Here is a 72,089-nt window from a genome sequence, read left to right on the forward strand (position 1 = left end):
CTGGTTACCCTCAATGCTCAGACCATGACGGGCCGCTGTACCTGAGGATAGATACGGCAACGCCTGCCAGTAGCCTACGTCTACTGGCGCACACCTTTGAGCTGTTGGACATCATCCTTGATAGAGCCGCAACAGCAGTCGACGCTCTCTTGCACGTATATTCGACATGGCTGCCGAAGGTCAGCTTGTCGTCTGTAATGACTCCGAGAGACTTTAGACTCCGCTGTGAAGTGATCACGACTTCTCCCACATGGATAACTGCATGTTGTGCCGACTTGCGGTTGTTGACGATAACTACCTCCGTCTTATGCTGAGCGAGCTCCAGGCCTCTCGCGCTCATCCATTCCTCCGCCGTGTTGATCACGTGTTCTGCGGTTAGTTCTACCTCAGGGATTGACTCCCCATAGACCTCCAAGGTTACGTTGTCGGCAAAGCCGACGATCTTGACCCCAGAAGGGAATTTCAGTCTCAGAACCCCGTCCTACATGAGGTTCCATAACACCGGGCCTAGGATCGAGCCCTGCGGGACTCCGCCCTTTTCTGACAGCGCGATGGCATCCCAGCTTGCGCTGTTGAATGCGTTCTTTACATCAAGTGTCACTAACGCAGAGTATCGAATACCTCGCCTTTTCCGTTGGATCGTTATCTCGGCAGTCTTTATCACTGAGTTGAGAGCGTCCACTGTGGACTTACCCTTCCGAAAGCCAAACTGGTTGCTTGACAGTCCGTCCGTACCTTCCGCGTACGAGGTTAGCCTGTTGAGGATGATCCTCTCAAACAGTTTGCCAGTCGTGTCGACCAGACAGATTGGTCTGTACGCCGATGGGTCGCCTGGCGGCTTCCCGGGCTTCGGCAACAGCATCAATTTCTGCTTTTTCCATCTATTGGGGAAACGGCACTCGTCAAGACATCTCTGCTTAGCTAGGCTGAACATGTTCGGGTTCCCTATGATCGCTGCCTTGAGAGCGCTGTTTGGAACTCCTTCCGGCCCTGGAGCTTTGTTCATTGCTAGGGATTTAGCCACTCACGGTGTATTTATTAGAACAATTTTATGCAAAAAAATTCAGCATCTCTGAAACTTCGGAATATGAAAGAATAGGCTTTCCCCTTTCATTTGAAACTAAGATCAAAATAATCCGTCGGGGGGTCCAGAGCAACTTTTTTTTTGAAGTTTTTTTTTCGTAACAATATAGGTTTTACTACTGGAGATAGTTCATATTTCTGTCCCTAGATGGTGCTTTATACATTCGAACAACACTAAAAGTAAGAATTTGATAGAAAATTTAATTGTCTACAAGTTTGTTGACCACTAAAAACTGATCTGAAATCATCCGGAAAAGTTGTTTAAGATTTTATCAAAGTTATATCGTAGATAGTTTCACACGAGGCCTAGTGGTTTGGAAATATGTTTTCTCGCACTTATTATATTACCAAAAAAAAAATAATTGGGTTTAGTGGCATAAAATATTAGACGGGATTAATTACGTTGACAATTCTAATTGAACTTCTGAAAATTAGGATGTTTGACAGAATCAGAAAACTATTTGTGCTTTTTGTTTGTAATCTTTCCCGATAGCTTTGAAGGGACTACCATTCATCGAAAGGTATTGCTTGGTTACAAGGATTTGCTTACATTTATGTTTTGTTACACGGGTGTTTTAGAAAGGACCATACATCGTATAATTTAGGTTATGATCGCTTAAGTCAGCTATTATAATTCCGTTCAAGACGAAATGTTGGGACACACCGTTTCTAGTTTAACGCAAACCACAGCAGTAACTGTCCAAATTAGTGGCTAGTGTGAAATGATTTATTCAAATTTTCTCCGCAAAGCATATTGTGGCAATTGGATTTTACGGCCATTTCCTATCAATTATTCGAGATATCGTTACTAAATTGATCCTAGATTATGCGATATGTATTACTTTTGAAAACAAAATATGATTTGAGTACAACAATAACCTTATATACATAGAAGTCCTAGAATATATCCCAAAAAAAATTATCTTGATCCAAAAACTCAAAGTTTTTTGTTCACTGTTTGTCACATTGAGTTAATTTTGAAAACGGATAATCAGCGTTTTGAACCAAGCGTTGCAATGAAATCCGCGAAATATTGCTATGGTGCGTTAAAAGTTTCATTGAGTTTGTTCAAATATAAACGTTGAAGTTCAGGACAAGTCAATTTTATACGAAGATGCTAACAGAGTAGGAGATTCATGTAAGAATAGTTATCAGTCATCCCTGAGAACAATCCAAAAAAATGAAAAAGATGGCATACACAATTGAAAAGGCTGTTTCTGCGGGAGGAATCACTTACCATCATGAACAAGAATATTAATATCATACTAGTTTTGTCAACACTTATCTAAGACTTTTCATCTCAAACATATTAATGGTGCCCTGTATCAGGGAATTATAATTTTCAGCTAAAAGATGACTTTCCAAGCTCTCAAATTCCGCTGAATTCACTATTGAACTAAACACAACTATTTGGCAAATAAAAAAGTGCTTATGAATTAACAAACCACTAGGTCTTCTGTGAAACTAACTTAGACTTAGAATTCGTTAAAATATTAAACTACTTTTCGGGATAATTTCAAATCGGTTTTTAGTTGGTAACAAAGTTGTAGACAATTAAATAATCTATCAGATTCTCACTTTTAGTGTTGTTCGAATGTCTAAAGCACCATCTGGGGGCAGAAATATGAACTAGTTCCATTGTAAAATCTATGTTTTCACGAAAAAAAACTTCAAAAAAAAAGTTGCTCTAGACCCCCCGACGGATTATTTTGATTTTGGTTTCAAATGAAAGGGGAAAGCCCATTCTTTCATATCCTGAAGTTTCAGAGATGCTGAATTTTTTTGCATTAAGTTGTTAAAAAAAGACACCGTGCACTGCGAGTAGTTCTTCATTCGTCGCCGGAGCCACCATTTCGGCCGTGTCCGCACTGTCTCGTAGTGCAGATGGCCAGGGGCTTGTGGCTCGAGACGGAAAGAGTACTTCTATAATCATCGCTAACCGGTCCGGAGACCGTTCTGGGGGTGAAAAGCCCTTTTTGGTCTTGGTCATTACGATTCTGTAGGCGTCATCCCACGGATTCGCGTTGACACTCTCACACAGGTTGTCGAAACACGCTCTCTTGCTGCTTTTAATGGCCTTGTTAAGAGCGAGTTTCGCAGCTCGAAACACTTCAAAGCGGTTCTCTCTTGCATCCTCGGTGCGGGCTCTTTGCATCCTACGTCTAGCTCTGAGGCAGGTTGATCGTAGAGCTGCAATCTCGGCACTTCACCAATATTCCGGGCATCTGCCGTTTCTTGGCAGGGTTTTCCTCGGCATAGTGGCGTCGCACGCGCCTGGTAGAACGGCTACCAGCGCATCCCCGCTTAGATTGTCGGTGTTGGCCTCCAGTCCCAGCGCCGCGGTGAAAGCTTCGATGTCGAAGTGATGGGACTTCCACCCGCGTACCTGACAGGGATCTTCCGCCCTCGGATGCTGCACACCATAGTTGATCCTAAAGCGAAATGCTACATAATCGCTATGGGTGTAGCCCTCGTCTACCCTCTAGTCCATGCCTGGAACCTGACTCGGGCTGGCAAATGTTACGTCAATCCATGCCTCCACCCCGTTTCTACGGAATGTGCTACTACCGCAACACCCTCGGCGGAGGAGTGTATTACCTCTTGAACCGGTAACCGTCCCGTTGTACAGATTGCCGCCATCCCAGACCCGTCCGACACCAAATTGCCGTTATCGGCAGGGACGTTGTACGGGTCGGATAGGAGGGCTGTCCTCGACTCCAAGATCGACTGCCACAACAGCTGTTGGACAGCTGCACAATGGTTAAGATTTAGCTGTGTGACGTTCACGGCTTCTGCTTTTTAGCCTCACCGAAGGGACACGATGGTCCGCCCATAGCATGATTACGGGCTTGCTTCTTAGCGGTGCAGATAAGGCATTTATGCGCCTTAGTGCAACCCCGCTCCTTATGCCCCTCCTCGCCGCAGCGACGACATAGTTTGCTCCTGTCTGTACCCTTGCATTCGTACGACTTATGGCCGGACTCAAGGCACCGATAGCACCTATTCACTGAAGGCGGCTGGGGTATGCTAACTGGACATACTGACCAGCCGATCTTCAGTATTCGTTTCACGGTAATCTTTTTTGCTTCCGCTTTCAGTAGCCTGAGATAGGCTACTTGCGTGCCAGAGGGTCCCGCTCTTAAGCGCACTGCGGTCGTGAACTCGTCCAGTTGCTTACACTGGAGAGTCATTTCCGCCCCTAACGAACTGACCTGAGCGCCTTCACCCAGGGCCTCTTGGGCCAAGGCCTTGTATACCGCGCTAGATTGTGCGTCTCGCTTCAGCATCAAGAGCATTTCGCCTGTATTGGTGCGTGTCACGCTGCGCACGTCTTGCCCGAGGGCCGAGAGTCTTTCGGCCGCCCGCATTGACTTTAGGACGTCGGCATATTTGTCCTTGTCGGTCTTTAACCACAAGGCCTCGCCTCTGTCCTTGGTCTTCTTTGCGGGTCGAGGTGCGTCCGGTGTCGGCTTCCTCCCACTGACCAGCTTCCAGGGGTTTTCGCCTCCTGTCCCGGTTGCGCCGGGTTGCTGGTGCTTTTTTTCTGCCCGGCGGGTTCATTTGCACCCCGGTTTACATCGACACTACAGCGTTTGGCCGTCATGGTTACACGCAATTTGGTGTTACTCTTTGCACCTTCGCCTGGTGACTTCCTAGGTCGCTTCAAGTTCGGCGCCGTCTTGCGCTTACCCCTGACCGTCGAGGGTAACTCAACCGCCGCTTCAAGCGACTTGGCTGCTCCATAGAAGGGGAAGGCCCCTGTCTGGGTTATTATGTCGGCTTTCTCTCTTCCCTCCACCCTCTTGGAGGCTACTGTCTGGGTTCCTCTGTCGGCCTTCTCTCGTCCTTCTACCCTCTTGACGTATGCCTGCTGTCTTGCGACTCGAGCAGCTTTTCGGAGCACCAACAGGCTCTGTTTCAGATCCTTCCTGATGTTTTGTTTCGCATTTGCGAACTCGATGATGCTATCGAGTTGCTCCACAACTTTACGCATCACGGTTAGTGGCCCGTCCAGCGCGTTGGTAGGGCTATTTCCTACCACTGCTGGGGAGGATTACTGATGCTGTCGGATGCAGCCCCCGTCGCTCCACTACCCTCCTCACTGGGAGGAGACCTCGCTAAACCAACTTTGGTAAAGGGGCTCGGCACCTACGTTTTCTTGTTTCTATTTTTGTTCACTTCGCTTATTGTTCCCACAAGTAGCGCGAGAAAGAAAGGTGCGCCACGCCAGAGCTCCGCAGTAACGTGGTAATGGACGCTTGCTGTGGGGGTTGCCCAGGTACCCCACAGGCTCCGTTAACGATCGAGCATCTTTTTCATCCCCTCGATCACTCATCCCTCGGCATGGGTCGCTTCGCGCCTTGAACATGGGGTTATGACCTTTGTTGCTTTACGTGATGACCGAGGCCCAGATCATCACAACCATCCTCCTTTACCAGGGCTTTGGACTTGTAGCTCTGGTTCTCAATCGTTCCAAGTTCGTAGGTTATTGCGTACATGCTACTATTTAGATCCGTCATTCGTTAGCGGAGTTAAATAGCCTTTGTTCTGAATGGTTGCAAGTGAAATATTATGTCATCGCGCATATGTGTCATGTAAAATTAAACGGAACACGGTTATGTTCCGTCATTTCGTGAATTACGGTTTGTTAAATTGTGCCATGTTTGCAACTACGTCAACGATAAAATTCATAATTTGTTGGTGTGTATTCTACTTCAAAAAATATTAACTTTCAGTTTCAGGCAAACGAGAAATTAACGATATAGATTACGGACTCTGACAGTCTTCATCAGGAAACATCATGAATAGACACGCTGCGTGGTCCTTCTCGAACCGGCAAAGACTCCTCCAGACGGTTTCATAGTATGGTTCAAATGCGGATCGGCATCACACCGAGTTGCACGTGTAATGTATGTGCTGTAGATCCCGTGTTTGCAGACTCATACGACTGAATGCGGAAGAGGGCACTTTTCAGAATAATAAAAAAGGAGAATTAAATCTACAGGAAGGTGTTTTTAGGAAGGTGTATACGACGAATATATAGGAGCCATCGCAGCTTACCAGCTTCCCCGGGCCCGAAGGGAATGCAATAGTTGAGATCTGGCTGAACAATTCTCGGCGCATGCCCAGACAATATGCTCGATATCGTGCTAACCGTTGCCACAATCGGTGATACCGCTATTCGCGTGTCCAATTCGTCGAAGATTGTGTAGTGTAGTGATTGGACATGAGCCGAGATATCCCACGAATGAAATTTCGATACACATCAATTCCTCTGAACCAAGGCTTCGTTGATACCTTCGGGATGATAGAATGTAACCACCAGAGTTAAAAATTATCCAAGCTCCTGTTTGAGGGCTGAAAATGAGTCTGATGTGACTCGTGAAAATAGAAAAAATATTCATTGAGCAATACATGTTATTCATACAGTTGAATATCGTACAATAATATTCATTTTACTAATTACCACTAATTGTTTTTTGGGGCAGAACGAAAAAAATGGCGAAAGTTTGGAGTCCCAAGAAATCCCTGGTGATGAAATTTTTGATAAAAACTGGAACGGGGCTTCACAGCTTAAATCCAAAGTTTGTATGGAGAACTAGGGGTGTTCAAGAGGGAAGATATCAATGAAAATGGTCATCTTAAATTTTCGCATTTTTTTTAAATTTCTTCACGATGATTTAGTTGGAACCCTAAATCCCTGCTATATTTTTATTTGTTCTGCTCCCAAGCCCAGTTCGATGGGAATTTTTCTTTTGCAATCATAGGGCATTACAATAAAAAATTTTTTTTCAAAAACTAAAGACTAAACTAAAAAAAAATTAAATTTATTTTTAGCGGTTTTCGTTTGTTTTGACTTGTGTTGACAATTGTCAACATTCCACGTACGGGTTGTACATTGGATAGGGGAGACCGGGGCTAGTTGGCGGTGTTTTGAGTTTTCATTTTTTACCGCTTTGATTTTGGTAGATTTTGCAAAACAGAATACGTTGCATGAAAGAGCATATTGTTGGCAATATCTCTGAATTTTATGAAAATGTTTGATACGTTGTCTGAATTTCTAGGGTCAAAAATATGTAACGCGGAAAAGCCGCCAACTTACCCCAGCCCCGGGGTAAGTTGGCGGAATGCCAGAAAATAAGTAATTAAATGGAAATTCGACTACATCAGTGGTCCTTATAAAATGTGCCGATTGTCATTTCAATAAAACTGTATATTATTCGACACTTTTCATTATATTTCAGTCTCAATACCCCGTCATTTTGACATCGACGCCAACTCCATATTCAAAAGAAAATTTTCGAATTTCTTCAGGCGATTGGCCGAAATAATTATCCCCTCCATTGACGAAAGATACAAGACAAAGTTTCTCTTACTTGGGAGTGAATTCCAGAAATGAAAACATTTGATGGCTATTTTTGTACCGCCAACTTGCCCCGTGTGTGGCACCGCCAACGTACCTCAACCGCATATTTTATAAAAAGGGATTTATATAATTACTTTTGTGTGTGGATATGTGTAATATCTATACGGATACTGAAAGCTCTTTTCATGCACTGTCGAAAAATATAATTATTCGGGGAATAAAATGAAAACCACCTTATATAACACAAAATGTTTAAAATTATGAAAATTTACAAAGTATGCTCAAAAACACAATATCGCCCACAGCTTCTACAAAACAAAATGTATTGCAACAAAAACACATTGGATAATGCATTAAACATTACTTGAGGTTCACTACGAGAGACAGCGCTCTATGTCTAATAGAAACGGAGAAAAGGGAAGTCTGCCTACTTACCCCAACCGCCAACTAGCACCCGGCTCCCCTACATTTGGATTTTTTCTTATATTATGAAATCAATATTCAAACGCCGCACCCCCTTAATCATGTCCCATTGAGCTAAAACATGCATATATTACTTTTTCGATGTAATAAGCATTAGAGGTGGTTTTTCGAACCCGAACCCGACCCGAGCCCCAAATTATAAAATTCGAAAAACCCGAACCCGACCCGAGTCCGAATATTTTAAAACTTTAAAATCTGCACCAGACCCGTATCCGAGAATGAAAATTTTGTAAAACCCGAACCCGACCCGACCTGAGAATTTCAAATTTGAAAACCCGGAACCTGACCCGAACCCGAGAAACTTAAATTCACAGAACCCGAACCCGACCCGAAACCCGTCGGGTTCGGGTCGGGTCCGGGTTTCGGCTCCAAAAACCCGATCCCGACCATCTCTAATAAGCATTTTATGTAAGACTTAATGAGAAAATTTAAGATTACCTTTTTCATTGATATCTTCCCTCTTGAACACCCCTAGTTCTCCATACAAACTTTGGATTTAAACTGTGAAGCCCCGTTTCAATTTTCAATAACTTCTCCATTTAAAAGTCGGATTGGTTTGCAGTCTTCGACAATATTGTAGACAATTAAATTATCTTTCATTCGATAGAAAGATGAACGACCACTTTGTTTTCAGTAATGAGAGATGGCGTTTGGTCACGGATTTCTTACAATAATATTTTATTGCGTCTATTAATAGACGCAATAAAATATTATTGTAAGAAACCCGTGACCAAACGCCATCTCTCATTACATTATCTTTCATATTTTCACTTGCCGTTATAATGTGATGCATATTGTGTCACCTAGCGGTGAAAATGTGTTCTAGTGAGTTTTTTCAATGTAAATTGTCGAAAAATTCCATACAAACTTCAGGCACGTTGGTGCGGTAGCTAGACTTGTTCGATTTGCTCCAAATCGATTCAGGGGTGGGCCGATAGGGGTAATTTTTTTCTTGTTACTCTAGTAACGGTTTTTGGGTTGCGTGCATGAAAATGACTGCTTAACCATCGATTTATGAATTCAGATAAAATCAATAGGTGTACGACCAAATTAAGGGTCCATCCATAAATGACGTAGCATAATATGGGGAAGGCAATAGTTTTGTATTTTGTGATTATATGTGACGACAGGGGAGTAGGGGGTCATGTCATGCTACGTAGCTTTTTTAAAGGAGAATAGGAGTTGACCTGATGTCACGACAATCTTACCCGTTTCATCTAACTAACATCGCTTTTAATTTTTTCAATTTTTGCCGGTAACAGGGGGAGGGTTACCACCAAGCTAAGTAATCGCCAGGAGGTACTTAGAGGTTTGTGACGAAATGCTACGATAAGGAAGGCGGGTGTTAAAAATCACTCAAAAATGCTACGTCATTTATGGATGTAGCCTAAGTTAAATTAAGTTCAATTATCTTTAGATGTGGCTTCCCTATTTTGTTTTAGGTAAATCGAGCATTTAAACTTTTTTCAACATATTTTAATGATGGACTGAAGCGAAACCTAGATTGACTGACCTGGATTAAAATTAAAAAAAAAACGATTTAATCCACCTATCAGTGAGATGAGACATTTCTTACACATATCACTGTTGTATTATTCATTAGCTTGCCGATCACACGCTAAATTTACAAGCAACTAGATGTAAGATGTGCACGAATAACGCTTCGAATTAATTGAATACATTAAAGAAAAATAATAAAAAACAAAATTTAAAATAAAAAGGTTATTCATAAAATGGATAGAATTATTAACATAAACCAAATTAATAAAATAAATAAATCAAATTAGCTCAAATTAAAGTTAGACGATATTAAAACGTAATGAAATTAAGAGAGTAAATTAAATTGTTTCAGGATAACAAGCTATCATACAATAACATAAAGGACTGGCTAAACCGAATTGATAAAATTAAGAAACTGAATAAAATATGTGAACTGGGAAAAACTAACCATTTAATAAAATGATTGAAATAAATAATATGAATAAAACCATAAAAATTGGAATAATAAAATAAATACCTAATATGAATAATATGGATTAAATTAACTCTGTCATACCTAATTATTTTGTCGCATGTTTAGGGTTCCAAAACTGTTTTTCTTAAAAGTGTTAGAGTAAAGAAACGCGGAAAACTTGTTTTGATCAAGATAGATGCTTCTCTAGCAGTGTTAGAAGCTGTTGAATTTTTACATACCAATCCTGAATACACATCTCCTGCAAAGTTTTCAATAGTTTGGGCAGAAAAGGTAGCCGAAAGCTGTCCAAATTAATAAGATTTATCAGTTTTCAAAAATATTTGAAGAAAACAAAGATATATCAAATTATAATTTTTCACCGATAACTGAAAATGTCTCTGGCAGCACTGCTCTAGTGAAATCCAATCAAAGCAATTGTAATAACTTGAGTTCTACGGATCTTTCTTGTAACTATTAGCGCTCAAATAAACGGTGATTGTCACAATTATTAGTTTTACTTTTTTGTGAAGAAACCTTGTCCAAGCCCAAAGTTATACTGCCCATGAACGCATATTTGTCCCGTTTTCTATCTTTATGGGACTGATTTGCGAGCATGGGCAGTAAAGCTATTTGAAAATGAATGAATAATATAAACAAAATAAAGAATTTTTATCACAATAAAAATGTTTTCTGTCTTTTTATCATTTTTTCATTTTGTTTGTTTTCAAGCAGTTAAATGATTAAAATGAAAAAAATCAGCGATATTAAAAAGTAATAGAATTAATAGAAGAAATTCTATTCTTGATGAAATTAATAAAGTGAATGACTGAACAAAATTAGTCAGATTATTAAAGTGTGAATTAGAAAAATATCAGAAAAAATATTACAAAAAAGTGAATAAAATAAATTAAATGAATAATTCGAATAAGATAATAAACTGATCGGAATGCATACAAAGAATTAAATGAATACAATAGATAAAATTAGGTCACATAAACAAAATAAATAAAAACAATGCTAATTGAAAAAAATTTTTAAAATGAAATGATCATATATTTATTATTAGTCAAATATTTAAAATGCAAAAAATACACCAAACGAATATAATACATTAAAGGAATGAGCTGGAAAAAATGAGAATATATAATAATATTTTAAGAAAGTTGTTGAAATGAAGTAAATGAATAAAACGAATTTCACGAATTCCAAAACCATTGTTTCAGAATATTCTGAAATGTTTGTGAAAATCCCATTGCAAAGAACACGTTTTCGTTCTTCTTGTCTTGACGGAATTTTTAGGATTATCTGGTGTTTCTACTTTATTGATGGTCCTTAATTAGTCATCAGAAAATCTAGAAATCAGGAATTTGTTTTGGAATTAAAAGATATCTTTTTGGTTACAGACATCTGAAAAATGATTTTGTATAGAATGGAATTTTCAGATCCAGTATTGTAACGCGTAATTAGAAATAGTAAACTGAGAAAAGGCCACCTGTAAATAGTATTCATTCGCATTGAAATATCTAGAAAAGAGTGCAAGTGTCCAGGCTATGTTGGCAATTATATTATTGTCGATGGCATAAAACTCGTACATGCAGTCGATTACAATGTAGTCTTTTTCCACCCATCCTTATTACTTGCGAATTGTTTCTTTCGGAACTCTCGTTCTGGAGATATGGGTTAATGAGTCCTACACAAAACAATACCATTGCAAAGAAATGGTTCAAACTACCAGAATAAGTACTTAAATTCATCGAAAAGCCAGTTAGTATTGAAAGTGCCCCTGGACTGCTTTGAGACACGAACATTCTTGAAATTACATGTCGTATTTTTTCGCAAATAAATATGCTTTTAGTCACATTGATCATGAAAAATGTATATTGGGGTTTTCAGTACAACTCAGTGTCAGTTGTGAGGAATGGTAAATGATGGTTAGAGCTGTGACATTATTTTTGTTTATAGTGCGAAATTTTGATTCCTTAAATCTTTATTTTCAATAATGCAACTGATAAATTTTCACTACAATTTTGTTATTCAAAAATACAGTTGCTCTTGATGATGCTACGAGTATAATATGAATATGAATTATATTAGAAATCTATTTCTCACTACTAGGAGGATTACTTGATATATTCATATACCATCCAACGTTTATCTCACGAGTGAACTCTTTGTTCAATCCAACGGGTAAATACATCAACTCTGGACAATGACGGCGGATGTAGCGTAGTTGGTAAATCGATTGCCTTGTACGCAGCGCACCTGGTTTCGAGTCCCGACCCCGCACATAGGGTTAGAAATTTTTCATAAGAGATTTTTCTAACCTGAAGAGGCGAATGACCTTAAGGTTAAAACCTCTATAATCGAAATAAAAAAAAACTCTGGACAAATTTGCACTTTGAAGTGAATTTACACATTATTTTGTCTTTGAAATGAACTTGTTTATTAATTTTTGAGAAATAGGTAATTGATTATTAAGTAAATTCACAAAATGTTTTCGGAATTAAAATCCTTGAATCACGCAGATGTGTTTGCATACCCGGGTATTCAAAATCGGTTTAGTTTTGACCCTAAAAAACCAGTAGAGCAATACTCTGTATGGAACGGTCTCATTTTTAGTTAGTGGAAATTGGTAAGCGAAGAATGAAAATACAAAATGTTTAATATCTCCGCCGCTCGTGAGCAGATTTTAACAATCTATAGCTTGTTAGAAAGGTATTTTTATAAGCTTTTTGTTTCTGTTTATTTCACGTGATATAGTTGCCTTGTTCGATTGTTATTCGCTTCAAACCAGCCCTGTTTTGACAAAATTATCCATATCTCAGAAAGTAAACAACATATCGAAAAACAAAAATAATAGTAGCAAATGGGAGCGTTAGACCTTTCATTTGGAACTTGTTTTATTAAGATCGGTTCAGCCATTACTGAGATAATTACATGACATTTTGTGCATACATACATACACACATACACACACACATACAGACATTGTCTCAATTTGTCGAGCTGAGTCGATTGGTATATGAAACTCGGCCCTCCGGGCCTCGAAAAAAGTTTTCAAAGTTTGAGCGAATCCTATACATTTCTTTTGTAAGAAATGTAAAAAAACAAGACATTTTGCATCTCGAACAAGAAAAAGGGATTTGCAGTCCTTCGACTTGTTACGTCTTTGATTCTAGTTTCAATTGTTATTCAAATCGAAATTGATAATATCTATTCAGATCGAACGCTATTTTTTAGATCCTAAGACATCTGATTCAATCTTTCCCTTTCCAGAATACAACGGAAACATATTTCTACGAAAGTAGGTTAGGGATACCGCATCCAGACACCTGAGAAAAATTACCTCACTTTCTCTTATTGCTTGTGTTAACTCAGCATCAAACAATGCAAAGGATCTTCACCCTAGCTAGTAGGGGAGAGAGGGTAACAATGAAACACATTTTTTCTGCAATTTAATTTTGATGATAATACTTGTTATTTGTGTAACCAAAAGTGATACATAGTGCCACTCTGTTGTTAACTAATACATATATTTTTTCCAGCTGGTAAAATTCGAAGGAAATAACAATTTTTGGATAATAAACAGTCGGTGGTAAAATGTATCAGTGTGCCCCATGGGTAGGAACTATGAAACACGATGTCGTCTACAGTGAAATATTCTACTTATAAATTTTATTCTTTTGTTTTAACGAAGAATGATCCTAACGCTTTTAATTAAAGTTATATTGAGGCGAAAATCGTTTGTTTACGAAAGAATCCACTATATCATCGCGTGACATCGAACCACCATATATGCATATTAGCTGCAATCCTGAAATAAGAGACAATTTCTACAAAACTTGCCCAAATTTACTAATTTTGCACTATATGATTAGTATTTACTGTGGAAAATCGGAACCCATTCACATTTTGAGACAGACCACAAAAACAAAAAAAAATCACTGTTCCCCAAACGCCATCGTTCCACAGTTACCCAATGGGTCTATTCATGAAAATTGTGAAATTACACAGAACCATGAGAAGTTACCAAAAAACTTTGTTCGCGGCAAATGTTGAGCATAAAATTTGCTATAAATAGCAATAGACTAAACATTTATTCAATGAATGGTAACTCATAAAGATGGAATAATGTTTTTCATTGCAAATTTACTCTGGCTATCACGAAACAAACAAATATCCATTAAAAGAGATACAGTTATTAGATCTCTTCCAAAATATAGCAACACGCGTAAAGAATTAGAAATCGTGAAATATGAGGGAATGAGACGATTCTGATCATGCATTATGATTTTATTGCGAATGTTTCATAGTTCCTGCTGATCCACTGTTACCCTCTCTCCCCTACCTTCCAAGGAGAGGGTCCCTGCATAAGGGCAAAAGGTTGTAATTATGTGCTGCTTGTTATATACACGCAAAGGGGGAAAGTGAAGATGTTTTCTGTCTGATGAATGGAAGGAACCGAAGAATAAAGGTCACGAATCTCGGGCTGATAATTTATTACCTTCCGACCCCGGTTCAGAGTAAGTTTGAGAAAGTAAGGATCAACTCGGATTCATCTTAATAGCACCGAATTTTGCTAGAGAATGTAAGATATTGATTACCATATTCCGAACTCGCGAAAAAGGGTTGCTTCTTCCCTTCAAGCGGGTTCATTCTCGGCGAATTTTCTCATACTTTCCGGTTCCGAGACACCTGGCAGCTGGCTGTGTTTCTCCCATGAATCCAACTCGCAAGGAAGCAACTTTAATGACATTCAAATTGCGCACTGCCGTTGATCGCAAATAAATCACTCGCGCGATCAAATTTCATGTGCATATGCGCTTCGGAGGGAGCCCCTGACGGTCGCCCGTTTGCGTTAAAGTCAAGGTTTTGGGGGCCTGATTCTGCGGCGGCGATTGCGATCGCGGCCAATATTGCAGTTTCGTCGTGCATGCCATGCAGCGATTAGTGGCAAATATTGAAATTACCTTGATGCGATCATCGTTTCGTCCAGCGAATGGCTCCTTGATGCTAGAGAGTGGCGGATACCTCGATAGCATAATAATGACTGCGGCAGCCGGAGAATGCATGCAGTTCGTACCCCGTGCAGGTAGGTACATATAAAACGTTGCACTCCAAGCATGATCGCAAACTTAGAGCAGCTTTCAGTCAGTCACTCAGTCAGCCCGGTGCGGTGAGTCGATCCGGTGGAAGGTGGTAAAGGATTGGGATCTTATCGTGGTCATGTTTCGCCAGTCACTTTTGATTGCTGCTGGTTAGTTGGTTGGTTGGTACGATGTGGTAATGCGACTAAATTGGGTCGAAACTGGAATTATGCTTGTACGTGCAGCAGCTTGTTGATGTTTTGATTGAGGTGCTAAACTTTCAAACAGTAATGTGATGTTTGAACACATGCTGCAACGAAAATTGGCCTCTCCGCGGTCTGAATGTGTATCATTGAATGCGAAAATGTCAGTTCTCCGGGGTAGAACAAACATATATTTTGCGGAGGGTACAATAAAAGTAGATGAACTGCACTGTGCATATCATATTTTACGGTTATTACTCCGAAACGAACGGTTTTCTTTTGTTGTTTTGCATCAGCTGTGAAGAGAGACAATGTTGTGCGTGTGTAGGGCAAGGGGGTAAAATAACACATCTCAGATGCAAATAATTTTGACGTTGAGTTACACCGCGGATCGATAATGGGCAGTCATGCGTGGCAATTTACGCGATGCACGGTATTTAGTTTTACGTTTCTGTACCTACTGTTTATTTTGGGTTCTTGTTTATTGCAATCTGTAATGCTACGATGACAACAAACAGCTCGTGCAGCTTCTGTTTCAGCAGTAAGCGAAGAGAACGGCAATTAAGTTTATAGGAAATAGATATGTATCGGCAATGAGCATCCACTCTTGTAGAAGTTCAATTTTAATACCTACATTGATAGGGTTTGGTTCTTATTAGATTTTCAACGCTGCGAGGCTTTCGGATCCATTGGAAATGGCCAGTGATTTGTTTCGAGCGCCAATCATCTAGGCCTGCAACGACCAATCTTACATCATTTTGACGGCCCTGATCTAGTGGTGTGAGAGGTAAGGCACCAGTAGTTATCGTTTTTACGCATGGGCACGCGGGTTTCGCGAATTTGGGACCCCTCACCAAAGATTGGTAAAAATTCATACGAAAACATATTCGAAAAAATACACACACTTAATTGTTTGTAATTCTTTAGCGCAAGGATAAAAATGGCAGGAAAAATTGGAAGAGCTAACAGCACAATATTTATATTGTCTTCCGATGAAGCAGATCAACTCGGAATCGCAAATCGATCTGTATCCCATGTATCACATTTCTTGCGTTGGTTTAACATTCCGAATCAAGATTCAGTTTAGACTACACGTATAAAAAGTTCGCAAGGTACTGAACTATAGCGACAAATGAAACACGGTGGTCAAAGCTCACGCGAGGAAATGACGCAGTGACTGGCAAAATTGTCCAAAAAATCTTTATCTGGCAAGCAATCTACGCATGTGGAATCAGGAATCAGTAGCGTCTGGCTTAAATGGCACGTTCCCATGTTGATCGGAGATTTGTGCCTTGCCAAGAATCGTTTTTTATCATTTTCCTGATGGGAAGGATTGGGGAAGTGGTAAGGTGAGGGATAAGGAAAATAACGACACAGAACAACTAAAACAGAGCATTCTGCACCCCCAGAGGGATGCAGGTGCTACAATAGCAGGAAGAAAACTTACAACCCCCGGAGGGATTTACAATTTTTATTTAAGCAGTGATATATCAACACCCCCGAAGAGATATTGTCATTCAAATACGGCTAAAACTATAGCTCTTTACCATTTTGATTTGGGTTAGGAACAATAGCATATCCAAATTTTTAGCAAATCTCAGCTCTCTGTACATAGGTTCATCTATGTATGGAGAATCAAAAGATACGGATACGCAATTGCATTAATACAGGGCAGTTGCATATCAAATGATATGTTGTTCGGTAATCGAATTCACGAAGATCACATGAATAATACTCAGCGTGCTGAATAGTAACCATGTGACAATTGAGTTTGCAATGTCCAGTCAGTGCCCTGACTAGAATACTGCAAATTCTTTGACATTTTCGGACTCACATCCGGCAGAAAAGTCTTTATTTGAACGCATGTTTGCTAGAGTGAATCTTGTGCCTTATCCAACTTATCGACAGTGGTAGAACTGGTTATGGACTAACGAAGTCAGTCGCAGCATCAGCTCTAACCAATTCGTCTGCCCATTCATTACCAGTAATACCGGAATGACAGAGTACCCATAGAAGGTAGATAGCATTTGAAATGCTAAGTTCTTAGATTTGAGTTCGACATGCGATTACTATTTTCGATCTCGAATCTGCCGAACTAAGTGCTTTCAGGGCAGCCTGACTGTCAGAGCAAAATAGATTATTTTGCCACAAATTCCCTGTTGAAGTGCTGATTGTACGCCACACAGAATCGCGAAGATTTATGTTTGGAATACGGTACAGTATCTACCAAGCGAATGAAATTGGTTTAATCTCATTTCATGATAATAGACACCAGCAGCGGCTTGGCCCTCCAACAAACAACCGTCAGTATAACAAACTACGTATTCTTCAAGTTGTCGCTCCATCCAGCCAGACAGCCATTCCTCGCGAAGAGGAATTCTCACATTGAAAGTTTTAAAAGGAAAACTACATATGAGTGTAAGGTCACTGGGAGCAAGTGTATACTCATCCCGTGTATGTACGGGGAACGTGCCATTTGAGCCAATATATTCTGATTCCATCCCATGTAACCATTTGGGGCCACAGTCTTGTGTGGCTAGTTGCACGATGTATTGGGTTACTGTTCGAGAGCCCAGTAACCTCAAGACGGTATGCACAAGAAAGTGCTTCTTGTTTCAGAAATACATGTAGTGGTTTAATGTTCAAGAGTGCCTCTAGAGCAGCAGTAGGTGTTGTCGAGAAAGCACCAATCAACTTGTACAGTAGTATCTATTTATATCCCTCAGGAAGTCAGCAACGTAGGAAATAAATTCTCGAAATCTCATCAAGCAACTACACACATTACTACCCCTCCCCCATGCAGTGCTACCACTGTGGAAGATTTGGCCACACAAGCAAAAATTACGCCCGAAAAGAGTGTTGTCTCAACTTCGCCGGAAACCATGAAGTCATCCGGAACACAATGTGCCATGAACAGTGACCGCATAAACTGCAACGGACACCACTCAGCTAGAGATAGAAACTGCCCCTTCTTCGCCAAAGAAAAACACATCGTGAAAATTAAAACCGACACCCACCTCACATTCCCGAAAGCCAGAGCACTCTTCAGCAAAGGAAAAGACAACACGTCGTATGCTGCCATGCCTAACAACAGATTAACCCCAGGAAACGACGATGAAGACCTTCCAACTACTAAGAAACGAAGTTGCCCTATTGAAGAAACCTTCCTCCAAATGTCCATCCGCAGACAACGAAGATGGCTTGATCAAAACCATGAAAGAACAGCTCCTCGATCAAAAATCCACCAACAAGGAGTTTAAAGCAAAGATCCGTTCAACGATATTTCAAACTAAGCACCCTGAAAAAAATTCAAAAAGCAATGCAACAACCACAAGAAACAAGCTCGCCTACTCTAACCCCAGATTCCGGATATACCAGAAAACGGAACACCAAAATCACGGATTCCAGCACAACAAAGACGTAGTCCAACCCTCGAATGCTCCGTCGAATTTCAAACCCTTAACAGCGATCACTAAACGCAGAAGCGCTAGGGAAAAAGCCTCTACCCCTGCACTAGCCACGATCGCGGATGTACCGGTCCCCACCGACGAGCCATTGGCGGCTGCGTGCTCAGGGAGGTCCGGTTACCCTCCAGGTAATTCCAGCTTTCGGCCCAGACTTTCCAAAGCCTCGACAACCAGCAACTCTGTCACAGGACATTTCACACCGGTGTCGACCCCTCTCCGTGGTTCGGAAACAGCTGGCCAAAATCATCAAATCATCGGTCTGGGGATAAAGGCTGAGCTGCTATTAGCTCTTCCACCCCTTAACCCCAAACTGCTCGCGGTCGACCCCCATCAGCTGCTTCATCATCTGTGTCTACATCCAACAGGGACTCACCAACATCAGGAATCAACCCATCAGCCTGATCAACCAGATTCCCGCCCCCTTCGTCGTCATGGGGGACCGCGATTTCCACCACACAAATGCAACATCGAGGCAACGAGATTATCCGATTCTTTGAAGAAGCCGATGGAGTTATACTTAACAATGGCAGCACTACATTTATCTACGACAAACCCTCTTTCGCCTTCAACGTTACGCTCGGCTCCAGCTCCATCGCTGGGATATGTGATTGGTCCATGACCAACGCACTGCCGGGAGCGATCATTTTCCCATCGAAATACACATTAATCGCCCCCACCCAACACCACCCGACGCAGACACTGACTGTATGACAGCGCCAACTGGGACACCTACGACGACCCAATGCAAAATCAACTCGACAGAGATTACACGTACTCGCCGACCGAACTATAGGACAACGCAGCGGAAGAAAATATACCAAGTCGTACACTGGTGCAGCCCGGTAATGACAGCCTCCATCGAAAGCCCTTCGCCTTCTGCAGATAACACCGCCAAACCACCCTCTCAGGGACCAAAGGGCGGATAACTTCAGGGCGTTCAGGAAAGCCGCAAGGAAAACGATCCTAACTGTCACGTAAAATATCTGGACCGATTCCATGGACAGCATCAATCCGGACTCTTCAATTATAGAATTGTGGAGACGGTTACACGCGCTCACGGCAAAACGCCGTCACGTTCACGCCCGAATCCACAGCCACCTACAATAAACCATTCAATGAAATGGTACTCGCCGTCAGCCTCAGTTCCACTTGCGGAGAAACCGACGGCTCCGACAGGGTGGGCTACCTGATGCTTTTGCACGTCCTTCACCCTCCGGAAGCAAAAGGCCATCTTAGATTCATTTAACGCTATCTGGGAAGGCAGGTCCTTCACATAACAATAGAAACAGGCCCACGTTGTACCCATCTCCAAAAAATGACAGGTCATCCGTGCCCCGAGCGATTTCTAACAATCAGCTTGGTGTCATGTACCGCGAAATCTCTGTAAACGATGGACAACCGGCCACTGACGAGACTGGAAGATCACAAACTTCTCGACCCGACATCTCACCTTCTGAAAGGGACTCGGAATATGTACCCATATAGGCTCCCTCGGAGAAGTGCTGAACAAGGCCAAACCTGAAAACTTTGATGCCGACATCGCCATTCTCGACATGGCAACATCCTACACTACTGTGGCGCCAAGATTTACTATAAGACCTCAAACGATGGGGGCTACAGGGTAACCTCGACACCCTCATCCAAAACTTTCTCACCAATCGCCGCTTTCGGATCAACATAGAGGAGAAATCTTAGCAGAAGTTCTGCGATACCAACGGAGTACAGCATGATTCAATACTGGCCGTAAAGCTATTACTTGTTAAGATGAACTCGCGTTTTCGGTGCGCCACCCAGAGGCATCTACGTATTCGTCTACTCGGAGTACATCATCCAGGTGGCACCCACTGTTGCAGCACCCACCACCTAGCAAACTCTCGACCAATCCGCCTCAACAACATCGCCGTCTCTTTCCTGAATTAATCAGTTGTTTTCGGAATTACCCTCGACAGAAAACTACAGACTTAAAAAGGACTATGAATACAGAAAGCGGCTGGTCCGCACTATCGGCTACCGCCATCCCAAAAACAATCGCAGAACAGCATTGAATGTCTGACGATCCCTAACATACCGTAAAATCTTCTACGGGATCGAACAAACAACCTATTGAAGCGCTCTACTATTCTCGGACCATTATACGTGAATTCACTAACAAGACCCTCCCACCCATCGCCCGGCTGCTTGGTATGAGACCACATGCCTGGTAGGACCCCGAACCGATCATCGACGATAGTCTCACCCGCATAATAAAGATCAGTAACCTCAGGAACATAGTGGCAAAATACAGGGAACTTGTAAACCGTAGATATCAGCGTCACGCCAAGATCTTCATCGATAGCTCCAAGGCTCGATGTCATCGTAGCGGGAATCAGCGGACTGAGTAGCGGGCTTTTCTTCCACCTCCCACCCTCCTGTACAATCTTCACGGCGGAAGCGGTTGCCATTGTAGTGTCAATAGCAAAAAGAAACACCGACGCACCAACAGACATCTTCACTGACTCCCTATCAGTTTTCAGAGTCATCGCTTCCGGAACATCTACACACCCCCTCGTACAAACTATCGAAAGCCACCGAGACTCACTGGTCACACTATGCTGGGTCTCTGGCCACCCCAGTATCAAAGGAAACACGGATGCCGACCGTCTAGCCCTACACGGCAGACGAGCCCGAACCTGACTCACAGATCCAAACCTTCGATATCTACAGGGACTTCAACACCAATCTGCACCACGGATTCACCAACCATTGGCAGAGATTAGCCACACACACAAAATCATAGGATCAACCGACAGTTGAACCGACTGGGACAATCGGAAGGAGCAATAGATACTCTGCCGACTCCGGATGGGCCACACAGGGGTGACACCAGAACGCGAATCCTTCAAGAACCGCTTCTCCGTCGTGCAGCTCCTTTGCAACTACCAGGAGCTCGAAGACCTTTGGTGGCAGTACGGTTTGGCGAGATCTATAGGTAATATTTCTGAAATATGTCGGCGTATACGACCCTATATGAACCCGAGACTAACAAATGAATGCAGGTCCTTTGCCACATTCTCCGAAGCTGTGCGAACGCTCCCCGCAGCTCTGCGCAACCTGGAGCACCCAACTAACACCCTAATGACCTTAATCGGCTCTAAGCGGATAGTAAGGGGAGGGTGGGGTGATTTGGGAAATGGCATTTCGAATTTTTGGAACGCGTTTTCTGACATGCATGATATGACATGAAAGGCATACAGAATTTGGAAAATTATACACAGAAACCATTGAAGATATTCCACTAAGGATAACTCGTATCTATTTCATTCATCAATTATATTGAGTCAATAAGCTAAAATGTACTACCCTCCCTAGGTTGACGGGTTTGACGGTATTGCAAACATTTTCAAGCATATTTCAGCGTCAGTTTTAAAGAAGCTCTGGCAGACAACTGCTTTAAGATGGTTATTGCATTACGCCTCGATAGTGGTAAATCGAGGATACCGAAAGGGTTTATGGGCCTTTTTTATGTTTTGTGTTTTTTCATACTCTGCACCAGCCCAAACTAACAGTCAACTGGCGTGGTCGATTGGCGGGTTGTCGTGGATTGACTTTTTACTGTGGGCTGTGTTTGCAGACATTGTTCAACAACTTAACGGCAGTCTTTGTGAGCACGGCTCGCAGTGGAAGTCATTGTTTGTCGATTTATCGGTCGACCTCGTCAACGTGCACAAGCGCAATCAAAAAAAAAACCAGTAGAACCCTATTAGTTGTGTTGTGTTGTAATAATTGTAATTGTGCCAAGTCCATTCACTCGTAGGATCTATCATTTCGATGATCACCTCGATTCTACGAAACCAGTGCACAAGTAAGCTGACATAAGCTAGTCTCATCAGGTGAATGCATGTAACCTGGAAACCTCAGACACGACAGGACGAGACGGCCAGACTAGACTCGACGAGGCCTAGTTCAGAGTTTTTGGGCATTCTGCAATGCACGGTTACTGACCTAAACAAAGAAACATTCGGCATGTTATTTTTCCTTTTATTACTATATCTTAAGTTAGGTTCATACTCATACTCACTAACACAATCAATTGCATATTCTCCGTTATACACTCACATCCAAAACGCACAAACGACCCTAACTTTCGCGATAACACAAACCTGGTCAAAACGCGAACTTACATTACAATTTCAATCATCCACACACACCTACGCTCGCAATTTCGCCAACATTAATAACACCCCCTTACTTAAGTGAACTTTTCAGCACCTATAACTTTACAACCGCGGTCTCAAGCATTAACCCACCACTCGCGCGATCATAGACTGGCTACGTTCGGAATTCTCTACTCTCGACTCATGCCTTCAGTTGGACCAATCAAGAATGATGCTCATATTCACCAGACAACACGTTCCTCTACCATACACTAAAAATTAATTATCATATTCACGGTCCGCGCACGATCGTTTAAGAATACACGTGAATATGCGAATGGCCACACGAATCTAAAATCGAATTTATGCACGCAAAGTTAGAGACACGCTAGCATTCAAATGCTCGAGCCTTTGGCGATCACACTATTACACAATTAGTAAACGCCCACGCTAACCCAGACAAATATGCACTCCTGGACTCGAACGCTAAAAATCACACCTTCCACGCAGGCAGCCCTAAGTTTGCGCCGCTAAAACAACAAAAATGATCCATAAAAAATTGAAAAACGATCCATAAAAAAGTTGTCCATATTCCATAAAACAAAACTGAAAATCCATAAAACTGTGTGAATGATCCATAAGGGTGATTTGATCCATAGATTATGTAAAATTGAACCATAAAATGGTCGCAAAAGAGCACTAAAATAGTAATAAAAGAGCAATTAAAATGAACCAATGCCCCATAAAAATATTGGAAATGTTCCATAAAATGATACATTTTGCGCCATAAATTAACTGACATTGATCCATAGAATATTAACAATGTACATTAAAACACGTCGATATGTTCCATAATATCGAAAAAAATGTTCCACGGTATTACAAAATGGAGCAATAAAATGTCAGAAAAAGTTCCATAAATTTGATGAAAATGTTTGCTAAATAATTTTTCTTGGTCCATAAAAGATGTAAAAATGAACATTAGAAATGATTCATATATCTAACGTTAAATTATGGTTCATGGATATTTACAAAACGATCCATAAGAAAATAAAATGTAAAACGATCCATTAATATGTGCTTATGCACCAGCAAAAGTAAATTTAATGAATTTATGCGAAATTTTTGCTATTCGAACTAATAATAAAGTTTATTACATTTGGTTGTAATGTCAAACTACAACAAACAATGCAGAGATTATAGTTAAACTTCAGCTTCCGTACCCAACTAGTCAGCTAACTGACCTTAGCTAACCTGAAATCATTATGGCAACTCTTTAAACGTCGGGTATTTATGATATTAGAGCGCTGAGAGTTATTAGACCACTTATACAGGCTGGCATGAGTCGCAAATACTATCTGAATAACTATCTGAAGCGAAAACGGACACTTTATACACGAACACTGACTAATGCGGCTACGCTACATCGCTTTCTTGTGCACTGTCCGACTTCGCTGCCGCTCAGTCGGCTTTTAACCTTTACAGTACCAAGCTAAAATTTTTCTGAAAATTTTGTTTAAATTTTGCTCTCATTTCGTCAATTTTTGACCGAATTGGATGGAACTGGCTTTAAAAGATCTGGAATTTAGTCCAGTTTCTATATACCGAGTAGTGTTCAAATCTGTGGACCGGTTCCGTAACTAAATCGAATTCTCTTGGGGTATATCCGGCATCCCAGTGGGGTGACGGACGAGTTTTGAAGAAACATCCCATAAATTTAAGTAATTGTATTTTGAAATGTGCTACATATGACTATTTCCCATTGATCCTTCACAATAGACATGAATTGGACCAATCTTGGCCACCGGAGAACTGTTCCGGGAGAACCTAAGAAAATGTATATATTTTTCTATCATTCCAGCGATTTGGGTTCATAGCTTTATACGAAATGCGAAGTTCTTCCAATCATACGGTTCTACAGCTACCTCAAGGCCATTCCGGCACCGGTTCCGTACGGATGGACATTTGACGCCATTTTGAAAACCAAGATGGCAGCTTCCGGTTACCACAAAATAGTGAAAACCACCATCAATATGGGTGTTATTTGAAAGAGAACGGCCAGCAAAAGCCGGAAATTGATAATTGACGCCATTTTGAAAAGAAATGGGGATTTCCGGTTACCACAAAACAGTGAAAAGCATCATCAATATGGGTGTCATTCGAAAGGGAGTGGTCAATAGAAGACAGAAATTGATTTTTGACGCCATTTTCAAAACCAAGATGGCGGTTTCCGGTTATCACAGTGCAGTGCAAACCGCCACCAATAATGGCGTCATTGTAAAGCGCTAGCGATCAGCCAAAGCCGGAAAATGATTTTTGACGCCAATTCGAAAACCAAAATTCGGGTTCTTGTTCCAAAGAAACAGTGAAAACCGTCATCAATATGGGTGTCATTAGAAAAGAGATGGTCACTTGAAAACCAAGATGGCGGTTTCCGGTTACCACAACAGTCAAAAGTATTGTCAATATGAGTGTCATTCAAAAGGGGGGGGGGGTTAATAGAAGACAGAAATTGATTTTTTCGACATTTTCTAAGCAAAGATAGCGGCTTCCGGTTTCCACAAGGCAGTGAAAACCACCGTCAATAATGGTGTCATTGTAAAGCGGGTGGTCAGCAAAAGACGAAAATTGGTTGTTTACGCCATTTTGAAAACCTATTCCAAGGAAACAATGAAAACCATTGTCAGTATGGGTGGCATTTGAAACGGGCTGATCAGTAGAAGACGGGAATTGATGATTGACGCCATTTTGAAAACAAAGATGGCGGCTACCGGTTTCCACAAAACAGTGAAGACTATCATCAAGATGGAAGTCATTTGCGAGTGGATGGTCGGCAGATACGGATATTGATTGACGCCATTTTGGAAAGCAAGATGGTGGTACCACAAAATAGTCAAAATCATCATCGGTATGGGTTTTATTTAGAAATGAACGGTCACCCAAGTAGCAATTTTTCACACCAACAATAAGTATGTGCTGTTGTGACAGACAACTAAGTTTCTTCGTGACTCAAAAGGTACAGATTTAGACTAATTTTCAATATAGTTCAGCGAAACTTTTAAAACTTGCTCCCGTTTCGTAGTCATTACTATGCGAGAATAACCGAATTAAATCATATTGTTGTCAATATGTTGAACGCAGATCTCAACAAGATTAGTTCATTCTTGCCGATGTTCACATGGGCTATCAATCGGCAATATTATTATAATAATAATTTTCGATTTGGACATATGTATTTTTCCTCGTTCAATACTGCGGATCGTGATCGTGCGTTGCATTGGAGATGTATTTGTTGATTCACGCGTTCGTGGTCGGTGTCGGTGTCGGCTTCATAGTGTGGTATACGTGCAGGTGTGTGGGGCTTCTTCGATGACTTCATCGTTTATGGAGTGATTGCTGGCCTCAATTAAAGCAGTGGATGATATCAAGAAGTTTTGACTCGTGAGCCGCTGCCGAATAATGTGCTGGGGGAACGACGGCGACTGGGATGCCGCGGTTGCCTACTTTTTTCTTTATTTTGTAAGTAAGGGTTTTCCACTACTCGGGTTCTTGTTTGCCCGTCGTACCCTTCTTTTCAGGGCGGCCTAGGTGTTTCTACGGAATTACGGATTTTCGTTTCACAACAAAAAAAGGTAAATAAACTAATAGATTTACCGACTTTTATTCCACCAAATCTTCTCTTTGCTGCACTCTGTCGATGAAGTTGATCAGCTGCTTCTGACGATGGCGGGAAGGCGGGCGGTTTCTTCCGACCGGCCGGGAACACAACGGCCGCGTTCTCCTGCTGGTGTCGTTGGCTGCGCCGGCAGCGGTCCTTGACTTTTAGCTAGGGAGGTGAGCTTGGCTCCTTTGTTGGAACCTCCCTGGCGACGATGACCGATCCCCGCGAGAGATCCCAGAAGTCACCGCAGTGTACTTCCCAGGGAGCCCCTTTGGCCACCCTGCTTCGCTCTCCTTGAAGCTTAGCTGTGAAGGAGAGCTAGGCTCGTTCGGCTGATCCTTCACAGCGAGAGCGGAAAGGCGTCTTCTGGGTCCTTTATACTTAGCCGGGGAAGCGAGTTGCTCCTTGGCGCTTAGTTTCCTTTTCCGGCGACCCGACACCAAAACACTTGAGTACCCGAACCACGGGTCGGCACTTTTCGAACGGGATTGTCACGCGCACTTCACCGCACTGGTTATTGTGGCTGGAAACTGTCCCGGAAAAACAAAAAAACTCGGGGCGTCTGTTCGATGCCGTGGTCCGTCACTATCTAAAAACCTTGATGGCCGCCTTCTCCACGACACGAAAAAACAAACACCAACACCAAAAAACCGTACCGCCGCGTAGCTATGTGTAGCATATCCAGCACACTTATTGCAGCAAGAGGAGAGCGGTTGCCTATCCAACCCCTTTGTTTCTTGTATACAAACTTAAAACAAAAATTAGTACACCTATCTGATTACACAAAACCGTTCGACGATTGTAAGGACGTGACCCCTATCGGCCTACCCCTGAGTCGATTCCTAGTCCCACCAGGAGTACTTGCTCTAAATTTGAAGCAAATCGGACAAGTCTAGCTACCGGACCAACGTGCCTGAAGTTTGTATGGGATTTTTCGACAATTTATATGAAGAAAACCCATTAGCTCGCATTTTCACCGCTAAGTGAAAATAAGAAATATAATTTAATTGTGTACAACTTTGTCGAAGACTGCTAGTCAATTCGGCTTTGTTAAAAGAAGTTATTAAACTTTTAGCGAAGTGGTGTCTGAGTCAGTTTTGCATGGGGCCTAGCAGTGCGTGGTAGTGTATCGGTACTAGGTTCTAACAAACTAAACATTTTTGTAGAATAATGGTTAGATTTAGCTGAATAGTATGTTCGGAAGAATTGCACTACATAATACGAGTTATGTCTTGGTTAGAAAATTTTAGTGCCACCTGTGACCGCATAGATGGCGCCAACACTAACTTTTCAACGGAGAGAGATAGAAATTAGGTGTCTTCTACAAATATCACCGGTTCTATTTACTATAGAATCCATTCGAAAAATGGTTTTTGAAGAAAATTGCTCAAGGAGCTTAACTTTTCGCGGCAGTGATGCCAACTATGCGATTTGTTTCAGTTAATTATTAAGTTTTTTTTCTTATTACAAATATTTTAATTTTGAAGATTCTAATGCCATCGTGTTCTGTAGATATTTTTACATAAAAAACACTTATAATCTCAATATAATTTGAGCGCATCCTGAGATGCACTGTTTTGAAGGGAAGAACTCGAATTTTCTCATATAAAAATCCATTTTTATTGGCCAAAATTGAGAAAATCTTCAAACAGTCGTAAAAATTGACCCTGATCTGCTAAAAAGCAACCAAAAACGTAATTTTTCATAATTGCTCGTCTACTTCACGATAAATTATGTGTGATCTTAGAATACTCAAGTTAGTTTTTTTATTGTTGTGCGCCTGCGATTTTATATGGGAAATAGCGTTTTTTTGCTTCAAAATATCGCTGATTTGCTATTTGGCTGAAAAAATTGGATAGTTGGCAGCACTGCCGCCAATAACTAATATATTTTCTAAACTCCTTGAACAATTTTCTTCAAAACCCATCTTACGGTTTGGTTCTAGAGTAAATAGAACCGGAAATATGTTCAAAAGGAAATCAAGGGTTTTGACAATTTACCAAAAGGAGGGGGGGAGGGGGGGTAGCTCCCATTGCCGAGGGGTGATTGAATAGACACAAAAAATTGGGTTTTTATATATTGGCCCTAGATGAGCAATTCCTCCAAATTTGATTCAAATCCGTGAAGGTCGATTACACGTGCCTTGATCACTGCGCGTGGAATGACCCTTACATAGAATACATGGGAATTGAGAGGGACCATCAAGCCACCTGATTGAAACGATTTGGGCAGGAAGAGTGGAGTAGCCAGATTCTTGTTGCTAACATTTCGTGAACATTGCGCAGGATTTTCTCCCCACCTATTGAGGCTACTTTTTATAACAATGGCTTGCATTGTAATTGGCTTATATAGTCTTGTTATTGGAAGCAAAAGCTTCCGTAGTACATGTAAACGAAGTCACTTTCCGACCACGCAATTCCTTTTTGGCCCTTCGTACAGTAGCATGCTGAGTATGGTCAGAGAGTAATGCTTGAACACGTCATGCTTGTCGTGTAAAGAATGCTCAGTGCTATGGAGAGTGTTCCTGTTACAAAGGTGGTAGTACCACCGCCACCACTACATCTACTGACCACCCCTTTGAAATGACACCCATACTTATGGTTTTCACTGTTGTTTGTAGTAACTGGAAGCCACCATATTGGTTTTCAAAATGGCGTCAAAAATAACTTTATGACTACCCCTTTCTGATACTTATACTGATGATAGTTTTCGCTGTTTTGCAGTAACAGGAAACCGCAAACTTGGTTTTCAAAACTGCATAAACAATCAATTTCGTACTTCTTCTCACCAATCCCTTTCAAATAACACCTATATTGATGGTAGTTTTCACTGCTTTTTGGAAACCGGCAGCTGCCATCTTGGTTTTCAAATGGCGTCAATCATCAATTTCCGTCTCCTGCTGACACACTCCTTTCAAATGACACCCATATTGGTGACGGTTTTCACTGTTTCTTTGGAACATGAACCCGCCATTTTGGTTTTCGAATTGGCGTCAAAAACCAATTTCCGGCTTTTGCTGATCGCTAGCGCTTTACAATTACGCCATTATTGGTGGTGGTTTGCACTGCACTGTGATAACCGGAAACCGCCATCTTGGTTTTGAAAATGGCGTCAAAAATCAATTTCTGTCTTCTATTGACCACTCCCTTTCGAATGACACCCATATTGATGATGCTTTTCACTGTTTTGTGGTAACCGGAAATCCCCATTTCTTTTCAAAATGGCGTCAATTTCCGGCTTTTGTTGACCGTTCTCTTTCAAATAACACCCATATTGATGGTGGTTTTCACTGTTTTGTGGTAACCGGAAGCCGCCATCTTGGTTTTCAAAATGGCGTCAAATGTCCATCCGTACGGAACCGGTGCCGGAATGGCCTTGAGGTAGCTGTAGAACCGTATGATTGGAAGAACTTCGCATTTCGTATAAAGCTATGAACCCAAATCGATGGAATGATAGAAAAATATATACATTTTCTTAGGTTCTCCCGGAACAGTTCTCCGGTGGCCAAGATTGGTCCAATTCATGTCTATTGTGAAGGATCAATGGGAAATAGTCATATGTAGCACATTTCAAAATACAATTACTTAAATTTATGGGATGTTTCTTCAAAACTCGCCCGTCACCCCACTGGGATGCCGGATATACCCCAAGGGAATTCGGATTAATTCCGGAACCGGTCCACGGATTTGAACACTACTCTGTATATAGAAACTGGACTAAATTCCAGATCTTTTAAAGCCGGTTCCATCCAAATCGGTCAAAAATTGACGCATTGAGAGCAAAATTTAAACAAAATTTTCAGAAAAATTTTAGCTTGGTACTGTAAAGGTTAAGTAGCTATAGCCCCTATGTTTAAGTAAACCGGGCAAACGAGAGGACCACAGGTTTGCCTGCAATTCCAGCTACGGGTTAATCAATGCCTCGTCCAACGGATCCTCAGCGGCTTTGCGCCGCTTCGGATCCTTGGCCTCGGATATGCGGCCAAGCCGCATCACACTAGCTCCCAGTATAAGCTCACTTGTTAAAACACTGTCACTGTTATGAGAATTATTAAGCACAACTTATTTTTTCAGTTTACCATAAAATTTCGCATGAATTCATTAAATTTATTTTTTCTAGTGCATAAGCACATATTAATTGGTCGTTTTACATTTTATTTTCTTATGGATCGTTTTGTAAATATCCATGAACCATAATTTAACGTTAGATATATGAATCATTTCTAATGTTCATTTTTACATCTTCTATGGACCAAGAAAAATTATTTAGCAAACATTTTCATCAAATTTATGGAACTTTTTCTGACATTTTATTGCTCCATTTTGTAATACCGTGGAACATTTTTTTTCGATATTGTGGAACATATCGACGTGTTTTAATGTACATTGTTAATATTCTATGGATCAATGTCAATTAATTTATGGCGCAAAATGTATCATTTTATGGAACATTTCCAATATTTTTATGGGGCATTGGTTCATTTTAATTGCTCTTTTATTACTATTTTAGTGCTCTTTTGCGACCATTTTATGGTTCAATTTTACATAATCTATGGATCAAATCACCCTTTTTTATGGATCATTCACACAGTTTTATAGATTTTCAGTTTTGTTTTATGGAATATGGACAACTTTTTTATGGATCGTTTTTCAATTCTTTATGGATCATTTTAAATATTTTATATGCAAAAGTACATTTTCCCTTCCACGCATACACTACCCAGGACTGAACATTAGATTCATACATACAAAGCAACAAGTAATAATTACAGGTATTCATCTGGCAACCGGGGGAAGTACATCTCAAACGCAGAACTTATCATTTCAATGATGGCCTAGGATCTGCGTTGCCTGTGTTCAAGGCACCATAGCTTTGTCCGTCAGGTCGAAGATGTATGAAACCCGCTAGCCACCACCCTCGGCCCTAGCTGCCCATAAAGGGATAAAAAAAGCTAAAATGTACTAAATAACACTTCGATTTGCAAAAACAAGTATTAAAGAAAGGATAGTGACTACGGATTTCTATTACTACTCTTTTCGGTAGAAAGGTGGGAGGGGGCCTCCCCCTGGAGCCGTCAGCACTAACGATCTTCATAAAGCACCACCACGGCGCGCCGTGGTGGTGCTTTATGAAGATCGTTAGTGCTTAGTGCCGCGGCGTTGGATAGGTCTCCCATGACCCCATTCCTATGCACCTGTATTGATCGACACTCCATTGCCAACCCACTGCGGCGCTGGCAATACCAGTCAAGGCCGGACACCACGCAACTGATACACACTTAAAATTAACGAGATGTTGACCGGTCCGGTTAAAACTTACATAAACAAAGAACAACGGTACTTGAACCAAAGTTATAGAAGCTGTTCTTTCCTGCACAAGGCAATAGAGCCATAGTGCACCAATTTTGCTGAAAATATTCGACAAATGTAAGACTAAGAGATACGAAAGATATAAAAATTGTTATAATTTAATCAGTTATAAATTTAGAATGGGAAACAAGAGCTAATCTTACCTCCCAAAGCTCAAATTGGACAATGTCAAATTTTTGAGGTAGTGGAATCCATGGCTGCTCCGCGGCTGATACTGGGAGACTTCAACTCGCACGGAGTATTGTGGGGTTCCCTCTTCAATGATAATCGATCCTCTTTGATATACAATGTTTGTGACGAGCTCAATATGACAGTTTTAAATACAGGCGAAGCAACACGCATTCCCAGACCACCCGCACGACCAAGTGCATTAGATCTATCTCTATGCTCGACATCACTTCGGTTAGATTGCACGTGGAAGGTTGTACCTGATCCTCACGGTAGCGATCATTTGCCAGTCGTTATTTCAATTAACAGTGAATTAGGCCTCACGAATTCAATCAATGTCCCTTATGACTTGACACGAAATATTGATTGGAAAAAATACCAATCTTTAATTTCCACTTCTCTTGTTTCGACGGAAGAGCTACCACCTACCGAAGAATATGAATTTCTAGCGGGTTTGATTATTGAAGCAGCAGAACAAACCCAAACGAAATGCAATCCTGGCATGACAATAAATAGCCGGCCTCCTAATCCCTGGTGGGACAAAGAATGCTCGGATGCATATGAAGCTAAACAAGTTGCTTACAAAGAAATTATGAAACGGATAGGGTGTACACGTGCGAACTTTGAAAATTATTCGATTTTGCAAAACAAATTTGACAGTCTCCGTCGTGCCAAAAAGTCTAGTTATTGGAGACGCTTCGTTGATGGCTTGTCAAGAGAAACATCAATGAGTACTCTTTGGAACACAGCCAGAAGAATGAGGAATCGAAACGTAACTAATGAAAGCGAAGATTTTTCGAATCGCTGGATATTTAATTTTGCCAAGAAAGTTTTTCCAGATTCTGATCCTGCGCAGAAAATCATTCGCGATGCTCCCACAAGTAACGATTCCATAGATTCGCTTTTGACAATGATGGAATTTTCAATTGCACTCCTCTCATGCAACAATAATGCTCCGGGTCCAGACAGAATTAAATTCAACTTGGTGAAGAATCTGCCTGACCTAGCAAAAAGACGCTTGTTGAATTTATTCAATAAGCTTCTTGAGCAGAACATTGTCCCGCACGACTGGAGACAAGTGAGAGTTATCGCCATTCCAAAACCGGGAAAATCAGCCTCCGACCATAACTCGTATCGACCGATTGCAATGCTATCCTGCATCAGGAAATTGTTGGAAAAAATTATCCTGCGACGTCTCGACAATTGGGTTGAGGCGAACGGCTTGCTATCAGATACCCAGTTTGGTTTTCGGAGGGGAAAGGGAACGAATGATTGTCTGGCGCTACTTTCGTCAGAAATCCAACTAGCTTACGCAAAAAAAGAACAAATGGCGTCTGTGTTCTTAGACATAAAAGGAGCATTCGACTCTGTTTCCATTGATGTTCTCTCAGAGAAACTACATCAATGTGGTCTTTCACCAATATTAAATAATTATTTATACAACTTATTGTCAGAAAAGCACATGCATTTTTCATATGGCGATTTGGCAACATTCAGAATAAGTTACATGGGCCTCCCACAAGGTTCTTGTTTAAGCCCCCTTCTCTACAATTTTTACGTGAATGACATTGATAATTGTATTGTCAGCCCATGCACTCTAAAGCAACTTACAGATGATGGCGTGGTTTCTGTTACAGGACCAAAAGCCATAAATTTACAACAACCACTGCAAGATAGTTTGGATAATTTATCAAGTTGGGCGTTGAAGCTGGGCATCGATTTCTCTACGGAGAAAACAGAGTTGGTTGTTTTTTCAAGGAAGCGTGATCCAGCTCAGCTTCAGCTTCAGTTGGTTGGTAGAACGATAGCCCAAGTCATGACCTTTAAATATCTCGGAATTTGGTTCGATTCTAAAGGTACATGGGGAGGCCACATTAGGTATCTGATAAAGAAGTGCGAACAAAGGATAAATTTTCTCCGAACAATAACCGGATCTTGGTGGGGTGCTCCAAGTGACGTGATAAGTGTTGGGGCGACTTATTTGATGGGTTCCCGTTGGAAGGTTTTGCTTCCGCCTGTGGTAGGCGGCCCAGAAAGATCGTCGCTGAGCAATTCAATCTGCCTCCAATATCCTGTACAACCGATTTCTTCTTGGCACTAAACGTCCTTTTTGCCGCACTGCACTTTTCCCCCTTTTTGGACAGGGATAGTAAATTTACACTACACCACAATTAGCAAGTCAAATCGTCCTTTCTTCGCTAGAAAACTTGCTATATTTCACTGCACTCGGGGTTTGTTTGCGGGAAGAATTCACAACTCGAATATGATGATCAAATTATCACTAACGAGTACGGACTTATAGCGGGGGTACGCACTGACTTGATCGACCGACGTATTATTGTCAACTGCCTTTGTCAGCTGATTTTCACACATTCCGTCTTCCACAGCTGACGGTTCTACCTACCCGTATATCATGATCGTTTGGTTGTATTGTGCGATCACTGTTTGGTCTACTCTCGTTCTGCGATCGCTCATTATGTTGATCGGCAAACATAGTGGATTCGTAGGGTGGTTCATCAATTTGGTTTGGGGTTTTTGGTGGTAGTTTTTTTGCATTTAATTAGGTTTGATTGAATATGGTTTATAATTAAAAGTTTAGATTTAATTCATTTAGGTTTAGATTAATTTAAATTTAGGCTTAGTTTTAGGTAGTTCTTTTTAATTTAAATTCACGCATCAACATTCCGGCCACCTTGAAGTAGCACGGATACTTCAAATTCATTTCTTGCTTGTACTTCTTCTATTCTTCGTCCGAACTGGGATCAGACGCTGTGGACTGCGTTTCCGGTGTCGGAAGCAAGGCCAGTTTCACGACTGGACGGACAACTGAATCGGATGTGGCGGTTTTCAGGGTGACAACGCGAACAATTCCATCCTTGTTCGGGTGTACCTGGATGATTTTTCCGAGTGGCCATTGAGTTGGCGGCAGACATTCGTCCTTGATCACCACAACTCGTCCGGGTTCAATGGTGACCTTGGGGTACTGCTTCGTGGCTCGTGACTGCAGCTGCTGAAGGTACTCGGGATACCACCTTGCCCAAATCCTTTGGACACGCTTCTGGGTGAGCTGCCAATGTGAAAGTCGATTGTCGGGTACATCGCAAAGTGACGGCTCTGGAACGGCTTGTAGGCTGGTTCCCACCAGGAAATGGCCTGGGGTCAGAGCTTCCAGGTCTGACGGATCGGACGGTATGGCAGTGAGAGGTCTGGAGTTTAGACACATCTCGATCTGGGCGAGTATGGTTATCATGTCCTCGTAGCTGACATTCACACTGCCGATCTCACGAAGCAGATGGTGCTTTGCTGACTTGACGGCTGCTTCCCACAGACCGCCGAAGTGCGGAGCGCGAGGTGGAATGAATCGCCACATGATCTCATTCTCGGAACACCAGTCGAGGATCTGCTTTCGTCCACCCTGATCGGACTTTAGCATGTGGTGGATTCGGTTGAGTGCATTGGACGCTCCCTTGATTGCGGTGCCGTTGTCGCTATGGATCTCCCTCATTCTTCCTCTGCGGGCGACGAAACGGCGGAGGGCAGCCAGAAAGGCTGGCGTGGATAGGTCAGAGACCAGTTCGATGTGGACAGCGCGGGTGGAGAAACACACGAAGATCGCGATGTATGCCTTCGTAGGTGCACGGTTGCGTGTCAGCGATGTAGACAGGTCCACAATAGTCTACACCGCATACGGAGTTGGCGAGACTCGCGAGGACGGCAGGTCTGCTACGGTTTGCTGGATCAAACGGGGCTTGCTGCGAAAACACGTGTGGCACTGATGGTACGTGCGGCGAACGAGGTCGCGTCCTCCAATCACCCAGTACTTCTGACGCAGTGTAGTTAGCGTCAGTTGTGGTCCTGCATGTAGCAGATTGCTGTGGTAGTACTCGGTCAACAACACGGACAGCGGATGCTTCGCAAGCAGCATTATCGGGTGTTTCATTTCTTCCGAAACTACGGCGTATTTGAGTCTCCCACCGACTCGAATAACGCCATCTTTATACATCGTCGGTTTCAACACCTTTAACGATGCGGGAAGGGGTTCACGTCTGGTTATTTTAGAGAGCTCCTTGGAGAACATCTCCCGTTGGGCTACACGACACAAGGCTAAATCAGCCTCGCGTAGATCGGCCGTTGAAAGCGAGTCAAACGGCTCTGGCTTGGTTTTCTGCACGGCAGCTCGTAGAGAGCGGAAATATCGCATCCAATACGCGATGGAACGTCGTAGCTTTGTAAAGCTGGAGTAGCGACTGAACAGTCGAGCGGAAAACGATGGTTCGGCTACCGTTACCGACATCACGGCGACATTGCTTTTGCTCTCTGGCATTGTGGATAAATCGAACGCTGGCAGCACAGTGCGTGGCCAATGGTGTGGCAAAACCCCTAACCATTGCGGTCCTATCCACCAAAACTCGAGGTTCACGATATCGGTTGGATTGACACCTCGTGATATAAGGTCTGCTGGGTTGGATTCTCCGGGAACGTGCTGCCAGGAACAAGATGCGGTAGAGGATTGGACTGTGGACACTCGGTTTGCCACGAACGTTTTCCAGCGCGACGGGCACGATTGTAGCCAGTAGAGGACTATCGTCGAATCAACCCAGAAGAACACTTCGCACGATGTCTTAAGGGACTTCATCACCTTCTCATATAGGCTAACCGACAACACAGCGGCACACAACTCTAGGCGCGCAATCGATTGGCAGGTGGCTAACGGTGCGACCTTGGATTTTGACGTTAGCAGCTGAACACGAATCCCTGCAGCTGACTCAGAACGGACGTAGCAGCATGCACCATATGCCTTCTCTGAAGCATCGGAGAAAAAGTGCAGCTGGATGGTTTCGGTCTTGATCTGCGACACGAATCTGGGAATGCGGATTTTGGAGATTGCATCTAGCGTACCATGGAATTCCTTCCATTCGCCTTGTAGACGCGGAGGCAGCGGACGATCCCACTCGTATGAATCTCCTGCGTCGGTCTTCAATGCCCACAGGCGCTGCATGAACAGCTTCGCTACGGTGATTGTCGGGCCAACTAGCCCTAGTGGGTCGAAGATCTGCGCAATGTAGGACATGACCTTCCTTTTGGTCAGGACGGGTGCTGGTAACGGCAACTGGACCTTGAAGCGCATCGTATCGGACTTCGGCTCCCAAACGAGTCCTAAGGTGGATATGGATTGTTCGTCCTGGAGATCATGCAGTGGTAGTAGAGCGAGATCTTCTTGCGGGACTTGCGCAAGGACTTCGGAGGAATTGGATGCCCACTTCTTTAACGGAAGGCCAGCTGACGTAAGCATGGCGGAAACTTCTTGGCGAAGGCGGATTGCGGATTGGACATCGTCAGCTCCCGATAAAAAGTCATCGACGTAAAAATCCTGCTTCACAGCATCTACGGAGGCGGGGTACTTGTCGCCTTCGTCCTGTGTAACTTGTAGGAGGGTGCGAGTTGCCAGGAATGGCGCGGATGCAAAACCGTACGTAACGGTTTGGAGCTCGTACGATATGAGCGGATCGTCGCGGTTGGAACGCCAGAGAATGCGTTGAAGCGGTCGGTCCTTGGGATGCAGCTGAATCTGTCGGTACATCTTCTCGATGTCGGCTACGATGGCGATCGGGTGTGTGCGGAACCTCATGACGATAGACAACAGGTCCTCCTGGACGACAGGACCAACGAGCTGCTTATCGTTGACGGAAAATCCTGACTATGTTTTACACGACGCGTCGAAAACAACTCGGACCTTCGTGGTTGTGCTGGATTCCTTGAACACAGGATGGTGCGGGAGGTAGCAGTGCGGGTTCACATCGTCTACTGGATCGACGAGCTTCTTCATGTGCGCCATTCGTTCGTATTCGTCCATGAACTTGCAGTATGCATCCTTGGTGGGTGGATCCCGCTCTAGTCGCTTCTCAAGGCTCAGAAACCGACGTTCGGCGATGGCTCTGGATTCGCCGAGGTTGACTAGCGGATCACGGGTGAGTGGCAAACGAACGAGATAACGACCGGACGAATCGCGAGTGGTGGTAGTAGCGTAAAGTTCTTCACACTGTTTTTCTTCTACGGAATACACAGAACACGGCTCAACAGCTTCTAGCTCCCAGAACTTCTGCAACGCTTGTTCTAAGCTTCGATCGACAGTGGTTAGATGGCAGATGCGGGGAATGGTGGGATGATTGATGGATATCTTCCCGGAAACAGTCCATCCGAACACCGTCTCTATTAGCAACGGTAGTCCCTCTCCCAGGGAACGCTTGCTGCCAGGATGCAGCTCATGATACGCTTCACCACCGACAACCATGTCAATGTCGGATGGGATGTGGAATCTGGGGTCTGCCAACGACAACTTGGGAAGATTCCACGCGGAAATGTCGATCGGAACGGTCGGAAGGTTGACCGTCGGTCTCTTGAGGATCAGGAACTCGAGCTTGGTGGAGTACGGTGTCGACTTCGACTCGATCATAGCAGTTAATTGGCACTTAATCTGCTTGGTGGATTCTCCTATACCAGCTACTGCGATATCCACCTTGGTGCGATGAAGGTTCAGGGAATTTGCAAGCTTCTTGGTGATGAAGTTACACATGGATCCGGAATCTAGAAGTGCGCGTGCGGGGATCTTCTTGCCATTCTGACCTACGACGAAGAGAGAAACAGTTCCCAGTAAAACTGTACTATGCTGAGCCTGAACCGATAAGCTTACTTGGCTGTTCGATTTCGCCGAGCTTGAAGGGTCAGCGTGGGCGGACGTCGAGGGAATCGGCTGACTTTCCTCGTTAACAGGAGTCGATAGCATCTTCGACGATTCTGACTCGTGCAGCAGGGAGTGGTGTTTTTCGTGACAGTAACGGCAAGAGAACTTGGAGGTAGAGTTCCGGGCTTGGTGTCCAGTACGGTAGCAATTCCAGCATAAGCGCTTTTGGGAAACCAGCTCACGGCGCTGGCGGACGGACACCTCGGAAAATGCAGGGCATTGGAAGAGGAAATGCTTCTCTGGACAAGCGAGGCACGAGGGAGCACTGTAGTTCGGTTCAACGGTAGCTGCCTTGTACGCCACCTTGAACGGCTTCGGGGTTGGAATCGGACCGGCCACCTTGGCTATAACCGGTTGTTGGGACCGATATTGTAGGTCAGTTACGACAGACGTCAGCATTCGGGCACGCTGGTAGAGGAACTCGATCAGCATATCATAGGTAACGTCGTCGTTAATGCTGGTTTTTTCCTCCCAAGCACGTAGCGTAGTTGGATCCAACTTGTAGGAAAGGAGGTTGACCAATGGGGTGTCCCAATAATGGACTGGCTCGCCTAACTTTGCCAAAGCCCGCACATGCCGGTGAAAATCGTCAGCCAATCCTTGGATTTCTGGAGGGTTCTCTCGCTTGACCGGTGGGAGGTCGTACAGAGCACGGAAGAGCTGACGCTTCAGGAACCGCTTGTTGTCGTACCGCTTTAGCAATGCTTCCCAAGTCGATGCGTAGTTGTCCGCTTCAATGTCTACGGACTCGAATGGTTTTCGGGCTTCTCCCTCCAGCGACTGCAGCAAGTACTGCAGCTTCGCAACCGTCGGAATATCTGCATTGCTGTGGATCATCGACGTATACGTGTCACGGAATGCGAGCCAACGCGAAAAATCACCGTTAAACTTGGGAAGATCGATCTTGGGTAATCGTAGATGGAACGAGGACGAAGCATGAACAGGTGCCGCCATTGTGCTGTTCAGCATGGTTGGGTTGAGGTCCGCAGCACGATTGGACAGCAGAAATCCTTTGACCGTACAATAACGCGTCTCGAAATTCATTCTCTCTTGCAGATGGGTATCCAACATTTCCGGTTTATCGTACAACTCGATCTGTCCTTGTACCTCCAGGTACTCCTTGTAGATCCGGTCCAGTGAATCGAGGCGAATTGGAATTTGGCACGCATCCCGATCGCAATCGAAATTCTCCGCGAACTTTTCCACTGCCTTCTGCACTACAAGGATCCCTTTCCGCTGGATCACGTACTCTGACAGCTTCTTTTCTGTCTTGGTTGCCATTATTGTACCACTTCACTGGTCTTCACTACCACCACTTCAAATATCGGAAACGAAAAAACGGTACGAATCGAAAAATCGGACTCCTTCCCGGCGCGGGTACCGTTCCTACACGACACGGAATCGAAAATGGCACAAATCGAACGAAAAAATCCTTCCCGTCGCGATATGCCAATTCTTCGCGGAACGACCGAGAATGATACGCAAATCGTACGAAATTATCCTTCCCGACGCGAGCGTACCAATCTACGCGAATTTGCCACTCTCCACCACCTCAGCAAAAAAACATGCAACTTTTCTCGCAAACAGAAAATTATCAAAAAATCCTGTTCCGAGTTGGCGCAAATCAGCTGCGATGACAAAAGTTCGCAATGAACTGCAGCGATAGTGTCCAAAATGGCCTTAACGGTAGGCACCTTCGGGGCTGGGACGGGCAGTATCTTTGCCGTAGCGTCGCGTCAGCAGCAATTTGTAATGGCGTACTCACCGCACCGATCCTTTCTGGTTGGGGTTTCCTCCGTATCCGGTTCGAAGGACCAATGTTGGGGCGACTTACTTGATGGGTTCCCGTTCGAAGGTTTTGCTTCCGCCTGTGGTAGGCGGCCCAGAAAGATCGTCGCTGAGCAATTCAATCTGCCTCCAATATCCTGTACAACCGATTTCTTCTTGGCACTAAACGTCCTTTTTGCCGCACTGCACTTTTCCCCCTTTTTGGACAGGGATAGTAAATTTACACTACACCACAATTAGCAAGTCAAATCGTCCTTTCTTCGCTAGAAAACTTGCTATATTTCACTGCACTCGGGGTTTGTTTGCGGGAAGAATTCACAACTCGAATATGATGATCAAATTATCACTAACGAGTACGGACTTATAGCGGGGGTACGCACTGACTTGATCGACCGACGTATTATTGTCAACTGCCTTTGTCAGCTGATTTTCACACATTCCGTCTTCCACAGCTGACGGTTCTACCTACCCGTATATCATGATCGTTTGGTTGTATTGTGCGATCACTGTTTGGTCTACTCTCGTTCTGCGATCGCTCATTATGTTGATCGGCAAACATAGTGGATTCGTAGGGTGGTTCATCAATTTGGTTTGGGGTTTTTGGTGGTAGTTTTTTTGCATTTAATTAGGTTTGATTGAATATGGTTTATAATTAAAAGTTTAGATTTAATTCATTTAGGTTTAGATTAATTTAAATTTAGGCTTAGTTTTAGGTAGTTCTTTTTAATTTAAATTCACGCATCAACAATAAGATTGTATCAAACAACGATACTTTCAGTAATGGAATATGGGTGCTTCTGTTTCCGTTCAGCTGCAAATACTCAAATTATTAAATTGGAACGAATACAGTATCGTTGTTTACGAATCGCCTTAGGTTCCATGCAATCGACACATACGATGAGTCTTGAAGTACTAGCGGGAGTTCTTCCCTTAAAAGATCGATTCTGGGATCTCTCCACTCGTTTACTTATACGATGTGAGGTTATGAATCCACTTGTAATTGAAAATTTCGAAAGACTTGTCGAGCTTCAATCCCAAACCAGATTCATGACAGTGAACTTCAATCACATGTCACAAGAAATAACGCCTTCTAGTTATGTTCTGACATGTGTTAATATATTAGATACTCCCGATTCCACTTTATTTTTCGACACGTCCATGCAAGAGGAAATTCGTGGAATCCCGGATCACCTGCGCTCTCTGGAGATCCCTAAAATTCATAAGTAAATACCAACACATTGACTGCCATAAAATGCTCTACACTGATGGGTCACGAATCAATGAGGCTACTGGCTTCGGTATTTTCAACAATAACACCTCGATATCCTTCAAGCTTGCAGAGCCTGCCTCTGTTTACACAGCCGAACTAGCAGCAGTTCACTATAGTCTGGAGATTATTGATACTTTACTTCCGAGCCACTATTTCATCCTCACAGATAGCCTCAGTACAATTAAGGCACTACGCTCTTTAAAGCTTGATAATCACGCTCCGTTCTTTTTGAAGAAGATACGAGAATACTTAACTAAATTAACAAATAAATCTTATCAAATTACCTTAGTGTGGATTCCCGCTCATTGCTCCATACCAGGTAATGAGAGAGCGGATAATTTAACCAAAATAGGGGCACTGGACGGTGACTTCTATGAAAGACCTATTGCCTTCAATGAATTTTATAGCGCTTCTCGTCAGAGGACGCTTACTAGTTGGCAAACATCATGGGACAATGGTGATCTGGGACGCTGGTTGCACTCAATTATCCCTAAAGTATCAACGAAGGCATGGTTCAAAGGGTTGGATGTAAGTCGAAACTTCATTCGTGTGATGTCTAGGTTCATGTCCAACCATTATACGTTGATGCGCATCTCCGCCGTATTGGGATCGCAGAAGATAATCAATGTGCTTGCGGAGAGGGTTACGAAGATATTGAACATGTTGTTTGGTCTTGCACTGAATATCGTGAAGCCAGATCCCAATTAATAGACTCCTTACGAGCCAGAATAAAACCACCCTATGTTCCTGTTCGTGATATCCTCGCTTTACGAGATCTTACATACATGGGCCATATTTATCATTTCCTGAAAACAATAAATATTCAAATATAATTATCCCCACAACGTTTCTAGTTTTTTGCCCTTGCTACCCACAAACAATTTAGATTTCCTCGCAGTTAGTTAAGTTAGATAAAACGTTACAAATAAATAAAAAAATAAACAAAAATTACAGAAAAACTATCAATAGGTTTACAATGAAATTCAAGAAAATAGAGTATAAATAAAAATATTCAAAATGATGATTATCCTCAGTGTTAGCATTAAAAGTGAATTTTTATTATAACGTGATAGTCTTAAGAACTTTTGTAACATGATATGTAAAAAAACCCTGGCGTAAAAAAGCTTTTGCAAATGCTGTGTCAAATAAACGTTTTATTTAAAAAAAAGAGCTAATCAGGCTCATGTGGCTATGATCGGAAAGAAAAGTTAATAATCTTTTGCCTTCTGTTTGCTAGAAATCGGGCGTTCCACCCGAGTCTACCACATGCTCGGAGAGAGAGCATAACTAATCATCACGTATCTCCATCGATGCCGGCGTCGGTAGGTATTATCAAAAGCCAATTCTATTTGCATTAAACCAGATTTTTGGAGCGCTTCACTTTTTTTCCATACGTTTATTTGACACGGCATTTGCAAAAGCTTTTTACGCCAGTTTCTTTTTTTACATAGCACGTTACAAAAATCCTTAAGACTAATTTTAACTATACTAGTAATTTGTCTAAAACTAACACTGAAATCACTTTATTGTTTGCTTTTTTCCTTACATTGTTATATTTCATAATGATCTAGTATTTTCGGGTGTATTTATTTACTTTTTTCTGTTATTGTCTAAATTTAAAAACTGAATATTCTAGGACACTTTACTTGGTGAATGATTAGCCTTGGATGAGAGTATGAGGAGATGAATTTAATTAAATTTTGACAGAAAATGATAGATAAGTTCCATGTATAGAGGATCGCGATACGCCAGGATGTCTCTAACAGGAACATGGATTGGTCTTCCTCGGACTTGTAAAGAATCTATTAATTGTGATCTGGCTTCACGATATTCAGTGCAGGACCAAACAACATGCTCAATGTCATGGTAACCCTCTCCACAAGCACAATGATTACCCTCAGCGAGCCCAATACGACGGAGATGCGCATCTAAAGTATAATGATTGGACATGAGCCTTGACATCACACGGATGAAGTCCCGACTCGCTTCACTTTGGTTGCACTGAAATTCCAAAAATGACCTCTTTCGCACCAACATTCAAAGCTATTTGACGATTTAAACCGAACATACTTCGTTTACACAAAACATGTTTTCCGTTGTTTCCATCTCACGCATATTCTAGATCATCAACCAAGATTAATGTCCGAGCAGATTTTTCATGCGCCGCCAGCCGGCTTCCTCATTTCAATAATAATGCTAACCCTGCAGCAGGAGCAGCAGCCGTACAACGTAGGCACTTCCAATGCACATCCGCGCGGCCCATGCAGGTCAGCAATGTTCGTTTTCAACTCAAGTACACAACTTTAGGCAAATTGATTTACCGTAGGCGAATATTGGGCTGAACAGGTCAGTGCAGTGGTCCGTCCAGAGAAGCAATCAAAAATAAGTGCAAAATATTTTTTTTTTCATCTCGAAATTTCACGCGTGGGGTTATCCAAACATTACGTCATGTCACAATAGCTTGTGTTTGATGGCCACTACGTCGTGTGCTACGGATGAACCGTGATGAAAGATTCTTTCCAGCAGCAGGGCATTGACTCAAAGGTGCGAAGGAAATCAGGGCAGAACAGTAAGCAGTAATCGATGATAATATACAATAAAGACGATCGAACGGAGAGTGAAAAATTGCATCAATTACTTACCGAAATCGGTTTCGATTATTTATCCGCGGTTTCGAGTCGGGTGTACAGAGCACCCGGCTCGTCGGCGGCGGTGGTGGTCATTCTAAAGGTAAGAAGCAGCTTTCGAAATCGATTGCAATTTTCGTTTTGTACTTATGAAAAATGGCAATCAATTTATATATGTATGTATGTATGTATATGGTAGGGCCCCCGAGTACGGCGGATGTGGCAGGATGGACGGATAAATGAAGTCATGAAAAGTAATTACTTTCCAAGCGTGCTGGAGGTCTACTGACCGAAACATTGTTAATCAGTAATTATGATCGGCCACGGTGATGAGGCTACTGCACGGCAAAAGTTATCAAAAAAGTCTCCTTCAATTATATTTACGTGTCGTTTTCCTAATAGCAATTAAAGGTTTATGCTACTCTTAAAGCAATTTTTTAAACTATAATCGTTGCATGGGTTGGTACAATTAACTGATGCATGTTTCGGTTTAAAGAATCTGCTTCCTATGATAACGTTACGAACAATTTAGCTGCTTAATTGTTTAATTTATTCTCCAGTATAAAAGGATTGGTCAGATTGCAATACGCTTTACTATTATGTAAGGATCAAGTCAAATTCAATATGGAGTTTAATAAACGTAACAAACGCAAGCCGCATTCTACATCACATTTCTCTACCCGAATGAAGTATTCATATTACATTTCCTACAAATAAAGCAATAATGTACCAACAATGCACTGCAATTCAAAAGCAATTTTATTAGTTCTCTCCAGAAAGTGATCGAATCGAAGTCATTGTATCTGTTCGAGAATAATAGGCTCGGATGTTGGTTGTCTGCTTGGGAAGCCCTCCCGTTCGGTTGCCACGTCGGGCCACAAAAGTATGGAAGAAAATGTTCATTCAATTTGAGTGAATGGTTGTGACAAGCGGGACAGAAACTGCTTTTGTGTGCACCTCGCTGAGTTGGAGAAAGAAAGAAAAAAAAGTTGCATTGACATCATTGTTCGACCCAATTGATTGCCCGGAATGGTAATAGGGTAGACGAGCCCTTATTCATCTCATTAGTCGGGATATCACACTCTTTCGCGGATAACTCGGCTTTCAGTGATTGGAATGCTCTTAAATCGGTATCAACATCTTTGCTTCGTTCCTAAGTAGCGGTATAATAAAAAATCTCGCCTGGAAAATGTAAAATACTCCCGTTTGAGCGAAGCGAAAAGTCGAGTACAACGCACCCTTATTCGTCCTACCATTTGAGCCAATGCGTAGAATAGAGAGAGCAGATACTGCTCTAACTAATGTGTTCAAATGGGTAGGATGAATAGAGGTGCTAAGATGAATTAGGGCACAGTAACCCTACATAACGTTAGATTACATTGTACTAGATTTTTGTCATTAGCACATTTGGGGAATAACTTTCAATTATTAAACGTAATGCTTGAAAAAGTTTGAGAATTTTCAAGTTACTGGAGACAATTTTGTGACTTTGAACTTAAGGGACAACATTAATGACAATTTTATAGCACTGGTAGCACTCGTTTGTGATGCCGATTTTTATTCAGTTAATTGATTAATAACTAATCGATTATATTTCATATCAGGCAGGGCCGGCGGATAGCGTAGGTAGTATGGATAGTACTTCCCATTTGATAAGTATCCGAATGGGTAATTACCCACTCCAAACTTTGGAACAAACCTATAATCTCAAATATACCACATATCGTTGCTGTTGTGCTATCTTATGACAAGCGCCATTTTGCACATTTCGAGAAAAACGATTTTTAAAGTTTGCGATTGAATATCATGAAACTTATAAATGGTAGAAACAATTCAGAGAAGACAATTGATGCTTCTACCTATTCTGTATTATTCTCTCAAATATTACGAAGACCGGTTGACTATGTTGCGAGTTTTCACTAAAAATGTAAACAAAAGTCGCATTCACACGTGTCATAGGTGTGTATTGATAAAAAAATATGTATGACGTGTCATAATCGTGCATGAAAAATTTCCTAAAGAAAAAAATCACCAATTATGGTTTAAATTGGTCAATAAACAATCGGTTAAATGTATTTTGAATGAAATGTGTTAGGAAATCTAGAAAAAATAGGTATTTTTGGTTACAGTGTTGCCAAATAGGCAATATTTCCAGTTTAAAGCTAAAATTGCGTTTTTCTCCCAATACATGTATTTTTCTTTTGAAAATTATTATTACTTTGTGTTCCTACGACATTTTTAAAAATAAAAGCAGCTAAAACTTCAATATAACTTGAGCCAATTCCAAGATGTGATAATTTGAATAAAAAAACTCACAATTTCTAATCACTTTTCTCGCTATATTTCAGTAACCAAGCAAAATTTCAAAATTCTGGAAACGCCATCTTGTAGAGATTCGTTAGACGAGTAATGTGGCATATCTAACTCAATTTATCCCAAATTGGCGTTTGTCATAAGATAGCACAACAGCGACGATATGTGTCTCGAAAACAATATGCGGGTCTGAAATCTTCGATGCACGACGATTTCATTTGTACGAAGACGCCGCGAGTGATTTTCTGTGATTGTATTGCAATCGTGTGTATTGCGAAAGTGCGACAAATCTCTAGTAAAATATGGGCCCCAACCTATGCTTATCTTAATACCCATTCGAGTTAAAAGTGAAATGATTAATATAAATAGAATTAATAAAATATATAAATAAAATTAGATTAGCTCATTAAAGGAAAAATTAGGCAATATTTAAATAGTTACAAAATTAATACAATTAATTTATTTGCCTCATATTAACAAATTGAATAAATTAAATAAGTGTGACTGATCATGAAATAAATAAAATTAATAGATTGAATAAAATGAATAAAATTAATAAAATGGATCAAATTAATCAAATGAATCAAATGAATCAAATGAATCAAATGAATCAAATGAATCAAATGAATCAAATGAATCAAATGAATCAAATGAATCAAATGAATCAAATGAATCAAATGAATCAAATGAATCAAATGAATCAAATGAATCAAATGAATCAAATGAATCAAATGAATCAAATGAATCAAAATTGACAAAAATTGACAAAAATTGACAAACTGAATATCATGTAGGGGAACTGTGGGTAAGACGGACAGGTGGGGTATGACGGACACATGGTTATTTTAGGGATATAACATATAAAGTTCAATTGCATTATATGAGTACCCTCTTTTTATGGTTATCCTTGAATTATGGAGCACTCAGAAGGCCTTGAATATTATTAAACGAGAAAACTTTAAGCAAACATTGATAATCAGTAGCGCATCTACGAACGGATGTAATTTTTACGTCTCTGATTTTAAGGTATTATCGAGGAAAAATCAATTTTTTCGCGGATTTCTTCTTTTATTTCGATAATGTAACTCTTAAATGACATTTTCGTGGAAAATAACAGGTATGTTTATATACGAGTAAATAAGTGCAAGCGTTTAAAAAATATGTGTACTGGTGGGGCAAGACGGCCAGTCTTTTTACTAATTCTATTGATTCATCCTTATATGAATGTCTCGCGTGTAGAAACGAAATTCTAGCAACTAAACGTGGAGAACCGTCCTGTTAGCTGAAGTCTCACATGTAGTAGACCGCAGGATGTACGTTAATGTGACCGAGGGTGAATACCGAATTTCTAGGACCTGGAAAAGGTAGACGACTTTGTGCAGGTCCCGTATTCTGGTTGTGTGTACTCGAGGAACTGATGTTACCAATTGCGTATTTAATATGTAACTTTCCAGTTTTATATGAATTATTGTGACTGATCATTGGAACTGATTGTATTTAAAAAACGCTATTAGAAAATACATCATTTGCTTCAACTTTAAATCGAACACCAAAACGTTATTTTTCACCTTGAATTGAACATATATATTAAGAAGAACCACAAACTATCCAAAACATGCGTTAGAAATAGTATATTTTAATGTTTTGTATTGTGATCATTCTTTCGGCGACATGTCCGTCTTACCCCCACCATATGTCCGTTTCACCCGCAGTCTGGAAAAAGTGCAGATATTTCTTTGTTTTCTATTTCTTTCAAAAAAGATACTTGTTGATTTTTGTAACATAATCCCTCTGGGCACTCGAAAGCCAACATATGGAGCTACAACATAGAGTATTACATGTTGACAAAAACATGCTTTGACTATGTTTTATTTGAATATATCCTTAACATGTCCGTCTTACCCCCAGTTCCCCTATGAACTGGAAAAAACGAATAGAATGCATACAATGAGACTTACTTACTTTAATTCCTGCGCACCCCTGGTGGTGCAAAGGGCCGTTGTGAAAGATCACCATCCTGGGCGATTGCCCGCTATCCCCTTGACCTGCCGCCAGGTCAAACTTTCGTCGACTTCTTTTATTTCCTTGTTGAGGCTGCGCCGCCATGAGCCTCTGGGTCTGCCTGTGCCTGTGATGTCCTGCTGGGTTTCAGTCTAACGCTTGCTTGCAGATTTCGTTTCCGCCCCTGCGCAGAGTGTGCCGACCCACCTCCACGTTCCTTCCCGAATTTCTGTCGCTATCGGCTTCTGATGACATCGACGATGGAGCTCAGCATTAGAGATCCAGTTGTGTGGCCACCATGCACGAATTATGTACCGCAGGCATCTATTGATAAAAACCTGCAGCCGTTGCGTGTTCTCCACTGATAGGCACCAGGTTTTACTGGCGTATAGTAGTACATATTTCACGTTCGAGTTGAATATTCGGGTTTTGGTGCGTCGACTAATCTGATTGTTTTTCCAGATATTTCTTAAGCTCGCAAAAGCAGCCCTCGCCTTCTTGATCCGTGCTCCTATGCCGATCTTGGTGCCTCCATCAGACGCCATTTGGCTACCAATATATTGGAAGCTTTCGACATTCTCCACTGCTTGCCCAGCTACCGTAAAGCAGAAAGGGTTGACCTTGTTTATATCCAAAGATTTGGTCTTGTTGACGTTGATTTGGAGACCTGCCGCTGAGGAGAGATCGGCAAGATCATCAAGCATACTCTGCATGTCAGAGCGCCGTTGTGCTAGGAGAGCAACGTCATCAGCTAATTCGAAGTCATTCAGATGCTCCATAGTAATAGGTTGCCACAGCAACCCAAGATTTGGTTCACGGTCAATCGCTCCTACCAGGATCTCGTCGATTACGATGAGGAACAGTAGCCGTGATAGAATGCATCCTTGCCTAATTCCAACCACGACCCGGATGGACACCATCGTGCAATATTCTGCACGAAAATGCCTCGTACTGTGCTTCAATTAGACCGATGATTTTCTCAGGGACTCCCTTGCGTCTCAGGGCTCCCCACATATTTTCGTGATTGAGACGGTCGAAAGCTTTTTCGTAGTCAATGAACACTATGTAGAGAGACTGACTTGCTCCAGGATGATACGGAGCGTGACAATAAGGTCCGCACAGGATCGTCCGGCACGGAATCCTGCCTGCTGCCGTCGGAGAGTTGCGTTAATCTTCTTCTGTATCCGGTTCAGCATCACTTTGCAGAGAACTTTGAGAACGATACACAGTAATATGATGTCCCGCCAATTATCGCATACAGTCAGGTCACCCTTTTTGGGTACAATGAGAACAGTGAATAAAATAAGTTAAAAAAACTGATTAGAGTGCATCCAAAGAATGAAATAAATAATATAGTTAAAATGAACCCAAATGAACAAAATGAATAAAAAGAAAGCTGAATGGAATAAATAATTAAAATGCAATGATCATATATTTAAAATTAGTCAAATATTCAAAATGCATAAAATAAACAAGACGAATGAAATCAATGAAATGAAGTAACTGAAAAAATTGACTAGTTAGAATAAAAATAAAAATCATGAATAAAGTACATGAATAAACTGGATTGTACGAATTTGAGAACTACTGTATCAGAAAGTTATAAATTGTTTTTGAAAAGCCCATTTTCTGAATAATTGCTGAATCATAAACAATGGACTTTCTAGGATTTCCATTCTTTTTTGCGTTCACCTTTTCGTTTTAGTTCTTCTTCTCTTGACGGCGTCGTTTTAGATTATCTTGTTTTTCTATTTTACTGATGGACCTTACTTAGTCAACGCTCAATTTGTTTTGGAATTCAAAAATGTCTTTTTGGTCTCATATTGCGTTGCGTTGCTTTGCGTTGTGACGATGATTTTGACGGATCGCACACTGACTTCATCATGTATGACTGCTGATTATCTAATAAGAGTTGCTTAGGAAGTGGTAAGTAGGAATTCAGTCCTACCCATATTAAAACCATATTAAAACTTAAACATCATGATAGTCATCATTGCCGGCCTCTCCTATCTCCGTCGTTCACGGGGAAAGATAAAGGATAAGGTAGACGGGAAGCTACTTAACGTAAGGTAGACGACTCATCAGACTTTTCCATAGGTGTCGTGGAGTTGGTCGTTTGGAAGGATATCAGGTCTAAGATTCGCTCCAAGCAAGCGATGCGACTTGTAAAGCATGGTTTATTAGGTAGTAGTTTAGTTGGCTTTCCAGTAGACGATCACTCGAAAAAGAAAAGATCTTATTTAGTTTTTGCACAGAAAAAAATATTTTGTAATTTTGAGTTTATTTTCATGCACATATTTGGAGCATGAATATAAATGTAACATTAAGTTCCACCACAAATACACACGACTTGTCGTGCTTTCTTCAACGAATTTTATTATAATTTTACATGTGGATTGAAAATTACAGTTCGTTTAAACGGAAAACCAATGCACTTCAATGTATTTTTACTCGAATACTTCTGTAAAATGAATCACATGTAATATTGCACGAATGAAAGTGTTAAATTGTGTGCTGTTTGATGCTCCAATTGATTTTAACGTAATTTTCAATCAAATTTTGGATTCAATCGTTGTATGTTTACATTCGTATTGATTTACATGTCGTTTAAATTTCATTATTTTTTGGTGTGTGGTTCTTTTTAAACTCTGGGTAGCCGGCTACCGAGAGTATCCTGTTTTCTAAACAAAAGCAATTTGAACTCCACACAGTCGACCGTGGGAGTATTGGCTAGGAAAGCTAATCTTATCTGCGCAATGGGCCGGACCACTATTTATTGCGACAGTATTCAAAAAAATTCGCTATTCATTTTCTACGATAAATTTATTGGGTTGAAAACTACCGAGTGACACGTTGTAAGGACAGAGTTATGATAGGTCAAGATGTTAAAAATCAAGTAAAGTGTTTCATATTTTCCATATTGGATTGTTTGTGAAATACACGCATACATACGGATCGAACATTGACGGGAAATACAAAGGATTGATCGTTGATGCACGGGCTTGTTAGCAATAACGGAACTCGAGATTAGATTCATAAAAACAGACGCCGCGAATTTTCAGTACGTATTGACCATTGATCATCGATACTAGTTGAAGTCTTATTGGTGCTGATTTCCGAACAACTATTTATTGAGAAAAAATATTAATCGAAGGTTGTACACAAACCGAATTTATAAAAGAAAACCAAAAAGTAATTTCAAGGTGCTCAATATAACCATTAACTGTACAGAAAGATTCACTCTGCAATACGGATACACTAGCAGTGTCACGCGTGCGTCGTTTGGCCCCCTTCTCTGTCAGCCACTCCCGCTCGAAACGAAACTGAGACAGGCTCTAATCCATCAACCTGTCGAAGTGAACGAATTGATAGCGGTAGGGTATAGAACCTGACCCATTCCCGAGTTTAAGCAAAGACGGCAAAAGGAGGCCTGTACCCCGGTCGGCACCGCGGGGAAGTAAGGGATAAGAGTTCTGTATCAGAAGTGAATGGCGACATATATTGGCCTCATGTTGCACGATAGTACAACTTTGCCAACCTATAATTGACTGACCATTTAATGAACTAAAAGTAAACCATTAAATATGATAATAAAACGTTTGTTCCTCATGCTGAAATGATTGTCGCCAATTGGTAATTGGTTTTGAAATGTTCTTGCGAATTATCAATTCTCAACCCTCATACATAATTCAAAAGTCTTCCTTCACTCAAACAAAACCATGCGTACTCCCCACGCGTATTAAATACCCACTAGATTCGTTTCCTAGTTGGTCAAATAAATACTAAACAAACAAATAAATTAGATTGCTCAGTCTAAAGAAATGTCAGTTCGATTGGAATCAACCGGCGGATACGTGTTCTCTTACAATGCCATCAAATCAAAGAACATTTAAAACTACATGCGACAAAATATGTGCAATACAGAATATAACGAAATGAAGACTGCTTAATTATTTGCATTGAAGAAGATCGGTCAAAATTAGTTGCATAACTAAGGTGGTTCATTTTAAATAATAGCACTGCTGATGAATAATTTTATAAAAATAGGTGATTGGGAAAATAGAGACGCGGCCGAAAATAGCTGACCACCGCCAAATCATAAGAAGTTGAAAGTTTGGAATTGAAACTGCTACTAGAATGATTCATGAATGTTGAAGAATGGTTAAGCTATCAATTTGAACACAATTCTGAAAAAAAGCAAATAAAAAACAAGCGTTTAGAACATTATATTTCAATAAAGGGGTAAGGATTTCAGAGTGAAATAAAAAAAATGAGTTGCTTTTTTTTAGAACCTCATGAACATGAAGCAAATTGATCAAAACTTTTGTACATTATAGTGTATCATTTTAAACACATGCTGTAATTTTTTATGCAAAATATCGACAAACGACTCGGTCTCGAAGCTCTCTGGGAAAACAACATGATAAGCGACGATAATACATGAGAACGAATTTTAAATTCGGGGCTAAACCTTCAATTTCACCATCATTTGACTGCACTGTAGAGGTAATTGAAAATTTATACATGACCATGAATTGAAAACAAAATCGGTGCTTTTTATGGTATCTTCCCACAAGCGGCCTTCAAAGGCCTCGCATGACGATAAGATTAAGGAAAAAGTTTTGGTGTTGCATTGCATGTGGTCGTCGCCATCATAAATTACTTCACCTTCAGCTATTCAACGCGTGATACGAAATGTACCGCAAACAGACCAGCAAACCGCAGGGAAAGTGATTCCCAGAAAATTATCCTAATTACTCACTGACAGCTCTCGTTCGCTGCATGCGGGATTAACAGAAGCACACTGCTCATATTACGGGAGCTCTCGTCGTCATCGTTTTTCGGTCACGGTAAGTACCAATAATCGCATCCCTCGATTCGCTCGAGAAATTGCCACCCATCGATCAATGCATCAATGGGGCGCGCAACTATGTTGCAAAACCCGGCCAAAGAAGCCCTTGCGATGTTATCCACTTCAACGCGCATTTGGCGAGAAAAGGCTAGGCGCCTCATCGCTCGAGAGATTCCGTGTTTTTTTGGTTTATGAGGACTGTATCATTAGCTGCGGAGTTGAGGGGGCTGTCCTTCTGCGAAACCTAAATGCATATGTTTATGCGGTACGAGACATCTCATTAAAAAAGCAGGAAACGAGAGACAAATAGCTACATGATGTCGTGCTAACTGCCACTTGGTGTTGAAAGATCCGTGCGCAGGGACGGTGGCCGTACCTTCGCTGCTAATCGATGCTGCATACGTAACGAATCGATCGGCATGCATTACCATCCAACGAACCCGCAACTGTCTCACCCGGGACCAGATCCTAACCACTGAAGAGCAAATCATGCCGAAACTTGATCCTTTCTCTTCGGGTTCAAACCTGATATGAGCTGCGGTTGAACGGCAAAAATCGAAACGCATGAATGATGATGCTCAGACCGAATAACAACGTTTCGTCGCTGTGAAAGAGTGTAAAGTACCCGGGTAATTTTTTGGGTGCCAGTAAACCTATTAATTAGCAGCAACATTGTTATAGAGTACCGGTCGAGGTGACAATGTTGCATGATGCTGTCCACGCACTCGCGGTCGGGAGGGGGGGCATTGGGGAAAAACCCCAAGCGTCGAATAAATGATATGCAATTGGGTCACACGAGAATGTACCTACTCCAGTCGGTGCATCGAGGATTACACTTATGCGAGAGTAATTTAAGCATGGCGGGGCGATCATAATTGAGACAAATTAGCTGGGACAGCTGCCAGGCAAAATGATGCAAGAAAACAAACAATTTTCATATGATGAATAGCAGTTAACAGAACTTTTATCATAATCATCCTGGAGGTCGTAAAAAACGGCAATCAGCTGCGACTGGTTCAGGAAAATTCAGCATATTGAAGTATATATCCTACGGTAGTTTTTTTATGTTATAGTAGTGATGATTTACATAACATATTTTATGAATTGCATATAGTCTAGGGCTGTCCTCAGACGAACAACGCCGAGTTTCTAAACATTTAAATCGTGACATCTTTTTTAGAGAGTGAGGCGAGGGTGTAAGAGTATTTCGGTGAAAAATACACTTTTTCAAATTTGTTGTGGCGATACAAAGAATGTTAGGATATTCATTCACTTTCCATATAATAATTTCCCAATTAAACAGTATTTTCTCAAATTTACATTGTACAATATTGAACATTGAGCGAGTGACAGTGAATCTTCGGAGGCGCCTCATCGACAACTTGTTTTGTGATGTACATTGTAGATCGTGACTCAAAATTTACTGGACCAATCAATTCAAAATTTTGCACAGTGTTTTTCTAGAAAATTCCCCGGAAAAAGCGAAGGGTTTTATTTTCTTTCTTAGATTTATGAATTTTTGTAGCACTTTGCAATTTAAAATCCGACTTTCGCTGAAAAAAGTCGGGTAACATGTTATTGACGAATTTCGCGCCAACTCGAATGAATGTTGGCAGCACCCTCACAGATTTTAATGAAACTTTCTGTAAATGAGAACCTTGTGACAAAAAGCCACTTTGTATACTTTGTTTTTCCAAAAATCATCTAGACTGTCTTTTGAAAAGGGTTAACGTTTTTTGCCATTTTTTTCAAATTGGTATAGTCTAAAAATGACAAATCCTACAAAAAGGAGTCATTTTAACAAAACTAATACACTGAAAAAAATCAATTTTAAAAATTTAAAGTCGATTTACAAAAAACCTTATCTTTGGTTTGGATGAAATTCTGTTTCAAGATAGGTAATTAAGTTCCCTACCTACAGTCAAAAATTCAAGTTGGGCACTTTCAAGAAAAAAAAAGTTATTTGAAAAAACTTTTCCTTGTCCAAACTGATTATTTTTTCAGTGTATTTTTAGTGAAAACTAAACCAATGCAAGTTATAATCATCTCAGAATCCAATTTCCCAACTGCTAGTTGCCTGATACAAACAAAAAGGATCAGTAACGAATTTGGTATTCGTTTGGCATATTACCCTGGCTACCAGTATCTTACCAGCATCAATACTCATTTTACCAAATAACAGTACTATAAAACTAAGCTCTTAAAGCAGTCCAGTAAGAACAGTTGTGAAGAGCAGTTCTAGTAAAATTATCATTATTGATCAATTGCATAAATCAAAGTTAAACAGTATCAAGTGCTGTGCAAAGATAAACAATCCTAACTGTAGTCGTGTGGCGTCAGACATAAATTTCTCGCACCTTCTTGTCAAGACCATTCCGAAAATACCCAGTCAGTCTAGATTCTAGATTGTGAACTCTGGACTCCGCACTCTGGATTCTGGACACCGGGTTCTGGCCTCGATATTCTGGGCTATGTACTCTGGACTCTGAACTATGGTCTCTGGGGTCTGGCTTCTGGACTCTGGAATCCGACCTCTAGACTATAGACTCTGTTGTCTCGGGACTCTGAACTCTGGAATCTGCACTCGGTACTATGGATTATTGGCTCTACCCTCGGGACTGTGGATTCTGGGTTATGATCTCTGAACTATGGAAACTGAACTTTAGCTTCTGGACTCTTTACTCTCATCGCTGGATGATGGACTCTTGCCGCTGGCCTCGAATTTCTGTACTATGCACTCTGGACTCTGAACAATGGGCTCTGATATCTGGGGTCTTGATCCTTCACTATGGAATCTTAACTATGGACTCTTAACTTTAGGCTCTGCACTGTGGGCTCTCTCCTCTGGACTCTGGACTCGGACAAATTCGTAATGCCCACCGTTAACACTAAAGGCAGTATTCGGAGTGTCTTTTCTATAAATTTAAATATGGTGAAATCGTGAGGCCAGGTCCAAAGTTGAGAAGTACTGAGAGCGGCCAAGTTTGGTCTAATATGTCAGTTATATTTGGGATTGGGTATCGATCATTTACCGTCTTTTGATTCAATTTGCGCTAGTCGATAACCAAACGCCCTTTTTTCTGTCCAGAAGCATCTAGTTTTTTCGGTACCACCCAAATCGGTGACGAATATGGGTTTTCTGAGGCACGAAGAATATCTTGTTTTAGGATTTCATTTTATGGATTCTGGTCTCTGGGCTCTGTGTTCTTGACTCTGAACTCGGGACACGGGGCTCAGTATTTTGGGTTGAGGACTCTAGTCTCAGGATTCTCGTCTCTGGACTCCGAGCACTAGATTCTGGATTTTGAACTCTGCACTCTTCACGCTCTGTGCTCAGGACTCTGGCCACAGTAATTTGGGTTGAGGACTCTGGGCTCTGGACTCTGGACCCTGGATTCTCAACTCTGTTCTCTGCACTCTGATCTCAGGATTCTGAGCTATGGACTCTGGACTGTATACCGTGGTCTCTGAGCTATGGGCTCTGGGTCTTAATTCTGGACTTTGGACTCTGAACTGTGGACTCTGGACTCTAAGCTCTGGATACGGGACTCTTGATTCTGGATTCCGGACTCTGGGCTCTCTCCTCAGGAATCAGGTTTCTGGTCGCTGGGCTATGGAATCTAAACTCTAGATTAACGAATCTGAGCTCTGGATTCTGGACTCTAAACTCTGGTCTCACTATTTTAGGTTAGGGGCTCTGGACTTTAGTCTCTGGCCTCTGGATTATGTGCTGAGGACTCTGGGCTCAGTATTTTGGGATAAGAATTCTAGACTCTGGCTTCTGATCCCTGGGCTCTGGACTCCAGGTTTTTGGACTCTGGGCTCTGGCATCTGAACTCTGGACTCTGAATTCTGCACTCGTAACTCTGGATTCTGGACTCTGAGCTCTGTCTTCGGAGCTCTGGGTGCTGATCGCTGCGCTATGGATTCAAGACTCTGCATTCTCGTAACTGAGCTCAGCATTCTGGACTATAGACTCGCCTCAGTATTTTGGGTTAAGGAGTCACGAGTCTGGATTTCGGTCTCTCTCTCTCCTCGGATCTCTGGACTATGGAAGCGGGAGTCTGGGTTTTCTCCTCGGGATTCAGGAATCTGGTCTCTAAGCTATGGACCCTGAATAAAAACACGTTGAAAAAAAAATCTGTTTCGACAAGGAAAAGTTTTTTTTTAAATAACTTTTTGGCTTAAAAGTGCACAACTTGAATTTTTGACGGTAGGTAAGGAACATAGTTACCTATCTTGGAACAAAATTTCATTCAAATCAAAGATGGGGTTTTTTGTAAATCAACTTTAAATTTTGAAAATCGATTTTTTTTTCAGTGTAGGAGTCGATTATAATTTTTTTCAACATATAAATTAAAAAAATTTAAAAAATTTGAATAATTTAAATAAATTTGTGAAAATCACACAAACAACATTTTTTTGTAGGATTTGTCATTTTTAGACTATAGCCATTTGAAAAAAATGATAAAAAAGTTTGATAGCTTTCAAAAGACAGTCTAGATCATTTTTGGAAAAACAAAGTATGCAAAGTGGCGTTTTGTGACAAAGTCTTCATGTACAAAAAGATTCATTGAAAACTGAGAGCGTGCTGCCAACTCTGAATACGATTTAGCTTGAAACTAGTCTATTGTAAAAATTACTAATAATAATATTTTTATAAAGGGCTCCCGTAGTTATTTGGGCCCCATTTTCAATATATTGCATTGGAAATTTGGGAAAATGTTTTTCAAATGTTACATTAATACAGGGATATTAACAAAATAATATAACACTCTCTTTATCACCAAAAAATGAGAACAATTTTCGAAGTAGACTACTTCTGACGTTTCAATATAGGGGCCCCGTTTCAAAATTTTTGGCCAGAATTTTACCGGATTTTTTTTAACGTGAATATCTGCCGTTGCGTTGGACTAATGAGAAAAATAAAATTTTTGCGTTATCTGAGTGGAAATATGTACAACAATTTGTAACTTATTCAGTAAAACGTACAAAAAGCGAAATAAAATAACAGAAATAATGAGTTTTGTAAAAGCCGCTATCATCTTGGACCATGATTGGTCCATAAAATTCGCATAAGCAAGCTAGACTTCGTTAGCAGCACCACCACTTTGACGATGGAAGCAAACAGTTTTCGTCCGATTATTGACACCTTTTGCGCTAAACACATACACTCGCTATTGCTGGATGCGGTAAAGGAGAAAAACTGAAGGAAAAGCCAAAATTCCGCTCGGTTCGTGCCGGTCTCCAGTTTCCTGTCGGTCGAATCCATCGCTGGCCGAGAACGGATCACTACGCCGAGCGTATCTGTGCCGGATTGCAGCTGGTAGTTAATACTTGGTGGGATAAAATGAAGACCAGGTTCACCTCCGTCATCTGCAGCTGGCCATTCGAAATGAAGAGCTGAAGAAATTGCTCCCCGGTGTGTCTAATATTTATGCCATTCTGCATCCAAAAAAGAGCGAAATTAAGACGCAGAATTGAGTCTTTTTTGGATGGCAGGTGAAACGATTCCGAAGAAAAACAAAACAGCCCGCCATTTTCAGAGCGACCACTGTACCCGCATGAAGAGTTTTCAGGAATCAGAAATCAGTAGCGACTGACACAAATGGCGCATTTCCCATGTTGGTTGGAGATTTGTGCCTTGCGATGATCTGCTTTTTCATCATTTCCTTGACGGGAACGATTAGGGAAGTGGTAAGGTTAGAAGTAAGGAAAATAACGATACAGAACAATTAACACAGAGCAAAGATCTGCAGGTTTTTAGATTTTTTTAAACATAGAGCGGACACATTAACACCCCCGACGGGATATTCTCATTCAAATATGGTGTAAATTATAGGTCTTTACCGCACTGGGTTAGGAACAATAGCATATCCTTGATTAACAGCTCTCTGTATATAGGTTCATCTATACATGGAAAATCAAAAATCCGGATACGCAATTGCATTACTGCTGGGCAGTTACATATTAATTTACATGAAGTTCCGTAATCGGATTCACAAAGATCACACGAAAAATACTCAGCATGCTGAATAGTATCTATGTGATAATTGAGTTTATAATGTCCAATCAGCACCCTGAGAAGAATACTGCAATAGTGTTTGGAAAAATGCAGCAAACTCTATAACATTTTCGGACTCACAGACTTTAGACGAACAAGTTTGGTTTTACACCAAGGTGTTCCTCTAGAAGCACGCATAATTCCAAGCGGGCATGCCTCTTGGTATGCTGCTACTATGAGTGAGCTTGTTTTATGCACAACCTCATCCAAGTCACGTGGAGATTCACCTCTTCGTAGAGATCCCAGTTCGTAGATTTGGGATTACGATATTGGACAATATCTAGCGAGAAGTTTAAATGATCCAAGACGATGTACTTATGATCAGATAACTACGGTTCGAGCTCGTTTGGTACGAGCCAGTTTACCAACTCATGCGTAATACTATCAGAGCAGAGAGTTACATCTAACACCTCTTCTCCGCCAGCTCGTGTTAATGTTAGACGATTCCTACATTAAGTAAGTGCAGATTTGTACTGCTTAAGTATTCCATCAATTTGGTGCCTCTCAAATTGATATCTGAGCTGTCCCAAATTATGTAGCGGGCATCCGATTATGAGTGGAAACCCATTTCTGCTTTTGAAACCATCAGAAGGTGATGGTTCATTATGCGGAAAATATGCCGAACAATGCACTTTTTTTAGTTTATGTTATCAACAATCATATTAACTGTCACACCACGAATATCGCGAGTTTTGAGGTCGGATATACGACATGCGTCAATAGCACTATTCGCAAGTATACATGCATGAGGCATTTCACGTGGATCTGTAATACCATTTTTGGTGAAAGCCACAAAGATAGGGTTAAGTAGCTTTGCAACATAGAAGTTTCCTTTACGGAAATACGGTTATTGAACCAAAGCTATAGAAGCTTTTCCTTCCTGCACAAGCTGGGATACATTCATAGTTGCTGTACGTTTATGCTGAAGATTAATTATAATCGCCTATAGCGAACTCCGAGATAGGTAGTAGGGGCATAATCTCCATTTGAATCCTACGATTTGCGCAGAAACAAACGTCCACTGTGTCAGAGATTCGCCTAACACAGTCTTACCCTTACTGTGTTAGGCGAATCTCCCACGACACTCCACGATTGGCATATTTTAGTCCTGCCAGCCATTCAGTTCTCGGCACGGAGAAACACCTTGACTTGAGCTGTTCTGTTTTAAGTCGCCTCTTACGGCATGGGAGCAGAAACCCAGAGGATCATTTATTGGTTGAGAAACTTCACCCCGCCGGATTTTAGGCTGGTTTTGTCCGAGGAAAGATAATATATTGTTAGCAACTTCTTAGTGGCCCGCAGCCTGAAGTGAAGGGAATCCAACGTTTGCTGAGAAAGGGTCACTCTGCCGAGCGTGTCTGTGCCGGTACACCCCTCCACTAGCCAGCAGTGATGAAATGTCTTGCCGCCAAAGTATTGCAGCTGGCAGTAAATACTGCTCGTGATAACAAGAAGACCAGGTTCGTCTTAAAAAAATTAAAAAATTAAAAAACTTGTTTTCGACACCGGGCTTCGCCATTTCGGTGATTTCTAAAAAATTTGACATGCAAAAAAAATAAAAGCTACATTTCCAAACTAGTCCCATCTCAAGTCAAAAATATTCCTTCTACCACAAAGACATTTTTTCAACATTATACCAGATCTCGACGCTTCACGACATTGTTTTTCGGTTGCGCTAAAATTTTGCGTGGGGACTTTTTTCGAGGTACCAATACTTTTGAGGTGTGTCCGATTTGAAATTTCAGGAAGAGCATAAATATTGGCACTCTACCGCATTTGACCCAAATGATCCTAAAATGAATATCGAACAAGATTCGCCGCCAAAGATCCGAGCTTCCATTTAAGATCAAACATACTGAACTAAGTTTGACCGTATCGGATCTTCTTTCGGATCAAAGATAGCCCGCGAAGTATTCTAATATTCCGCATGACGCAGAAATATTCAGCTGTGCCAGATATCTCGAAAGTCCGCCTAGATACGCACAGGATTGTGATATTTTGTCTACAGCAAACAAATGACGTTACTGGCGGCAAGACTCACGAAGAACTCACGCGTTTACATACCCGCTCACAAAGTTGAGATCGATGGTGTAGTTAACGATTCGAATTTGGCATGCGTGGATCTACTGAAGGACGGGATTGTCTATTTCAATGACCCCTTGCTGCAGCGAGCGAAGATTTTGAGTGACAATTGCACTGGACCTTCAAACTAGCGTCGGGTGACCTTTTGGCGAGACTGGAACACCCAAAAACCATGTGACATTTCAACCAGAGATTCAACTTAGTGCAGGATTGGTTAGACCTAGGTTGGAAACCGGCAACTTTGTGATATCAGGGTCGTAGCGTAGTCTTCTGCCGCCTTTTTTGTCTCAGTTATGCGCCTTTTTTGCTGTCTGCTTTGGCTTTCTTTTTCAGTTCAACCTTCAAACAATAATTTTGTGTGTATCTGGGAATGATACTCCTATCCCGACCTGTGACGGGACTCGCGGATAGAGGTTTTCTTTTCCATTTTTTATATTTTTCATTCCCCATACTACTCACATATGCTCTCATTCTGGTTCGCGTATCGCTAACATGCCATCTCATTCTGACCCACACTGGTTCAAAGTAACGTTTGAGAGCTGGATCAATTTAACACTTCTTTTTTCTCTATCCGCATGTCCCGTCCCAGATCCTGACTAATTGCATGACTTAACCTCACTTATTTTAAAAAGCAGTTCAAGATTTTAGCGCTGCGGCTCTAGATAACGGTATATCAGAAACCGTGACTGAAGTTCACAAAACAAAAACAAATATTTCCAATAATAAAAGGCGTTACTGAAAAAAAAAATGTAACAGAATTATAAAACACATGATTTTTGTTCATGGTGCTGTTTTCGTATCGTAAAAATTTGATTGTTCCAGAATTCATGGCACTTTATTCACGATTTTGGGAACATATTTTCCGTGTTCGTCAATTGTTGATGGATTCCACAGACAAATAGTACGTGCGTCAATTCAGGAACAAAATTTAATAATAACCAGCAGACCAATCACCTAAAAGTAGTTTGTCGTTGGAATTGCTTTGAGCATTATTCCAGGATCGGCGTTTAAATAACCGATGATAAAGAATTTCTCCGTTCAAGGATTTAGTTTGCTCGTCTGTGCCCTGAAAAGGTAAATACGCTGTAGCAATAAAATTGATACCAATATCGGTTTTGACTTCGATACCCAAACTCTCGATCACGTTGGTGTCTAGAGACGGTAAGACGTAATGTTTGATTTTGCGATTAAACGCTATTGCGATTCCACCGCCGAATCCAACTATTCGATTAAAGCGATGAATAACAAAATTAGTGTTACTCTTCAATTTAGTATTTGGTTTTAAAAAAGTTTCGATCACAACGGCTGTATGCACATTATGTACCCTCAAGATGTTAAAAAATTTGTCTTCGAACAATTTTCAAATTTTGTCAGCTTCACATTCGGATAAAGCATCGAATGAGTTACTGCCGTCAATTGAATTTTCGGGTGGAGAAGTTTCTCTTTTTCGCTTATTTTTAGTATTTGGCACACAGCATTTCTGGGAGGACCCAAACATGTTGGAAGAATTAAATATTTCTTTGGACAGCATTATTCCTGAAAACTGTTTTAGTCTTGAAAAAGACTGATTGAGCAGAAAAAGTAGGTACTCTTGAGAAAGACTGTTACTGTTGAAAAAGTCTAGGGGGGCATCCATATACCACGTGGACAATTTAGGGGTGGGTAGGGGTCACGACAAAGTCCACACTGTTCCACTAGGAGGAGGGGAGGGGTATGGGAAATGTCCACGTGGGCTTTTTATCTTATATACAGTAACGTCTTTACGCATGTACTCGACTAACCAAAAATCGTTATTCCTTATCCAAGAAACGCGAGACTTGAAAAAGAATCATCCTGATTTTTAATCATCTGAATGGGATTCGCTAACAATATTGATTGATTTTAGAACCATCTGTTTGTGAAGTTAAATGTTTATTGAAAGACAGAATATACCTTTTCTGATGCCACACTATATCCAGTTTCATCACACCAGGAACTTAGTACTGCTAACGAGCAATATGTTAAAAATAACACTTTTGTAAGCCCCATAGTTTAAAAATAGATATTAATAAAAAATTATAGATTCGTTTAAAGACATCTTCGATGGTGGTGTGGTCAAACGAATCCTCGGTACATGCACTTCTGATTTAAGTTAGCTTAGTCATAAGTAAATCACACCAAACTGAGTGGTATTGATGTAGTTTATATCATGTATATTTCTCGTATAATAGATATGGTTTAGTTTACAGCAAAAGATTGTCCCCGAACTTATTGAAATATGTAGAAACCGTGGCCAAAAATTAATTCGTTATTGAAATTAGGAAAAAGATTCTGTTTGTGAAATGTAATATTTAAAAACAGTTTTGAATGGTACTCATAAACTTTTACACAGTAATGTCTGTCACTTCTCTTTCGTCTATCTTCTACCTTCATTTTATTTTTAGTAACATCGGGTTTTAGTTCCTGCTTCGTAATTGTCCAGCATCTTTCGATTTAAGTTTCGGGCAGTTTGGTGTATTGCCGTGTTTGGGCTTATTTTGATTACTCTATACAATTCTACAACTGATTTTACATAACGGCACGATGTCAAATCACACCAAAGCACTGAAGAACCATAGTCTTGTCTAAAAGAGGGAGTCGATATTTGTTAAGGCACTCTTTGTGGTAAGTTCCTTGCCCTGGTTCATATTCCATCGGTTTAATATTTTTAAACCATGTACTGATGTATGGCGAAGAAGACTGGATGGTTTTACCTTAAATTATTCGCTTATAACTATTTGGATAAAAATGATTTCAATTTCAAGTCCGCTTTCGTATTCCGGGGTGACTTTGATAACCTGCATGTTCACCCACATTAAATTCTTGATGTCAATATTTTTCCATCAAATGTTTGTTTAGACTAATTCTGAAAAGATATTCAATTGTTAAATATTAAAAATAGAAGTTAATTGGTATTGTACAAAGTATTTCAACCTAGTCTAAAATGCGAGTGACCAAAATTCGTATAATTCGAGCCCAACTAGAATAAAAGAATCTGAAAACATTTTTAACTTCTACATTTGTTTTATTTCAGTAGTTTATCAATGTACATTGACGCTTTGGAGTATAATAATATGAAATTATTGCCAACTAGTTTTACAAAAAAATGTTTTAAAAAAAGGCGAACTATTAATAATAAATTTGGCGCACCCCACTCTAAAGAAAAATTAAAACTCACTTAGAATTTATTACTCTTGTAAAAATCTAAGATGTATTTGTTTAAAAAAAAATAGACACTATACGAAACTTCGTAAAATAAGGTAAAGTAAAATTTCGGTTTTTTGTGGTTTTTGTACCCAAAAACCGAACAATATATACTCAAAAAATATAACTATTGGGAATTGAGACATCCTAATATAAACCTAGGCTTAGACTTTCTGTTCATCGTGTGAAGAGTTCAATTAAAATTTATCGATGTATATTGTCTGTGCTTATCATTGTGTCGATCAAGAGAGAAATATGATTTATCTCAACTCTCATAGGCTTAGGTAGAAAAAATATTAAAATAAACGCTATCTTGGCTCCAGACCACCGCACGATCAGGTCGTATATTTCGTGTTTAAAGATTGTCACATTCCGAAATCCGACTACGTTTCCCGTGGCCACTGATGGTCCGTACTCGCGCGCGTGCAGCTATCGAAGAGTTTGAGCAATAACAAATCAGTATTTTAAAAGTTTTAGACCAAACAATTTTCAAATTTTAAGGATTCGGCATACTATTCTGGCCAAATAAGCAATCTACGATAAAAGTTTCGAGTGATCAAAGTCTTCCCGATGATCAAAGTCACCCGGTTTACGGTACGAAGAATTCTGTTCAACTATAGCGGCCCCTTCGTGTAGCTGTGCCCATGGTCCCCGAGTGGTCTTAAGATGGCCCCAGGGCCGCCGATAGGAGAGGGAGAACGGGGTATTTCCTCGCGGGCCCGGAGTTGTAGAGGGGGCCCGGTCTTTGAACAGAAGGAATGATTCTGTCAAATGTAATTTCAATAACAATTTATTTGAAAGTTCAATTAGATTTTCAATGTTGGTATGATTCAATTTCCAATTTCTATCACAAAGTTAAACGTACATCATATTATAAAGTTGACAGCATGAAAGACTAATCAAAAGAAAACTTTGAAAATTAGAACTCAAAAACGAGTTTAACGCGCAGTGGGCATAAAGACAAGATTTTTTTGTAAATTTTGTAGCACTGAGATTTATTTTCTATATCGTATTTTGTAACATTTATCTCATGTATTTCGACCAACTATTTAAAAAATTGAGTTAGTTAAAGTAGAAAGTTCGGGGCTCTCACAATTGGTTTTCATATTTCACTAATTCATTCGAAACTTTCAATATGGTGTTTTTTTAATCAATAGTCCAATCGCGATTGATTTTTTTAATTCTGAATAACTCCACAAATCAAGAAAGAACATGAAAATCCACGAAGAAAACGATCCACAGTAATTTTTCGTATTTGATTGATTTTTTTTGAATACTTCTAACGTTTCAATATAGGGGTCCCGTTTCAAAATTTTCTGCCAGAATTTTACCCGATTTTTCAAACGTGAATATCTGCCTTTGTACTGAATGAAAAAATAAGATTATTACGCTATCTGATTGGAAATATGTACAACAATTTTGTATCCAATTCGGTAGTATGTACAATTACTAAAAATAGCGGAAATAATGGATTTTATGAAAGTAGTAATTATCTGATCCATGATTGGTTGGTACGATTCGCTCAAAAAGCAAGCGTTGCTGGGACTGCCTCTTTTTCATCGAAAGAACTGTGACGGGTATAAAAAGAGAGCACACAAAAAAAAATTCGTTAGTTTGTGTTCTGACGTTATAAGCGCGGCAGCTGCTGCGTTTCATATCAGCACATTCTTCTATGGTAGGTAATAGATACCATGATTGCCGCCAGGCACTGATGATTCTAATCATGAAATGACGTGACAATTTTTGTATTTCAATATCACACTATTGAAAAACAAGCAAAAATGAACAGATCTGAAAAACGTGAAAACTCCCATACATCAGTCAATCTATCCCCTCAATAGGGAGCAGGTTAGTAATTCAAACGAACACGAAAAGTTATAAATAAATGTGCCGCGTGCCTGTTTGAATCAGTTGTTGCTCGTTTGCCAGACAAGTAACATCGTGCCTATAGCGTCTCGTACGACCGATTTGAGCACCCAGCACTCTACACTTCTATGAATGACGTTATCATCGACTATTTAAAGAATATCATTTCTCGAGCGACTTCATTCTCCCGTCAAACGTCGGGCCGTAAAGAACAGCAGTAGCAATCATGCATGTTGACAATGCGCTGCAATGAATGCTGCATTTGATCGCTGCTACCGCTGGGGGTGATCCAATGTAAATAGCGCGCGGCTGGAAGAGTTGGCAAACCTCAGTTTAAGCTGACTAATTCACGCGTGTTTTTTGTAAACGGCCAATAAGCATGCTGTCAAAATTCACTTTGAGAGAAAATTGCGGCCAAACCGTAACTCTCCGAGAACGGATATTAACATTTTATGGAAGAAAAAAGTTTTCTCTTTCGTCTACTGCTAAGATTTATAGTCTGCGGCTAATGGTTTGTCCGTCAAACAATAAAGAACAAATTGGATTATTTCCAATCATTGATAGCGATAATCCAATTGCGCAGTTTATGTTCGTAATTTGTTGCTTGCGCGTATATTGACAATCTGAAATTTGCAACAATCTGTTATTTGTTTAAATTTATCCTTCCGAAACAATACAAAAATGTGCAGTTACTTAAAGTACATTTCCAGGTTGAAATTAGCGAAAACCTGTGATTTATTAAAAATAGTCTTTCGGAAACATAATCCAAAATTCTGCAATGTTTCAGAAAATTGGAGGATGTGGCAACACTACCAGCTAGCGAAAGCCGTACCAAAAGGAATCCGCAAATATTTTTTCGTTATTCTGCATGAAGGCAGTCCTTCCATCCAGGGTTGCCACTATTTTACAAAGAAAATCTGGCAGTTCAATTAAAAATATCTGGCAAAATCTGGCACTTGACAGCGACCTCATAGTCATCAAAATTTGGCATATATTATAGTTTTCGTAGAATGTGCATCAATCGATTTTTGTAAAATTTGGGACATTTTTACCCAAATTTCCAAAATGTGTATGTAGCCGCTTCCAAAACTTAAAAATCTGGCAGAATGAGAGATTTGTCTTTTTGTCTGGAAGCTGCCAAAACCTCTGGCTGTGCCAGATAAATCTGGCATAATGGCATCCCTGCTTCCATCATCAGTGCGAAAGTGATAAAAGCCGATGTCACGTTTCAAGTTATCAGTATTTCATATTAGATGCTGAAGAGAAAGGTTGTTTCTTTTCATTTCGAAATATTTATCTGATGTAAGTAACGTGCGGCTGGAAGAGATGGCAAACCTTTTTTTGCAGCTGACTAATTGTTCTATTCTGCATGTTATTTTTGTTAAACCAAAAGCCCTTAGCTAGTTTAGTATTTTTCATTCCATAGCACGCGTGTTTGTGTATCCCACAAATAGTCCTTTTCAGGACCCCACATACAAAACAGTTAATTTGAATGATTCCCTTAAAATCGTTCTTTTAGGACCCCAAATATATAACATTTCAGAGTTAATGTTAATTAAACCACCGAATGGGGTAAACGCGCCTCCTAAGGAAATATGATCATAGTTTAGCTATAGAACATTAATTGGGAGGATTTAATAAATATAATTCAACCAACATTTCCCCCTGTAATCGCAACCATAACGCTTTGAAAAATGTTCAAAATTTTAATGATTCACAACAACAACGGGACAGACAGCTCGTGGACTAACACGTAATTTTGTTTTCTGTTGAGATTTCACAAAAGTGTAGCTTTAAATCGTCTTAGGTTATGCAATTATTAGGTTTTCAAAACAATTGTTCTGTTTTAGATTAGAAAGATGGGTAGGTAATGTCAACGAAATGAAGTAGCATACGTTTTAAGTTGTTAATACGAATGCTGCAATTTTTACTAATTTCTGAAAGGTTTTATTAAAATAAGTTATTTCGGTATTTCTAATGGAAATAGCGAAATAAAGGTACAAGTATATACGATTCTCTACTGTTGCCAAATTAATTGATTCACTCTCATTTAATGCTCTTTGCAGGGTTACCATATGAGAATAAATATGTTGGAATATTTTAGGTTTCGATGTACGTGTACCGATATTTCGGTATTTCCATTAGAAATAACGAAATGGCTGGTTTTAATATAACCTGTCAGAATATAGTCAAAATTGTAGCATTCGCATTAACATCCTAAAGTGTATTCTACTTCTCTCCGGTTATGTCTCCGACATTACCCACCCATCTTTTTTTTAAATAACCCGAACTTGAAAATTTTTGTCATATTTAACTTATTTTCTCAATTTAAATTTTTTTTCTCTTGTTCCATATTTGCTTTTTTCCATTTCATCCAGGGTTTGTATTCTTTATATTTTCTTCATTCAATCTTATTTTACTTTTTTGTATATTTTGCCCCATTTTCTCCTTTTTCTATTTTTACCATTTTTGTATCATTTTTAAAAAATTGTTCTATTTTTTTATTTTTCCCATTTTTTCAATTAGTTTTATCTATGGGACCATTCATAAATTACGTAACGCAAAAATTGCCCAAAATTGACTCCCCCCTCCCCCCATGTAACAAATTGTCACAAATTTCTTCATCCCCCCTCCCCTGTTACGTAACAAATTCCTAGAAAATTTTTTTTTCTTCGGTGAAAACATGTTACGTAACGATCTAGCTAACTCCCCCTCCCCCCTATGTCACAACATGTCACAAGTTGTTGTACCCCCTCCCCCCCTGAAAGCGTTACGTAATTTATGAATGGTCCCTATTCATGTTTTTTCCATTTTTGCATTTTATCTATCATTTTATTCGTTTCTTTTGTATTCGTTCGATTGATTTCATTAAATTTATTTAATTAATTAAACTAAACTTGTATTTTCTATTGTTTCTTTATATTTTTTCATATCTTTCAATAAACTTATTTTAGTATTTTTGAATCCACCTTTTTCCATATTTTTCATTAAGGGTTTCTCTCATTTGCTTAAAAAATATTCTCATTATTTTCGTGTAGCGAAATTTTCTGCTCTCCATTCATCAGTTATGAAATTTATGCTTTACTTGTGGATGGATTTTATTCTCTCATTTTGGTTTTTTGTTATATTTCATTACCTTTAGTATTTTCCATTTTTACCCATTTAAACTATTTTGATTTGCATATTTTCTATTTTCTTACCTTTTTCATTTGTATATTTTTTCTATTATTTTAATTTGATCTTTTTGCGATTTGTGAATTATTTCGTTTTTCCATTTAATCAAACTTTATTTTTTTCCACTTTTACTTTATATAGATTTATTTGTTTATTTTTTAAATTTTCTTCTGCTTCTTTATGATAATATTCCTATTTTTTTACATTTCTTCCTTATTACCCATTTAAATCATTTTAATTTCACATACTTTCTTTGATTCCACTATTGTCTGTTTTTGATTATTTCCACTTATTCTTGTTGTCTATTTTTACTTTAGTCTATTCCCTCCAATTGTTTCCTTTTTTTTTAATTTTTCATCATTATTTTATTTTTATCTTTCTATTCCATACTTGTATTTCTTCTATTTTGAAACATTTTTAAACATTTTTCTACTTTCTTGTTTTCACGCTTTAGATTTTCAATATGATACTATTTTTTATATTATAAACATTTTGTATAATTCCTATTTTTACGTCTATCTCAGTGGAGCCATTAAGCTCATTTCTATATTTGATTATTGTATTCTTGTTTTTATATTTGTTGTTGTATTTATTTTTAATTTTTCCACTATTTTTACCGCATTCCATGTTCATGACATTTTTCATTTCGTTAAATAACCCGCATTTTTCTATCTTTTCAATGTTTGTCTGGTTTCCTTTTCAATTTCCTTGGTTTAATTTGATTGTTTTAATTATGCAGTCAGTCTTTTTTGCTATTTATTCAAATTGTTTATATACATTGATTTTTTTAATTTTTCCATTGTCTTAATTTTGTTCATATATTGTTATATATTGTTTCTCCGTTTTGGATTTTTCTAGTTTTGATATTGGTAGGTTTTTGACTATTTGCATATTACAGTAGGATTCCGTTTTTGGCAACAATTTTATTTTTTTCAGCTTTGCCAAAACCGGAACCGTGCCAAAAATGGAACCTTATTTTTGAAGCTTGGATTTTCAATTTACGACTTCAAAAATGTTTCAAGGATTTTTAATCATGTGTGAAATGAGATGAAAGAAAAAAAAGGAAAATTCAATTTTATTCATGTTTTTATCAAATTCAGTTGGCGCACCTTCCATACAAAAGTCGGACAAAACCTCAAAAGGGGTACGAATTTGATGAAAACTTTACATTGGGGTAATTTTTTGTCGCTGAATTCATATTTGGTGTTATTTTTTATTTTTTTACCTTGAAATCTTGGCACCTGCGGTAGTTTAAAAAGTCAACATTTACGAATATAAAGTGCACTATATTTAAAAATTCATTTTAAAAAAATTGGTTTAGTGAATTTTTAGCAGAATACACATTTTTTCAATTGTTGATAATACTAAGAGACATTTATAAATTATATTGCGAACCCTGGGGAATCAAACATTACCATGTGTCTCCTTCAGACATATCATGGAAAATCATCTTTTTCATACCTCGGAGCAGAAAGTGGCAAAACAAGACATTTATTTTCGAAAAGTACACTAATTTTCAAGAGTCATGAACTACAAGCGATCTTTCCGAACTGTTTTGAAAGCCACTTTGAATAAATAATTTCAATTTTTCAAGAGCTTCAAATCTTTAAAAAAAATCATAATAAATTAATCTTTATAGATAGCCTTGTTTATTCAGCAATCTTGCTTAAATTTATTTGTATTATTATATTGTAGGGCATTGCGCAGGTAATTATGAACAAAAAAAAATAATAAAAAAAACTAATCATTGTCGTTTGAACAAATTTTGATCATAGACGACGCTGGTGTCCGCTCAGTCCAGGTGGTCTGGTTTTTAATCCCGGCTGAGATCGTTGGGATATTTTAAGATGAAAACTCTGTATCACGCCTTTATTCGCATGGGAAGTAGAATCGTTGGTCCCGGTCCATGTGTAGATGATCCGATATTTTGTTTTGGATCACCTCTCTGGTGTCGATGATAGGTACACAGTAGAGATGGGCGAAACAGTTCACTTCGAAGAACCATTCCCGACTGAACAGTTCTGTAAAAAGAACTAGTTCAGATGAACCGTTCTTCCGTTCAGCTGATAATTTACTTGTATCTAGCGAATGTCTCTCAAAACATTCGATTCTT

The 72,089-nt window shown here is 40.4% G+C and overlaps 3 protein-coding genes across 3 annotated transcripts; all 3 read right to left on the minus strand.

The window, feature by feature from the left end:
• Nucleotides 1-34,715: 34,715 nt before the first annotated feature.
• Nucleotides 34,716-35,480, minus strand: LOC131688178 (uncharacterized). Its single transcript, XM_058972345.1, has one exon. It carries the CDS (start codon nucleotides 35,478-35,480, stop codon nucleotides 34,716-34,718), a length of 765 nt encoding a protein of 254 aa, XP_058828328.1.
• Nucleotides 35,481-35,651: 171 nt separating this feature from the next.
• LOC131688179 (uncharacterized) lies at nucleotides 35,652-37,604 on the minus strand. The gene has a single exon (XM_058972346.1). It carries the CDS (start codon nucleotides 37,602-37,604, stop codon nucleotides 35,652-35,654), a length of 1,953 nt encoding a protein of 650 aa, XP_058828329.1.
• Nucleotides 37,605-37,673: 69 nt separating this feature from the next.
• On the minus strand, nucleotides 37,674-39,998 carry LOC131688180 (uncharacterized). The gene has a single exon (XM_058972347.1). It carries the CDS (start codon nucleotides 39,996-39,998, stop codon nucleotides 37,674-37,676), a length of 2,325 nt encoding a protein of 774 aa, XP_058828330.1.
• Nucleotides 39,999-72,089: the final 32,091 nt, after the last annotated feature.

The sequence above is a fragment of the Topomyia yanbarensis genome, chromosome 3 (genome assembly GCF_030247195.1).
Source record: "Topomyia yanbarensis strain Yona2022 chromosome 3, ASM3024719v1, whole genome shotgun sequence".
NCBI classification, from domain to species: domain Eukaryota; kingdom Metazoa; phylum Arthropoda; class Insecta; order Diptera; family Culicidae; genus Topomyia; species Topomyia yanbarensis.

Excerpts from the sequence above, each read along its gene's own strand:
- LOC131688178 (XM_058972345.1), bottom strand. The coding sequence starts at position 35,480 with ATGAGGGAGATCCATAGCGACAACGGCACCGCAATCAAGGGAGCGTCC.
- LOC131688179 (XM_058972346.1), bottom strand. The coding sequence starts at position 37,604 with ATGAGGTTCCGCACACACCCGATCGCCATCGTAGCCGACATCGAGAAG.
- LOC131688180 (XM_058972347.1), bottom strand. The coding sequence starts at position 39,998 with ATGGCAACCAAGACAGAAAAGAAGCTGTCAGAGTACGTGATCCAGCGG.